This window comes from Salvelinus alpinus, chromosome 6 (genome assembly GCF_045679555.1).
Source record: "Salvelinus alpinus chromosome 6, SLU_Salpinus.1, whole genome shotgun sequence".
Lineage (NCBI taxonomy): Eukaryota > Metazoa > Chordata > Actinopteri > Salmoniformes > Salmonidae > Salvelinus > Salvelinus alpinus.
Genome location: NC_092091.1, coordinates 19,262,098 through 19,324,401, shown reverse-complemented (window position 1 = coordinate 19,324,401; position 62,304 = coordinate 19,262,098). Strand labels below are relative to the sequence as shown.

The window sequence follows — 62,304 nt, the reverse complement described above, 5'->3', positions numbered from 1 at the left end:
TACAATACATTTATGTTTTGTTCACAAATGTGCATATTTATAGCTACAAATCCTGGTTTTACATTGTGAACATGGCGCAAAAATGCTCCAAATTGTCCGGAGAAATTTTGGAGAGTCACGTAATCTAACAGAATAACTCATCATAAACTTTGCTGAAAAATACATGTTGGACATATAATTAAAGAAACACTGGTTCTTAATGCAACCGCTGTGTTAGATTTAAAAAAATAACTTTAGTAAAAAGCACAGCATACAATAATCTGAGACAGCGCTCAGCCATTCTCCGCCATGTTGGAGTCAACATATTCAACAAAAATACGAAATAACATCATAAATATTCTCTTACCTTTGATGAACTTTCATCAGAATGCAGTGCCAGGAGTCCTAGTTCCACAATAAATCGTTGTTTTGTTTTAGAATGTCCATTTCTTCTGTCGAATTAGCAACTTTGGCTAGCATAGTGGAGCTCACATGTCCATGAACGTTTGGCGCATGGAACGAAAAATTCCAAAAGTCATAATAAAAGTCGAATAAACTGGTCAAACTCAGTTGAAAATCCATCTTTAGGATGTTTTTCTCATATGTATCCAATAACGTCCCAGACGGAGCATTTCTTCGTGTCTACCAAACGCATTGCAGAAAAAGATATGGTGCTCCCAGGTGCGCAGCAAAATACTGCCAATATGGCTGACCTGTCACTCCAAAAGCTCTCATTCGGTCCCACATCAGGCTAGACACCTCATTCAACGTTCTACTGCCTGTTGACATCTAGTGGAAGGCGTATGAAGTGCATACATATCCATAAATACAAGGCAATTGAATAGGAGCAGCCCTTCACAGAGACCCATTTCAGAATTTTCACTTCCTGTTTGGAAGTTTGCCTGCCAAATGAGTTCTGTTTTACTCACAGATATAATTCAAACAGTTTTAGAAACTTCAGAGTGTTTTGTTCAGTAATGTTTTGCATCCAAAACATCCGGTGATTTTGCAGAGAGCCACATATATTTACAGGAATACTCGTCATAAATGTTGATGAAAATACAAGTGTTACGCATGGAATTACAGAGCGAGCTCTGTTCCTTTTCATTTCTAAAGACAAAGGAATTGTCTGGTTGAAACATTATTGAAGAATTATGATAACAACATCCTAAAGATTGATTCTATCCATCGTTTGACATGTTTCTACGAACTGTAATATAACTTTTTTGACTTTTCGGCTGGACTTAGTGCTCGCATGTTGTGCATTTGGATTACTGGACTAAAGGCGCGGACGAATAGGAGGACATAAATGATGGACTTTATCGAACAAAACAAACATTTATTGTGGAACTGGGATTCCTGGGAGTGCATTCCGATGAAGATCATCAAAGGTAAGTGAATATTTATAATGCTATTTCTGACTTTTGTCGACTCCACAACATGACGGGTATCTGTATGGCTTGTTTTGGTGCCTGAGCGCTGTACTCAGATTATTGCATGGTGTGCTTTTGCCATAGAGCTTTTTTTAAATCTGACACAGCGGTTGCATTAAGGAGAAGTATATCTTTAATTCCATGCGTAACACTTGTATTTTCATCAACATTTATGACGAGTATTCCTGTAAATATATGTGGCTCTCTGCAAAATCACCGGATGTTTTGGATGCAAAACATTACTGAACATAACGCGTCAATGTAAACTGAGATTTTTGGCTATAAATATGAACTTTATCGAACAAAACATACATGCATTGTGTAACATGAAGTCCTATGAGTGCCATCTGATGAAGATCATCAAAGGTTAGTGATTCATTTTATCTCTATTTCTGCTTTTTGTGACTCCTCTCTTTGGCTGGAGAATGGCTGTGTTTTTCTGTGACTAGGCGCTGGCCTAATATAATCAGATGGTGTGCTTTCGTCGTAAAGCCTTTTTGAAATCGGACACTGTGGTGGGATTAACAACAAGTTTATCTTTAAAATGGTGTATAATACTTGTATGTTTGAGGAATTGTAATTATGAGATTTCTGTTTGAATTTGGCGCCCTACACTTTCACTGGCTGTTGTCAAATCGATCCCGTTAACGCGATTTCAGCCGTAAGAAGTTTTTAAAGAGAAAATAACAGTCATATTATGATAAATATTATATTTTGGATGCCTACTGTGTGCCGAAGTAGTTGTGTTGATCTTGAAATTGTTATTCTGAGTGACCTCTGCCAGTGGCCCTGGGGTTCTATAGTAAATACCTGCCAGGAACACATGGGCTGTGTCTGAAATGGCACCCTATTATCAGCTATCATGGTACGACCCAAGTGCATACTGTGTGAAGTAACAATGTTTATTGAAACAACAGGGGAAGGAAAACGACAGGTCAAAGCAGGCAGTGGTCAATAATCCAGAGTAAGAGCAAAGGTACAGGACAGAAGGCACGCTCAGGCAGAGTTCAGTAATCCAGAGGTACAGGACGACAGGCAAGGTGGTCAGGCAGGCAAGGGTCAAAAACTAGGAGGACGAGAAAAAGAAAGGCTGGTAAAAGACATGCGCTGACAGGACAACCACTGGTAAGCTTGACAAACAAGACAAACTGGCACAGACAGCCCGGAAACACAGGTATAAATACCCAGAGGATAAGTGGGTAAGATGGGCGACACCTGGAGGAGGGTGGAGACAAGCACAAGGACAGGTGAAACAGATCAGGGTGTGACACTTATTCCCTATATAGTGTGCTACTTTTGAGCAGGGCCCACAGGTCTCGGTTCAAAAGTAGTGCACTATAGACCTATAGGAAAATGGGTGCCATTTGGGATGTAGCCATGCACTTCAAGGAGATCGATGCTCCAGAGTTCAGAGATATTCTTTTCAGATTCATCAAGAGCACAATGTGAAATTGCAGTTTAGAAATTATTACTCATTAATTTTATTTGGTGTTTTGTAACCATGAAGTTAAAGAAGGTATTTTATAAATATATTTTATAACTTTTTGGTTGAGTACATTGCAGAGAAAAAGGAAATGGACATTTGGAACAGGACAAGTGTCCTTGTGTTAAGTGTCATAGCTTACTATTATTGAACACACTGGCATGGAAACTTAAGACTTGTCTTTCTTTATCATGTTCCAGTGTTATGAAAATGATCTATAGTGACATCTGTTTTAGAATATTCTTTGTAAAATATGATATAAGGGTACATATGTTCCAAGAGGCGGCTGCGACAAATACAAGAATATTAACATCTCTATTTTTTTATGTAGAAGCCATTACATTTATTTCCACAGGTGCTGCCCAGAATATATTGTTATGGTCGTTTGGCAGCCATGCTCGTCTGTCTGATGGTTAATTCATTGAGTTCTGACAGTCTGGGAACTCTAAAATCATAAATTCGTAAATCAGAAACCCTAGTGGAGAGGAATATATATTTATTTGGAACTGCTGATATTGTTTTGAAAGAAATTCCGTCAGGAGAAAAATATGACCATTAGTTATGTAAAGACTGGACCTCTTGGTTGACTTTGGGAAATGTTGAGATGAGTTTCTGGGACGTCTCCATACCTCTCCACAGTAGAGGGCAGTATTTACATTATATATTTGTCCAAGAACATATTGTCTGAGAGTGCAAATAAGGCCGTCTTTGCATCATATCAGATACACATCTCTGACTCAGTCAGTGTTGCTATAAATGGATACTCCGATTACCATGTTTAGAGAGAGAAAAATACCACAAATGTTTTAAATGTATTCATCTATTGTAGAGATCAAAGTAAAACGGGTCACTCTAATCAGATGCTGTTTGACATAAACTTCCCCTCTCTCTGTATAAATTACACCATACACAACACAGCTTTAACAAGAGCCATTACAGTAAACCCAATGAGATGCTTCACTGAGGAGGCGGCAGGCTCCATCCGGTCATCTCCTGGTGACCTCTGGGAGTCTCGGTCTAGATTAGGACCAGAAGTGAGTTGAGGAGCTCTGGGCATAGTAGGTCTGTTCAGGGGTGTGCAACACTTGGATATAACAGTCGGCTGTATGTATTGTGTTGAACTATGATCATCTGTCAAGTAGAATTTAAGGTAGATTTCATTTCTAGCTGCAACTTGCAATGTTTCATTGAATACACTCCCAGTGGACTGGTGGTGAGGTTCCCGGGGCAGATCGGCACTGGTCCATCTGATGCTGCAGTTGGCTGGAGGATGAGGGCCCAGAGGAGAGGAGTAGCCTTCCATGGCTATTATTGGCAAAGAGACATTACAGTAAAAAATAAAGGTAGTAGGAAAATCTTGAAATAGTTAATACATTTGAAATATAATAGTCAATAAAAAAATTACAAATATAATATGTGTTAGTTGTATTTAAATAGGCAAAAGCCACACCTTCGTTTGATCTCGGCTACTTAATTGATTTGATTTAATACAATTTACAATACAATGTATCTCCACTAAGTGGCCATGTAATAACAAGAGATATTCTTGCATGCAGTGCTCAGTAGTATTATCCAACGTAGCCTTCAGCAAAATGGTCTATTAATTAGATCATCTCTTCTGAGATTCTGTTGCATTCCATTCTAAGAACCAGATGTAACAAAAATCTAATTCATTATGCATGATGACATAATGCTAAGTTGTTCCCAGGGACAGACAGGAACACTGAGCCAGATTCTGAATTCTGAATTCTGCAGAGCCAGATTCTCAATGTGTCTCACTGCCTGTCTTCCATCAATGTCATCAGAGAGGATGAATGCACTTATGCAACATTTATTTAGTGATAACATTGCATTGGACTACCTGTTCTTGTTTTTCCTTACGGATTTGTGGTATAGCTGCTGACTCTGGACTGACTGACCCACAGTACATGGCACAGTTGTTATATTATTGATGAAAAAAATCAACCAGTCAGAGTTTGCACTTGCAGGACTAATTTCATAAGGCTTCATTAATGTTTCAGCAATATTAATAATTAAAACGAATGTATTAAACTTTGACTCTGTCTGAGTTTCCCTTGAAAACTGAACTCTCATGTTTAGGTTATAGTAAAATGACTGTAGCTTGCCAGAGAGAGGGCTATGCTTCCACAGCCTCAGGGTGAAACGCAGTCAGTCAGTCAGCAGCAGTCGCAAACGGAGGGGAGAGGTAGGGAGCACAAAGAGAGTGACAGAGGGGAGGAGGACTGTAACTCCGCCTCCGGACTCGATCATCTCACATTCCTTATTCACAGCCCCTCACGTTAGAGAATAAAGAGAAAGAGATACGAAGGGCACACGATTAAGGAGAGCAAAACGACCATGGCAATATTCAAAACGTCTGAGCTTGACATATCTGATCATAGCGCATCTCTAAAGTCGACTTGGGCATGGAGCACTCGCGCCATACACAGAGTTCAGCAGATGAATGACGTTGCACCTGAGGACAAAATGAGGGTGATCTTCATCCAGAACGCCGGTTTCGTCGCTGCTTTCTCGGGAGGCAATGACGCTGAAGGTTTCGCCTGTTAGTTTAGAGTTGACGATGTTGGCAGCACTTTCACGGTAGATTATGTGAACGACCCAGAATAAACGAAAGACTGCGAGATAGACAATGCCAGTTACTATACGGATAACGAGAATAGAATAGCCCGATGTTTTAATTAACCTAAATATGTTTTCTTTTTGGATTGCTCAATTTTGAGCACCATTGTCTATACCCGAAGAGACATCAATCGAAAGTGGATTCAGCTTCTGACATGCATTGGTCTGTCGAATTCTGAATACATATTCAGAGGACTGTTGCCCTAGAATATACCTTTATAGTTAGACATACATAATATGCATTGCATTATGTATCAGACGCGTCAAGATAGATGATGTTTCCTTTGTAATATTTAGATTTTTTATTTAATCATATAATAATGACTCACTCTTATAAGGCGACAAATGGATGAATAGATGTGGAGAGAATTCTTTGATCAGAAAAAAATGAACAAAGGCAGTGATCATTAGACAATCGGAATAATGTATATGTTTATTAATATAATATTTACGCATTGTTCCTTGTAATTTATTGTATTTATTACGACTATTATTAGGCCTATAATAAAGTATTACTATAATATCAATATTTGTAACAAATAGCTTAGTTTAAGATCTTTAACTGTGGGAAGTTAGTTTTAATACTTCCCTAGAGAAGATGGATACAGCTTTTCTCTCGGCCCACCGAGGGCTGACCCGTCCTGAGTCCAAACAAACCCTCACCTCATCGGGTAAACCATCTGGCGGTGACCTGTCCCCTCCACCGATACCTGTCGGTCATTCAATGGCAGAGACACCGGCAGCTGGCGATGGCAGCAGGAGAAATTCAGGCTTCAAGAAACACCACCACAAGCATAACCTGAAACATCGCTACGAATTGCTCGAGACTTTAGGAAGAGGGACCTATGGCAAAGTAAAGAAGGCAATTGAACGGCACTCAGGGAGAGAGGTGAGCCACTTTACAACTCTCTTTATGGATAGGGGTAGGGGTTAAAAACGCTCTTTCCGCATAGGGGTTTGAAGCACCCTGTACATAACCTCTGTAAAGGTTATTAGAATGCGGCTCATATCATTTAGGCCTACAGACTGCAGGCTACTGTTGAGGCCCAATCCGGAGTCATAGAAAACATAGCTACAACAAAGAGGCCCTAAATACCCAAATAGCTACTTTGTTGCGCTCTAGGCGTGTGAGTCTTTTTCCCTCTCTGGGAATTCCCCCGTGCTCATAGGGCCCTAGAGGCCCTGGGAATCTCTGCAGCACGCGCGCTGTCCCCAGCAGTGCCTCGCGAACGGATGCTTAAGTGCAGATGTTCAACTAGCTACTGATTTATTGATGCAGCTTAAATGAACCCAACCATATGCACGATTGAAACCGGCCAACAGTCCTCCAAGATACTTCCCCCTACTCACATTGAATGGGCTGGAATTGTGCAAGGTATTGCTTTAAGGTGAAGAGGTTCCTAGTTTGGCAAACTCAAACGAGAACTGGCCTAGAACAACAACTCTGTTTTTTTTTATTTAACTGCATGTTAAAATAATAGCATCCTGAATGACCTGTCATTTTGACCAATGTCCCTTAACTGTTTGGTTTTTGTTTGTGTCTTGGTGCTGTTTTGATCAATATGTTCTTCATGTTTCTCTATGACTTTTTTTGTCATTGAATGCTCGCCATCTGCCCTCATGCACCATACTTGGAGACCAGATTTTTCCTCCTGCTGCAGAATTTGACCCATGTTCCCCATTGGCAGAACGAGATGAACTTTCCATATGTGTGTTCAGATTCAGAATGCCAGCAGGAAAACTCAGTAGGGTCAGCATGTCCAACGCTCCTGACACACACATGCATGCTTGGTGGGGGCACCATAAACCCATAGCTCAAATAGCTCCTCCAGCCTGCCTGCCTGGTGACTGGTGCTTTATGGCAGCCAGTGCTTTATAACACATTTCTCCACTCATTAAACACACAGGGTGCTTGGGTGTTTTGAAAATTAAGGGTGTGTTTGGGTCTGTTTAAGTAGCCTAATCACATCTTGTGACATTTTTAGGCTATTATGTTATATCCCTTAATAACCTCTGCAATACCACTTTGTATGTCATTGCCATCTCCACATGCCCTGACATCATTCTAGAAATGTATGGAGTGATGGTATTCCCTGATCCCCATGCATTCCTCCTCTATCAGTGAGCCTGGCCTAGCTTAGTTCTCCAGCCCTAAATGGTTCCATTTCAAATGCCAGGCAGCAGAGCTGATCCTGGAACAGTGTTGAGCTAATAATAAATCAACCTGAACCATTTCCATTGAATGTGTCACAACATTATTAGCAGTACAAGTGGCCATGGGCCCTTTGTAAATCAACACTTGAGTACATTCGGTTAAGCATCACCCAGACAGAGACAGAGAGAGAGAGAGAGAGAGAGAGAGAGTGTACAGACAGACTGTGGCCCCAGAGTGTGTGTGTCTGGCCTGGTGTTTAGAGAGCGCTGTACATGGTCCCTGGCCTAAAGAGCCTCTGGTGTCCATATGATAGAGATTAAAACAGGGTGACAGACCGTTATGCAATCCCTCTGCTCTGGCTCTGCCTGTTCTACTTTCCCTGGTTGGCGTGCCGGCTTCTTTAAAAGCTAGACTAAATGAGAAGAGCAGAAGGGGAAAGAGATTGAGAAGAGTGTGTGTGTGTGTCAAATCAAATCAAATCAAATCAAATTTTATTAGTCACATACACATGGTTAGCAGATGTTAATGCGAGTGTAGCGAAATGCTTGTGCTTCTAGTTCCGACAATGCAGTAATAACCAACAGTAATCTAACCTAACAATTCCACACTACTACCTTACACACACACACAAGTGTAAGGGATAAAGAATATGTACATAAAGATATATGGATGAGTGGTGGTACAGAACGGCATGGCAGATGCAGTAGATGGTATAGAGTACGGTATATACATATGAGATGAGTACTGTAGGGTATGTAAACATAAAGTGGCATAGTTTAAAGTGGCTAGTGGTACATGTATTGCATAAAGATGGCAAGATGCAGTAGATGATATAGAGTACAGTATATATACATATGAGATGGGTAATGTAGGGTATGTAAACATTGTATTAAGTGGCATTGCTTAAAGTGGCTAGTGGTACATTTTTACATAATTTCCATCAATTCCCATTTTTAAAGTGGCTGGAGTTGAGTCAGTATGTTGGCAGCGGCCGCTAAATGTTAGTGGTGGCTGTTTAACAGTCTGATGGCCTTGAGATAGAAGCTGTTTTTCAGTCTCTCGGTCCCTGCTTTGATGCACCTGTACTGACCTCGCCTTCTGGATGATAGCGGGGTGAACAGGCAGTGGCTTGGGTGGTTGTTGTCCTTGATGATCTTTATGGCCTTCCTGTGACATCGGGTGGTGTAGGTGTCCTGGAGGGCAGGTAGTTTGCCCCTGGTGATGCGTTCTGCAGACCTCACTACCCTCTGGAGAGCCTTACGGTTGTGGGCGGAGCAGTTGCCGTACCAGGCGGTGATACAGCCCGACAGGATGCTCTCGATTGTGCATCTGTAGAAGTTTGTGAGTGCTTTTGGTGACAAGCCGAATTTCTTCAGCCTCCTGAGGTTGAAGAGGCGCTGCTGCGCCTTCTTCACAACGCTGTCTGTGTGGGTGGACCAGTTCAGTTTGTCCGTGATGTGTACACCGAGGAACTTAAAACTTTCCACCTTCTCCACTACTGACCCGTCGATGTGGATAGGGGGGTGCTCCCTCTGCTGTTTCCTGAAGTCCACAATCATCTCCTTTGTTTTGTTGACGTTGAGTATGAGGTTATTTTCCTGACACCACACTCCGAGGGCCCTCACCTCCTCCCTGTAGGCCGTCTCGTCGTTGTTGGTGTGTGTGCTTGCGTGTGCGCGTGTGTGTGTGTGTGAGAAGCTTGGAAGGGACTGTCATTAAAGAGACATTGATTAGATGTGTGGGTGCATGAACATATGTGTTAGTGAAAGTGACTGAGCCTGTAGACATAGGATCTGCAAACCCTTCTCTTGTGTGTGTTGGCTGCTTGGTTTGGATGGAAAGTCAGTCTGTCTGTTCTCATACTGTATGTCTGGTCTGATTGGACTACTGTATATCTGGGCTGATTGGACTACTGTATGTCTTTTCTGATTGGACTACTGTATATCTGGTCTGATTGGACTACTGTATGTCTTTTCTGATTGGACTACTGTATATCTGGTCTGATTGGACAACTGTATATCTGGTCTGATTGGACTACTGTATGTCTTTTCTGATTGGACAACTGTATATCTGGTCTGATTGGACAACTGTATATCTGGTCTGATTGGACAACTGTATGTATTTTCTGATTGGAAAACTGTATATCTGGTCTGATTGGACAACTGTATATCTGGTCTGATTGGACAACTGTATATCTGGTCTGATTGGACTACTGTATGTCTGGTCTGATTGGACTACTGTATGTGGGCATGAGCTTGGATGTGCAAATGTAAATGTGTATGCAATTCTGACTCTTGCACATGCTCATGTGCATTTGTAATGCTGTAGATGTTGCCAATACGGAGGGTGTGTGTGTGTGTGTGTGTGTGTGTGTGTGTGTGTGTGTGTGTGTGTGTGTGTGTGTGTGTGTGTGTGTGTGTGTGTGTGTGTGTGTGTGTGTGTGTGTGTGTGTGTGTGTGTGTGTGTGTGTGTGTGTGTGTGTGTGTGTGTGTGTGTGTGTGTGTGTGCTTGCATGTATGGGTGTGCGCACGTTTGTACTGTGTGTGGGTGTGTGTTCCTGAAAAGGTTGTGGTGACAGCAGGGCCCAGAGGGAGCAGTGACACATGAAAGGCCATCCCCAGCAGGAAATGAGACAGGGATGGAAAGTTAATATCCTGTGGGGGTCCAAAGCAGAGGGAGGGGAGGAAGGAGGGAGGGAGAAAGGGGAAGAGGGAGGGTTTGGTGGGTGAGGTAGGGAGAGGTAGGGAGAAAGGAGGAGGGAGTAGGGGAAGGATGGAGGGAAGGGAGAGCAGTTTAAAGAGAACTCCGCCATAATGGTAGGGGTGGGCTTCACTTAAGGGGTTACAAAGTCACATTAATATGAGTTTAAAGCACTAGATTACCTCACCCCAAACAGTGGATTCAGTGAGGATTAACTGGGAGGAGAAAAATACATAGATTCACTGTTATTGGCGGTAGTCGTGCAGTTATCAGCATTCTTTCTTCTTCTCTCTGGCTCTGTGGTAAACATACTACACTGAGAGATGGCTCTGCTCTCGTAATCAGTCATAGGGTCCTCCCTGCTATTGTCAACTCCCCTAATACACACACACTATCTCTCTCTCCATCCACACACATGAACATGATCTTCAGAGAGAAAGCGGGAACTTGTGATGTATACCTCATCTATTTTAATGGGCTGAGAAAACACCGGCCGCTGTCAGGCTCTAGTGGAGCGGAGCGTGGCCTCTCACATCAAACACACTGCAGCACACAGCCTAGCAGGAGGAGTGTACCTGGCAGAGGCTGGCTGAGCCAGGCCGGCAGGGCAGCGATCTGTTTGACTGACAGTAATAGCCCACCACTTAAAGACAAGCGCAGGGCTGCACTATACTGTGACAGCCAGCTGGCAAATGGATGATTCACAGTAGAGCTGGGACAATAAACCGAAAATGATCGACACCAACCATGCTGATCACTTATCGCAGGCATTTTGCTGATATCGTTCATTACGATAAGTAGCCTATACTAGAGAAATAGTTTAAAGGATAATACAAAATAGACTGTGGTGCACATTCATGTTATAAAATTATAGCGTAGCACCCCAAATTATCGGCATTTTCAACAGCATTTAAGAAACATATTACCTTCAACAGTGTTATCTTGTGATCAGCATTTAATCAATGTTTTGTGATTATTAATGTCGTAAAAATGTTAGCTAATGGATTAGCAATTAGCATGTTTGACATTTCAGTGGAAATACTACTACTATCAGCTTTTTGATAAGCGGTTTAGCAAAAAAATACGTCCTGTATTATCGGCATACGGTCCCCAGTTATTTGCCACCTTACTATTTTGTTCAATTACAGTTATTTTGTTCAAAAAAGAGACACCAACCTCGTATCCAAAGTGTTTACTAGATAGTTGACTAGTTGGCTAGCCTTCCTGTAAAAAAAAATGACTTGCCTATCAACTTTTCATTGCGTAGCCCGGTGCGCCCTCCTGTAGACTCTTATAAATGGTTTTCCACCAACATCTTCTTCAGTGTTGTAACCAAATAATGTCTCATTATTTGTTTTACAGATTAATAGGATGTTTTGAGAAAGTATATAATAGTTTAATACTAACATATAAATTAATAGGAATAATTTAGGTCAAAAGTTGGATATTAAATGATGTGTGGTCTGTCGGCAGTCAAATTTTACAATATACAGCATGTCCCACAATGTGTATATATATTACTTTTTGGAAACAATCAAAACCTAACTTAATTTACATAAACTGCAATGAAAATTGGTGGTCAGCTAGCAAAATGTACCGTTATTTTCTAGGCCATTTAAATGTTGAACTCGAGGTGATTTAATTAGGAAGTTAGGGGGTGTCCGATGTTGGGGGAAAATGAGCTAGTTTTTATTTATCATTATCGTATCAATTCAGGCAATTTACCACTATATGGATTTTGTCCATATCGCCCAGCTCTAATCTACAGGCCTGCATGTTTAGTGACCCACTACAATACAGGATCCCAGGGGAATAAAAGATGAGCCTAGGCGGATGGAGGGGTGGATCTCTTTGTCTGCTCTCTGTATTGTTGGGATGCTGTCTCTCTAAGCTAATGAGTTTACAAACAGTCTAATTTGAGGGTCAAAGAGCAGGGCCTGTTGATACTGTACTCTACTGTACTATCTGCCATGAGAAAGTTCAACCCGTCCACATATCTCTGTAGAAATTAAACCCCACACACACACCACTGTACCCATGACTTTAGGGCAGGTGTGTCCAACTCATTCCATGGAGGGCCGAGTGTTTGCGGGTTTTAGTTCTTTCCTTCCAATTATGACCTAGACAACCAGGTGAGGGGAGTTCCTTACTGATCAGTGACCTTAATACATCAATCAAGTACAAGGGTGGAGCGAAAACCCGCAGACACTCAGCACGTCGTGGAATGAGTTTGACACGTGCTTTAGGGTCATGTCAGACCTTTGTGAATTGATACCGTACCGTCTCCAGGTAGACTACCGTCTCCTGTACTGCATTTTTATAGGAACTTAAACCACACCCTCTTACTTTTAAATAAAAAAACGCAAATGTGAAAAAAGTGACCTGCAGTGCAGACAGTGTGCTGCTTCACATGGAGACAGACTGTGGGCTTACAGTCCTACTAGTTTAGGATTTGGCATGACATGAATACAGTACTATTGCTGTTGATGACCCCATGAGGTAATGGAAAACACAAAACAATGGAGGTACAACACTTAAAATAAAGACCAGTGAATAATTAACAGACTAAAGACTACCACTCAGCATGTGAAAACAAAACAGGGCCTTTACTTGTTAATACGTATATATATTTTTTATTCTATGTAATCAAGTCATGCTCTGGATGAGGAGTTTTCTGACCTGGGTTATTTTTATTAAGGTACACAGTAATTAGCTTGGAACAGTGACTGTATGTGGTTTCTACTCGTGCCTGGCCCTGTAATGGACCTTTCTCTTAGTAAGGAAAGTTTTTGTCCTCCCTAGCTAACAGAGGCAGTCTAAATTAATATACAGTACAAGTATACAGTAGTAAGAATAATCCATGGGGCTCAAACCTGAATGTTTCGTATTAGTGAATTCTAGGGCTGTCTGCGACTAAAACAAATATTGGTCGACCAAGAGTGGTATGTTCTTTCGACCAATCCACTGGTTGAAATTTTAAAACATGTACTTTTCCATATATAGACACACCTTATGTGTTTTAATAAAATCAACTATATGTAGGCTACTGAGCTTGTCTGATGCTTTGAGCACAGTGTGATTAAATAATTAAGACACAAATGACTCAAGAGAGCCTAACCAGAAGAAAGAAACTTGTTCTCGAACCTCTTCCTCCTGCTGCTGCTGGCCTTTGCAGATTCTGCCATTACGCTCCCGAAGTTGTCGGTAATAGGCTACACCAGTGGTCGGCAACCTTTTCCATTTGGAGTTCCAATTTATCTAAACCTAAATGAAAATTATACAAATCTAAAAGTAACTTCTATTGCCATTGCCAACAATGTAAAAATAGCCTACATAAAGCCATCAAATAGAAACATTGCAGCCTGCAGTTAGAAAATATCACATTGGCTACACATGGCTTGTCTGCAAGGAACTTGAAACAAAAGTATGAACTATCAACTTGGTCCAGAGTGAAACTTTCTCTAACAAACTTGCAACATTGTATAAAGTATTCTGAGCCCTCAAATTTTCCTGTGCCAGTGAGCTCCGGACAGACATACGAAGTAATCAGGTAGACCTATTTTATGTCGTTTCCACCAGATCAGAGCATGACATTTTTTCCCCCTTTCATGCTGAGTGGTTATCGAAAGGGAGAGAGCTGGAAAGATTTTTCAAATAGGCTACATTGAGGAACTATTGTCATTCTGAAATGATGTAAAAACAGACTTTGTTTACTTGCTGTTTGAGGTGAAGAAGAAATTACTTTGAGAAGTTCCACCGCTCATTAGTGGTGTTGAGTTAGGACAATCAAAAATACTATCAGATCCCCAAATGGGCACAATTTATAAGCCTACATTTGCGCGCAGGCCAGGTAGCCTAGGCCTACTTCTAGGCGTAATCAGTTGCACATCCTTACTGAACAATTCGTAATTGGAATGAAATAAACCATCACTTTTTTTCTCACAAGTGTAGCCTGGGTTGTGCGCTCTGCAAACAAGATGTCCACTTCGACAATGACAACGGTAAGACTGTAATAATAATAGATTGAATGCATTAACACAAATTACGGTAAACAAACAATGTAGATTAGAAATGATGGTAATTACCGGTAGATGTACTATTGGTGATACTGTTGTGTCATCCCCGTGGCCTCCACAATGGATTAGTCCACTAAATTTGACCAGTGGACAAAATGGGGTCAGCCCTAGTGGAGTTTATATTATATGATGATATTAATATTATTAGCTCTCTGATGTAGATGTAGGCCTACACACTGTACGATGTGTGTAAGTGTTTGTGAGCGGTATGGTATAAATCAACACCATCTGTTTGCCAGTCACTCGTAGTGTCTTCATGGACTAGTTTAGCTCGCTCATCAATCCACTTCCCCTGCTGGGACACACACATACACTGCCAGGAGTTGCAGTTGCCATGGAAACCCACAGCACAGAAACCCCCTAGTCTTCTTGATGTGCTACCTGATATATCCATAAGACTGGGGTCAGGTTTGGGGGAGTTGCCCCCGCCCCTCCCCCCACACACACACACACACACACACACACACACACACACACACACACACACACACACACACACACACACACACACACACACACACACACACACACACACACACACACACACACACACACACACACACACACACACACACACACACACACACCACAGACTTGAGAGACCAAGCTGTCTGTTAATACCAGGGTGAACACAGTACAAAGGAGTCCTCCATTACTGCACCACGTGCCAAGTTGTTTTTCCTCAGAGAGCACCTTCATTTTCTCCTCTAAAGAGACAGTAAATTACACAGCAAGAGCCTGTGATGACTGTGATGACTGAGTCTCGGTGTCTCTCAGTCAATTGACCCACTCCTGTCTGTGTGGACTGGATAAATGGGAGAGTAGAGGTCAGAGGTCACAGTGGGCAGGTCACTATAGGGCTCTGGGGAGGAGGGTTATGTGGTTGAGGAGGTTCAGAGAGTATTCATTTAGATTATGTTATGTAAGACATTTTGCAATGGTCAACAGAGTGTTCTTCATTCCCTGGCTGTCCAAATGTGTTTGCTGATGTGCGATCACTGTGATTAGTTGTCTGTGATTTGCTGTGTGGGTGTGTTGACTCACCTGAGTTGGTTCATCATCACAATCAGTTTGGAGGTATTGCTGATTTTGATTGACCTACCCCACTAGTCATTTTGTCATACTTGTATCCATGTGATTGTTAGTCCACTTTAACTGACCAGAACACGTGTCTGTCCTCTCTGTCCTCAGGTGGCTATCAAGTCCATCCGGAAGGAGAAGATCAAGGATGATCAGGATATGGTTCACATCCGCAGGGAGATAGAGATCATGTCATCCCTAAAACACCCCCACATCATCTCTATTAATGAAGGTGGGTCTCTGTCCACACACACACACACACACACACACACACACACACACACACACACACACACACACACACACACACACACACACACACACACACACACACACACACACACACACACACACACACACACCAATTCACTCTCTCTTCCCTCCCCCAGCCTCGTCCCGCTGTAGGACTGTCATGTTATGACAAGCAGATGTCATAATAAGATCCGACCTCAGTTTTTGGATGTTACTTATCTTTTCTTCTTTATCTGAGCCCAGCCAGAGAGTGGATCCATTGTGTGTGTGTCTGTGTGTGTCTGTGTGTGGCTGCACATGTGCGTTTCTGGATGTCTTTCAGAGAGTGTATGTGTGTGCACGTTCGCGCGCGCGCGCGCGTGTGTGTGTGTGTGTGTGTGTGTGTGTGTGTGTGTGTGTGTGTATGTGTGTGTGTGTGTGTGTGTGTGTGTGTGTGTGTGTCAGGGGGGTGTCCGTGAGGTTTGCCTCTCTCTCCCACATCTGAGAGGCCTCTTCTTATGTCTTCCCTGGTCTTGATCTCAGGGCCAGACATCTGCTGGTACTTAGAGAGATCTCCAGCTGGGAGCCAGACTGAGACTGAGGGCAGTAGAGGGAGAGAGAGGAGACTAACTCTACCCTGCTAACCCTGAGTCTGACTCCACAGTTATGGATATGGAGAGAGGGAGAGAGAGGAGGCTAACCCTGAGTTTGACTCCACAGATATGCACAGGGAGGAGAGGGGGAGAGAGAGGAGGCTAACCCCACCCCACTAACCCTGAGCCAGACTCCATAGATATGGACAGGGAGGAGAGGCCCTTAGCTCACGCTAAAGCCGCCTCCGCATACAGTATATCTGTCCCACTAGACCAGTGGTTCCCAAACTGTAATTATTATTATTATTTTATATATGTTTTTAGGAACTCAGTCCGGCTTTCAACTTACTCTTGAAAGTTGTGATAGTAGAATGCACAAGGTCCAATTTCTAAATTGGGTAGTGCATCATCAGTTCTTCTTGTCATGTCAGTCATTGCATACCTTAGAGAGCTATTTATAACTTGTCAGAAATGTCCAGATCTACGAGCCCATGTCAGCTAGCATTTTTTCGCTAGGTTTTTTAACCCATAGATTTTGTTGTAATGTTTGAGTCACTCAAATATCACATGAATACACATTAGCATTAGACATAGCAAAATGTATAGAATTGCAAGAAATCTCCGCCAACAAGAGGGGTGTGAACACTTTGTGTCATGAACAGTGCTTGTGCCCATAGAAAAAGACGTGGCGCGCACGAGCAATGGGGGCGCGATATTTTCCCCAATATTGGAAGGGGGACCTGAGTGAAAAATGTAGGAAACCCTGCACTAGACAACCCTCCAGAAGTCAAAGGCTTCACTCATATTGTGTGTTGCATATCTGCTCTTTTGGTTTGACCCCACATCTCAGTTTGAGAGGGGAAGTGTGATTTACAGAGAATGTTGATGGAGGTGACGTTACCTTACAATTTCCATCACCAGTTTGACCCACAAATGAACCTCCATCTCAAAGGGCAGTTGAACCTAAAGCACGTAGACGTGGTAAATCAGATCTAGTGTCTGTTTTTATATCTCACGTCATCAGAACTGTTGATCTAACAACACTGCTTAAACAGGTTGACTTATGACACTGCTTTGATTGGGTTCAAAGTCTGTCAATCTTTATTGGCCCAACAAACAGTCAAACGGTGTTATGGCAAACTATTTGTCATGGCAACTTGCCGGTCTTCAGTGAGTGTTGTGGTTGCTATGGTTCAACTTAGTTTCTATGTGTCTGAAAGGCTGATTAGGAGAACACTCCTATAAACTAGCCTATAAGGAGTTGGGGTGCTGCTCCCTCCTGTAAACTAGCCTATAAGGAGTTGGGGTGCTGCTCCCTCCTGTAAACTAGCCTATAAGGAGTTGGGGTGCTGCTCCCTCCTGTAAACTATCCTATAAGGAGTTGCGGTGCTGCTCCCTCCTGTAAACTAGCCTATAAGGAGTTGGGGTGCTGCTCCCTCCTGTAAACTAGCCTATAAGGAGTTGGGGTGCTGCTCCCTCCTGTAAACTAGCCTATAAGGAGTTGGGGTGCTGCTCCCTCCTGTAAACTATCCTATAAGGAGTTGGGGTGCTGCTCCCTCCTGTAAACTAGCCTATAAGGAGTTGGGGTGCTGCTCCCTCCTGTAAACTAGCCTATAAGGAGTTGGGGTGCTGCTCCCTCCTGTAAACTATCCTATAAGGAGTTGGGGTGCTGCTCCCTCCTGTAAACTATCCTATAAGGAGTTGGGGTGCTGCTCCCTCCTGTAAACTAGCCTATAAGGAGTTGGGGTACTGCTCCCTCCTGTAAACTATCCTATAAGGAGTTGGGGTGCTGCTCCCTCCTGTAAACTAGCCTATAAGGAGTTGGGGTGCTGCTCCTTCCTGTAAACTAGCCTATAAGGAGTTGGGGTGCTGCTCCCTCCTGTAAACTAGCCTATAAGGAGTTGGGGTGCTGCTCCTTCCTGTAAACTAGCCTATAAGGAGTTGGGGTGCTGCTCCCTCCTGTAAACTAGCCTATAAGGAGTTGGGGTTAAGTGCAGCCTGCCCCTCTGTCTGCTACCAACCATTGCTGGTCAATTTTTTAGAGAGGTTGCCTGATTTCTGGTGTTTCTCTTTAACCAGTGATTACGTTGTGGGCTGGCCCCTGCCCAGAAAAGTGTTGCAAATGTATAGGCCCATACAGTATGTGTATCCGGCAACACCCGTGTCAACAGACAACTGCTTGTGTGGAACAAAGCTGAACCAGATGTGCAGCGTTGAGATTTTCCTGCTCTGCATCCATTCTGCATCCATCAGCAGGCCTGTGAGCATTTTAAGCACATTTGCTTGTCACTTCCAGCACAATTCATAACCTCATAACTGGATCTTAAAGGAACATTTTCCAGAGAGGACTTCCTGAAAGTCAATTTGGTTCATTCAGTTTAAATGGTATTCACGTCATCTATTTGTGTAGTGTATTGTGTAATGCTATTTGCCCCCAGCACACTTATAGGCTGTCAAACAAGCCTGGCATGACAGGGATAAGGACCTCCCTCTGGTTTAGAGAAGACAGGACTTTGAGAAAGGATAGATTTTCAAGGGGGTAGCCCTCCTCCCACTCATTTTCTGGTTTGAATGGAAAAAGCACTGCATTATGAGTACTGTCACTATCCCTCCATGTAAAATACAAGACAAAACACTAATGGGGGAATTCTGACCCGAGTTAAGCACTCGTAGTTAGAATGTCATTTCTTTTTTAATGCACTTTTCTCTCTACACGTATTCTGAACTTGAACTTAAGCATGTATGTGGATGCACTGTAATTTACAACATGATAAGAGGTAAATGAGTAATCTGTTTGGATTAGGGAATTGTAAATACATGACACTTGTTTATATCTATTTTACCTTATCACTGGAGACAAATGTGAAACTAGGCATATGGCAGTAAACTGAAGCATATCAACATATCAACTTTCCCACAGTAAAGTTTATGAAATGCTGTGCCATTATGCCGAATTAAAATTGTAAGTCCTTTTAACTTGCAAGAATGGGCACTCTCGAATGTCTTAATTATAGGTTACCCCAACTTACTCAGTTTCCTATTTTTATCATGTTAAATAAACACCTTTTTTCAGGACCCTGTCTTTCAAAGATAATTTGTAAAAATCCAAATAACTTCACATATCTCCATTGTAAAGGGTTTAAACACTGTTCCCGTGCTTGTTCAATGAACCATGAACAATTAATGAACATGCAACTGTGGAACGGTCGTTAAGACACTAACAGCTTACAGATGGTAGGCAATTAAGGTCACAGTTATTAAAACTTAGAACACTAAAGAGGCCTTTCTACTGACTTTGAAAGCACCAAAAGAAAGATGCCCAGGGTCCCTGCTCATCTGCGTGAACGTGCCTTAGGCATGCTGCAAGGAGGCATGAGGACTGCAGATGTGGCCAGGGCAATAAATTGCAATGTCCGTACTGTGAGACGCCTAAGACAGCGCTACAGGGAGACAGGACGGACAGCTGATTGTCCTCGCAGTGGCAGACCACGTGTAACAACACCTGCACAGGATCAGTGCATCCGAACATCACACCTGCGGGACAAGTACAGGATGGCAACAACAACTGCCCGAATTACACCAGGAATGCACAATCCCTCCATCAGTGCTCAGACTGTCCGCAATAGGCTGAGAGAGGCTGGACTGAGGGCTTGTAAGGCAGGTCCTAACCAGACATCACCGGCAACAACGTCGCTGGACCAGACAGGACTGGCAAAAAGTACACTTCACTGACGAGTTGCGGTTTTGTCTCACCAGGGGTGATGGTTGGATTCGCTTTTATCGTCAAAGGAATGAGCGTTACACCGAGGCCTGTACTCTGGAGCGGGATTGATTTGGAGGTGGAGGGTCCGTCATGGTCTGGGGCGATGTGTCACAGCATCACCGAGCTGAGCTTGTTGTCATTGCAGGCAATCTCAACGCTGTGCGTTACAGGGAAGACATCCTCCTCCCTGATGTGGTACCCTTCCTCCAGGCTCATCCTGACATGACCCTACAGCATGACAATGCCACCAGCCATACTGCTCGTTCTGTGCGTGATTTCCTGTAAGACAGGAATGTCAGTGTTCTGCCATGGCCAGCGAAGAGCCCGGATCTCCATCCCATTGAGCATGTCTGGGACCTGTTGGATCGGAGGGTGAGGGTTAGGGCTATCCCCCCCAGAAATGTCTGGGAATTTGCAGGTGCCTTGGTGGAAGAGTGGGGTAACATCTCACAGGAAGTACTGGCAAATCTGGTGCAGTCCATGAGGAGAAGATGCACTGCAGTACTTAATGCAGCTGGTGGTTACTTTTGATTTTGACCCCCACCTCCTTTATTCAGGGACACATTATTCAATTTCTGTTAGTCACATGTCTGTGTAACTTGTTCAGCTTATGTCTCAGTTGTTGAATCTTGTTATGTTCATACAAATATTTACACATGTTAAGTTTGCTGAAAATAAACGCAGTTGACAATGAGAGGACGTTTATTAGCCACTATCAATATCGACTGTCAGTAGACCTAATAACCACACATATTCAACTGCCAATTTACTGTTAGTTCCTACAGTTGGTATTGCCTAAATTATCTTTCCATTTAATTATATTGTTTAGTTTACCTTCATTTTCTTTCTCTCTAAACGCTGTCATGGCCGTGTGGTTGTTGCTGAGGATTATTAGTAACAGTTCAGTTCAATTTTTTTTTGAAGACGTAGGTGTAAAGGACGTCACACTGCTTGCTTTGTGAGTACCTCTTCCTCCCGATTCGGCCCGTACCTGACACAAACTCGGGATCTCTGCCTTGCTAGCACACGTGACCGCCCTCCTGAAGCGTCTTACCAGTCGACGCCACCCGAAAAGCTAGCTATTCGCTGGTGCAAGTGGCGACATTTTCGGCTGAGGCGTAAACTTCGCACATCTCCATGTGCTACATAGGCTAATTAAATCATTATGGAGCAGACCAAGCCGTAATAGTTTGAACCCCACGCACGGCGCAATATTTGACCATTTCATCACACAGTTTCATGCTTAGTGCAAGCAATAGTATAGCCTACTGTTGTACACTATTCTGTCTATTATAATTCTATGTACACTAATCTTCCAATATTAACATGAGTTGAAGAACTGAATGTGGCAATTTTCAGAATGATTCAAACCACCGTTTTCTTTCTGTCTAGTGTAAATGCTCTCCAAACCTGTTTTTTATTATTAATAAACACTTTCCTAACCCTAAATAATCTACAAGATCAGAGTATTTTTTATCTACCAATTGGTGCTGAAACAGAGACAAATATGGATCTATTTAGATGGATTCTTTCATTGATCCCTAATATTCTCAACGTTCTCTCCATATACAGTGGTTGGCGAAAGTATTCACCCCTTTGGCATTTTTCCTATTTTGTTGCCTTACAACCTGGAATTAAAATAGATTTTTGTGGGGTTTGTATCATTTATTTACACAACATGCTTACCACTTTTAAGATGCAAAATATGTTTTATTGTGAAACAAACAAGAAATAACACAAAAAACATAACTTGAACTTGCAGAACTATTCACCCCCCAAAGTCAATACTTTGTAGAGCCACCTTATGCAGCAATTACAGCTGCAAGTCTCTTGGGGCATGTCTCTATAAGCTTGGCACATCTAGCCACTGGGATGTTTTGCCCATTCTTCAAGGCAAAACTGCTCCAGTTCCTTCAAGTTGGATGGGTTCTTCTGGTGTACATCAATCTTTAAGTCATACTACAGATTCTCAATTGGATTGAGCTCTGGGATTTGACTAGGCCATTCCAAGACATTTAAATGTTTCCCCTTAAACCACTTGAGTGTTGCTTTAGCAGTATGCTTAGGGTCATTGTCCTGCTGGAAGGTGAACCTCCGTCCCAGTCTCAAATCTCTTGAAGACTGAAACAGGTTTCCCTCAAGAATTTCCCTGTATTTAGTGCCATCCATCATTTCTTCAATTCTGACCAGTTTCCCAGTCCCTGCCGATGAAAAACATCCCCACAGCATTATGCTGCCAACACCATCCTTCACTGTGGGAATGGTGTTCTCGGGGTGATGAGAGGTGTCGGGTTTGCATCATAAATAGCGTTTTCCTTGATGGCCAAAAAGCTCAATTTTAGTCTCATCTGACCAGAGTACCTTCTTCAATATGTTTGGGGAGTCTCCCGCATGCCTTTTTTCTTTAAGCAATGGCTTTTTTTCTGGCCACTCTTCCATACAACCCAGCTTTGTGGAGTGTATAGCTTAAAGTGGTCCTATGGACAGATACTCTAATCTCCGCTGTGGAGCTTTGCAGCTCCTTCAGGGTTATCTTTGGTCTCTTTGTTGCCTCTCTGATTAATGCCCTCCTTGCCTGGTCTGTGAGTTTTGGTTGGTGGCCCTATCTTGGCAGGTTTGTTGTTGATTTGATTTGGTGCCATATTCTTTCCATTTTTTTACAATTGGAATTAATAGTGCTCCGTGGGATGTTCAAAGTTTCGGATATTTTTTTATAACCCAACCCTGATCTGTACTTCTCCACAACTTGTCCCTGACCTGTTTGGAGAGCTCCTTGGTCTTCATGGTGCCGCTTGCTTGGTGGTGCCCCTTGCTTAGTGGTGTTGCAGACTCTGGGGCCTTTCAGAACACTGAGATCATGTGACACTTAGATTGCACACAGGTGGACTTTATTTATCTAATTATGTGAAGGTAATTGGTTGCACCAGATCTTATTTAGGGGCTTCATAGCAAAGGGGGTGAACACATATGCACGCACCACTTTTCCATTTATTTATTTATAGAATTTTTTGAAACAAGTTCTTTTTTTCATTTCACTTCACCAATTTGGACTATTTTGTGTATGTCCATTACATGGAATCCAAATAAAAATCCATTTAAATTTCAGGTTGTAATGCAACAAAATAGGAAAAACGTCAAGGGGGATGAATACTTTTGCAAGGCACTGTATTCTAGTGAGTCTGTTGACAAAATTCAAACTAAAATGCACACCGTATGTAAAGGGAATTCTTAAGATAAATGGACTGAAAACCCTATTGAATGAAAACTCCACAAGAAAATCTGTTGGCCAGCAAGTGGGAGGGGTTTCAGCAGTTTAATGCAATTTATTCAGTGCGTGCAAGGTAGCCACACCTGCAGAGCGCATTACGCAACTGAATCAGGTAAGTCTGAATGCCAAGTACTGATAAGTGCGTAGGAAAGGTGTAAATGGCTCCTAAATGTTTATATTAAAGACCTCACTTCAGACATTAACACACTATCAGGGTGTTTTTTTTAGCTTTTATGTTCAAATATAGTAATTCTTCTTATTTTTTTTTACATAAAAGCTTCTTCTTAATAACTTCATTGTCCTTTATCTAACTCTGCTAAGACAGTGATTAGCAACCGCCTCCCCATGTTAACAGCTCAGAGGCCTAGCCTAGTGGACCCAGCGGATAGCAGAGCAGGGCATTGGGACAATGGGTGCTAATTAGTGTGATCTGAGGCCTGCTGGCCTATTGAACAAAGACCGAGTGAGTGATGGACAGAGAGGGCACCCCATTATGTAAGCCAGGTAATTACCCCAGTGAATCATGGGGGAGGGTGGCACGAGGGGCAGGGGTCAGAGGTAACGAGCGCCCACGCTGGGCTCTCAAACGGACCCCCACCACGGATCGCCGGAAGGGTCGTCCCGGGTCACGGCTCCGTCGGCCAATAAGAACCAACCCCCAGGTCGACTGGCCCGGTTCCCGTGCTGCCTGTCCTGCCCAGCGGAGCAGTCACAATCAGGGAGGGTTGCCATCAATCAACATCAACATGTTTTTACCACAGGATTATTCTCTGAAAGGGAGGGGCGAGTGGGAGGAGAGGAGAGGGGATGGGTGGGCCTGTGAAGGTGCTCACTCATGGGTGCAGAGAGTTGACTAGGCCTTCACCCCTGGAGCCCCTGTAGTGTGGGAAAATACACTGACAATAAGAAGAACATGGCCGATGGTTGTGTCATCATCCCCTCTCTCTCCGCCTGACTAACAGTTCTCATCCCCCATGTGATGCACTGCTGTTGGGTCAGCAACATGCCCTGGCAGTAGGTGAAATGATACATTGGAGGCTAGAAAGATAGTGGAACAGTACAGGACAGGTTGTCCTGTGTCTAGTCTGTATGGCGTTCCTATCTCTTACCCAAGTAATGCACGCGGAAATGGAACTTAATTCAATTTTTATGTACTTTTCTCTCTATGCGTACCTTGAACTTGAACTGAGGCATGAAGTAACAAATGTTTCAGCCAGCTATTCTTTTGGGGTGGAGATAACAGAAAGGAAGGTGGGGCAGAGGTGTGTCTACAGATAGGCCGTATTCTGACCTTAACTTAATTCCCTCGTAATTCCACCACGGTTATGCATGATGGAACAATGAATAAGGTCCAACGAACTGTCGGTTCCAAGTGAAATAGCATCTACTTTCTTTGTTCCGATAGAAATAACACCATTCTCCATGCACTGTAATTTACAAGTTAATAAGAGCTATTGATAAGAGCTATTGATAAGAGCTATTGATAAGAGCTAGCTAAATGATTAAGCCGTTTGGATTTGGGAATTGTAAATATAAATGACAATTGTTTTAATTATTTGACCTTATGATTGCTGGAGACAAATGTGAAACACTCATGTGGCAGCAAACTGAAACATATCAACATACTGTGCCTTGCAAAAGTATTCATCCCCCTTGACGTTTTCCCTATTTTGCTGCATTACAACCTGTAATTTAAATGAGACTGGTGAAAGTTAGTGACATGATGAGATGTTGATTTACTGTCCAGGTCAGGATGACACTATGGACCTTCTGTTAACCATGCTCTTCTCTTATTTTCCCTCGCTCTCTCCCTCTCTCCTTCTCGCTCTCTCTTCGCCTTCTCCTCTCCAAGGGGTTTGGGTGTTACTAAAACACCCCCCCCACCCCCTCCCTCCCAGTTGTGTTGTTAAGACTCAAGCCAGACACATGAGGTGGGATTGGTAATGTAATCATAGAAGCAGTGCAGAGAGAGTGTGAATACAGCCAGTTGGCTCTGAAACTGGGAGGGGTACTCTTCTCATTTATTCAACAAAATACTGTCCACTGAAACTATGAAGTTAGTTGTTTCGCTTCCTGAATGAATATGATGAAACCTCTGCTGTGAAACAAATGGTTGCTAACTGTTTCTCCATGCAAACTGTTTGTCCATCCTAACTGTGTGTCCATTCTCCTCCAGTGTTTGAGAACAAGGACAAGATCGTGATCGTGATGGAGTACGCCAGTAAGGGTGAGCTGTATGACTATATCAGTGAGCGCCGGCGCCTGAGCGAGAGAGAGACGCGACACTTCTTCAGGCAGATAGTCTCTGCCGTGCACCACTGTCACAAGGTAAAATTCTCCAGAGAAATGTGCACACGTTCACGCACAAACACACCCACACATTTCTGCTAATCAGATGCAGGGCAAAATATCGTAACCTTATGACTATAACCGTATATATTCCTCACATAGAGAAGAAGTCTGCAGTATGAGCTATGCTTTTAGTGGCCTCTTGGTGTTAAGGAGGACTGTAAGGGACTTAACACAAACCAGTGTTGTCCATCGTGCACACAGTCCCAGCTCATCTGTTGTCATGACTCCATATCCCTGGATCCCCTCATAGCTCCCCCAGGACCCCCCCCCCCCCCCCATAGCATGGATCCTAGCCCACCCCTCTCCTCTCCCTCATTAAACCATGGTCCCCCAGGGATGGGGGATGTTTGGGTGGGCTCCCCACTAGTCATCATCTCCACAGCTGGGATGGGATGATGTCATCTTCCCAGCATAAGGGGGAGCACCAGACACACAGCCAGCGCGTAGGGATGAGCCTCTAGGGGCAACCGCACTGAGGGGTGGAGTACCATGGTGTATTGTAGTGGGGTGATATAGTGTGGTTGACTGACATAGGAAGCAGGTGTACTGTGAGAGTGCTGATTAGACCCACCTCATCCCCTCCATTTATAAGCATGTGAACATGTGTTCCCTATCACATCCTAACCAATTGGAGGCGCACAGTACAGTGTAGGCCCGGCTGTTACAGCTGTAGTGAAGTCACCCCATCACTTCCAGATCTGAAATGGCTGTGTGTGTTTCCTGTTTCTGTGTGTATACCACATGTTAATGCATGCCTTGAAAGGGCCACTAAACAACATAGTTGCTTTTTTTGTGAGAAGATACAGTACCAGTCAAAAGATTAGAAACACCTACTCATTCAAGGGTTTTTCTTAATTTTAACTATTTTATACATTGTAGAATAATAGTGAAGACATCAGATCTATGAAATAACACATATGGAATCATGTAGTAACCAAAAAAGTGTTAAATATATCAAAATAGATTTTATATTTTAGATTCTTCAATGTAGCCACTTTTTGCATTGAAGACAGCTTTGCACACTCTTGGCATTTTCTCAACCAGCTTCATGAGCAATTATTTTCCAACAGTCTTGAAGGAGTTCCCACATGTGCTGAACACTTGTTGGCTGCTTTTACTTCACTGTGCGGTCCAACTCATCCCAATCCATCTCATTTGGGTTGAGGTCGGGTGATTGTGGAGGCCAGGTCATCTCCTTGGTCAAATAGCCCTTACACAGCCTCGAGCTGTGTTTTGGGTCATTGTCCTGTTGAAAAGGTGTCCAGTGTCATCAGCAAAGCACCACCCCCCCCACTATCACACCTCCTCCTCCATGCTTTATGGTGGGAACCACACATGCGGAGATCATACGTTCACCTACTCTGCGTCTCACAAAGACACCACGGTTGGAACCAAAGATCTCAAATGTGGACTCAGTCCAGACCAAATCAGACCAAATTTCTTGGCCCAATCAAGTCTCTTCTTATTGGTGTCCTTTGGTGGTTTCTTTGCAGCAATTCGACCATGAAGGCCTGATTCACGCAGTCTCCTCTGAACAGTTGATGTTGAGATGTGTGTTACTTGAACTCTGTGAAGCATTTATTCGGGCTGCAATCTGAGGTGCAGTTAATTCAAATGAATTCATCCTCTTATCCTCTGCAGCAGAGGTAACTCTGGGTATTCCTTTCTTGTGGCAGTACTCATGAGAGCCAATTTCATCATAGCGCATGATGGTTTTTGCAACTGCACTTGATGAAACGTTCAAATTTCTTTAAATTTTCTGGATTGACTGACCATGATGTCTTAAAATAATGATGTACTGTCATTTCTCTTTGCTTATTTGAGCTGTTCTTGCTTGGTCTTTTACCAAATATGGCTATCTTCTGTATACCACCCCTACCTTGTCACAACACAACTGATTGGCTCAAACGCATTAAGAAGGAAAGAAATTCCACAAATTCACTTTGAACCAGGCACCCCTGTTCATTGAAATGCATTCCAAGTGACTACCTCATGAAGCTGGTTGAGAGAATGCCAAGAGTGTGCAAAGCTGGAATAAAGGCAAAGGGTGGCTACTTTGAAGAATCTCAAATATAAAATATATTTTGATTTGTTTAACACTTTCATGGTTACTACATGATTCCATATGTTTTATTTCATAGTTCTGATGTCTTCACTATTATTCTACAATGTAGAAAATAGTAAAAATTGAGAAAAACCCTTGAATGAGTAGGTGTGTCCAAACTTTTGACTGGCACTAAATTATCCTGGTCCATCATTATAGGCTCTTGTTTATGTGAGGTGAGTTAGAGGGGAAATCACTACAGATGTCAACACACAGACGATAGAGAGCCAGGCAGGGCAATTAAACCTACTAGACCAATTGGCCCACTCTAACTATATCCCCTGAGAACAACACTGGAGTTTGGTCTCACCTCACCGCCAGCAAGCGAACAAACGAACAGCGAATGAACGCTCCCCTACTGTACAGACCGGCAATCGGTCTAGTGATTTTTCTTCTAGAGCCAACGGATGGACTGTTTGTCTTTTACAGAATGGGGTGGTGCACAGGGATTTGAAACTGGAAAATGTGCTACTGGATGAAAACTGTAACATTAAGGTAAGAAATAGTCATTTTTATTCAACTGTACAGACTCTTGTCCATACATTGTAACCTTTGAATCTGTAATTGAATCTGTAACTTTGAGTGCTATTTAGATATGGAGGCACTACTAGACAACTTTCTTTTTTAGAATCTGTAACCTTGTCAATGCCATGTTGATGTTTTTGATGTTTTACCAAACCTCAATGTGTCCCTGTCTCCCACCAGATTGCTGACTTTGGACTGTCCAACCTCTACCACAAGGACAAACTGCTGCAGACGTTCTGTGGCAGCCCACTCTATGCATCACCGGAGATAGTCAATGGAAGACCTTACTGCGGCCCAGAGGTAGGCACTAGGCAGGCACCACAGAGGTCAGGGGCCACAGACAGACACAATGAGACTGATTTTCTTTTGTCCCTGGGAGAAGTTATTACTAATCCCCAGGACCTGGCACTGTTGGGTGGGAGTCCCAAAGCAGATATAGAGAGGGAGGGAGAGAGATAGAGAAGGTTGGTGGTAGAGGGAGGGAGTGGAGGGAAGGGAGGAGGTGTAACAGCATTGTTTCCGTCCTTCTCCTCGCCCCAACCTGGGCTTGAACCAGGGACCCTCTGCATACATCGACAACAGTCACCTTCAAAGCATCGTTACCTATCGCTCCACAGAAGCCTTGCAGAGCAAGGGAAACAACTACTTCAAGGTCTCAGAGCGAGTGATGTCACCGATTGAAACGCTCCTAGCACGCATCACTAACTAGCTAGCAATATCACACCGGTTATAGAGGCATGAGGTATCCTCTTTGATGGGATGCTCCCTACTCAGTTACTACTCCCAGCAACTCTCACATCCTTAGTGGAAGGCCACAGATGGTGACTTGGCTCCCTTTGAAGACTATAGTGTTGTTGCTCATAGTATCCTGGCGCCGAAGATCATGGCTGACATTTAACGTTCTCCCAACCGATTGTGCTATTTTGTTATTTTTTTGTGTTTGGTGTAACTTCTTTTTTTACTTATTGTGTACATTATGTTGCTGCTACCATCTCTTATGACCGAAAATAACTTTTGCACATCAGAAAAGCGATTACTCACCGCGGACTGGAAGAAACTTTTTCCTGTAACGAGTCCGAGGAGAAGTATATCCTGCTTTCACTGGAACAGGCCCAGATCCGAGCGAGTAAACTCCCACTGCCATCCGTTCTTCTTGCTAACATGCAAACATTGGAAAATAAAATTCATGACCTACGATTAAGATTATCCTACCAACGGGACATTAAAAACTGTAACATCTTATGTTTCACCGAGACGTGGCTGAACGAAGATATGGACAATATAGAGCTCGCGGGATTTTCCATGCACTGGCAGAACAGAGACGCTACCTCTGGTAAGACGAGGGGTGAGGGTGTGTGTCTATTTGTCAATAACAGCTGGTGCGCGATGTCTAATATTAAAGAAGTCTCGAGATATTGCTCGCCTGAGGTAGAGTACCTTATGATGAGCTGTAGACCACACTATCAACAAAGAGAGTCCTCATCTGTATTATTCGTAGCCGTCTATTTACCACCACAGAACGAAGCTGGCACTAAGACCGCTCTCAACCAACTCTATAAAGCCATAAGCAAACAAGAAAATGCTCGCCCAGAAGTGGTGCTCCTGGTGGCCGGGGACTTTAATGCAAATTTTCCCAGCATGTCACATGTGCAACCAGAGGTGGAAAAAATCCTAGACCACCTTTACTCCACACACAGAGATGCATACAAAGCTCTCCCCCGCACTCCATTTGGCAAATCTGACCATAATTCTATGCTCCTGATTCCTGCTTACAAGCAAAAACTAAAGCAGGGAGTACCAGTGACTCGCTCAATACGGAAGTGGCCAGATGACGGGGATGCTACACTACAGGACTGTTTTGCTAGCACAGACTGGAATATGTTCCGGGATTCATCCAGTGGCATTGAGGAGTACACCACCTCAGTCATTGGCTTCATCAATAAGCGCATCGATGACGTTGTCCCCACAGTGACTGTACGTACATATCACAACCAGAAGCCATGGATTACAGGCAACATCCGCATCGAGCTAAATGCTTGAGCTGCCCCTTTCAAGGAGCGGGAGACTAATCCGAACGCTTATAAGAAATCCTGCTATGCCCTCAGACGAACCATCTAACAAGCAAAACGTCAATACAGGATTAAGATTGAATCCTACTACACCGGCTCTGAAGCTCGTCAGATGTGGCAGGGCTTGAAAACTGTTACGGAAAGGGAAATCCAGACGCGAGCTTCCCAGTGACGCGAGCCTACCAGACGAGCTAAATGCCTTTTATGCTCGCTTCGAGGCAATTAACATTGAAGCATGCACAAGAGCACCAGCTGTTCTGGATGACTGTGTGATAACGCTCTCGGTAGCCGATGTGAGCAAAACCTTTAAACAGGTCAACATTCACAAAGCCGCTGGGCCAGGACGTGTACTCAAAGCATGCACGGACCAACTGTCAAGTGTCTTCACTGACATTTTCAACCTCTCCCTAACCGAGTCTGCAATACCTACATGTTTCAAGCAGACCACCATAGTCCCTGTGCCCAAGGAAGTGAAGTTAACCTGCCTAAATGATTACTGCCCTGTGGCACTCACGTCGGTAGCCATGAAGTGCTTTGAAAGGCTGGTCATGGCTCACATCAACAGCATCCCAACCGGACACCCTAGACCCACTCCAATTTGCATACCGCCCCAACAGATCCACAGATGACGCAATCTCAATTGCACTCCACACTGCCCTTTCTCACCTAGACAAAAGGAACACCTATGACTACAGCTCAGCGTTCAACACCATAGTGCCCACGAAGCTCATCACTAAGCTAAGGACTCTGGGACTAAACACCTCCCTCTGCAACTGGATCCTGGACTTCCTGAAGGGCCGCCCCCAGGTGGTAAGAGTAGGCAACAACACATCTGCCACACTGATCCTTAACACTGGGACCCTCAAGGGGTGTGTACTTAGTACCCTCCTGTATTCCCTGTTCACCCACAGCTGCGTAGCCAAACACGACTCCAACACCATCATTAAGTTTGCTGACAACACAACAGTGGTAGGCCTGATCACCAACAATGATGAGACAGCCTATAGGGAGGAGGTCAGAGATCTGGCAGTGCGGTGTCAGGACAACAACATCTCCCTCAATGTGAGCAAGCAAAGGAGCTGATCGTGGACTACAGGAAAAGGCTGGCCGAACAGGCCCCCATTAACATCAACAGGGCTGTAGTGGAGCGGGTTGAGAGTTTCAAGTTCCTTCGTGTCCATATCACCAACAAACTATCATGGTCCAAACATACCAAGACAGTCGTGAAGAGGGCATGGATCCCCAGATCCTCAAAAGGTTTTACAGCTGCACCATCGAGAGCATCCTGACCGGTTGCATCACCGCCTGGTATGGCAACTGCTCGGCATCTGACCGTATGGCGCTACAGAGGGTGGTGAGAACGGCCCAGTACATCACTGGAGCCAAGCTTCCTGCCATCCAAGCGGTACCGGAGCACCAAGTCTAGGACCAAAAGGCTCCTCAACAGCTTCTACCCCCAAGCCATAAGACTGCTGAACATTTTATAAAATCACCACAGGACAATTTACATTGACCCTCCCATCCCTTTTGTACACTGCTGCTACTCGCTGTTTGTTTGTTATCTATGCATAGTCACTTCGCCCCCACCTACATGTACAGATAACCTCAACTAGCCTGTACCCCCGCACACTGACTCGGTACTGGTGCCCCCTGTATATAGCCTCGTTATTGTTATTTTTATTGTGTTACTTTTTGTTATTACTTTTTATTTTAGTCTACTTGGTAAACTAGTCTACTGTTGGTTAAGGGCTTGTAAGTAAGCATTTCAAGGTAAAGTCTACACTTGTTTTATTCGGTGCATGTGACAAATGAAGTTTGATTTGATTTGAATAGAATATGAATGAGTTACACAGACAGGCTCAGCAACTTCACTTCCAAGGATGGGTGGGATTGAGAAGTTGTTTGGTTAAGAAAAAGGGAGAGAATGTGACAAACAGCCCCAAAACTATTTATTGACTAATTTGAAAGTAATTCTTTATTGCGTTTTCCAAATTGCAAGAAAAGTTGTGCATTATAAAGCAAAGTAAAAGTCGTATTTTTAGACTGAAAAGTCCAACGATTCAATTTAGTATAATTCACTGTCATTTTCTTCAGTGTGCTAAAAAAAACAACTCAGATTGTAATGAAAATTACAGAATCCAGTTGGGGAAAAGCCGCAAATTACAGCTAAAACTGGAAACAAAAATAGAACACAACAATGGCACTCACCCCGTCTCGCCCTCCCTGCAGCCCTGCCAGTTGACCAATCACAGAGGAGCGCTCTCAGTCATTGAACCAATGACAGAGCGGCTCCAGTGTGAGACATTCCAAGCATGGGCCCAGAAGGAAGTCCAGTCTGCCCAATCGCAGACCCCAGTCCCATAGCTCAGTCCCAGACATGGGCTGGCTATATCCCCCTGACCATCAACAAGCAGCCCCATTCCTCCAGGAGTCTTGTCCTCCTCTTCCAAAGCCTGACGTCTGGCTAATCAGTGACCGGCATTGTGTCTCCTGAGATCTGTCAGGGCCTCACGGCTCTGCCACCTCTGCTGGACTCATTACACCACTCTCCACCCCTCTGTCCCCCCTCCTGCCCCCTCCATGCCCCAGACAATGGTCTTGCATAACCCGTTTACTGAGACAGTCACATTGCAATAGATTAGTGGTCACAAAGTGCAGGTTGACACATAGAGAAAGACAGAGGGAGAAATAGAGTTCTATGTTCATGGAAACAAACTGGCACACTCCGAACTCTGGTTCAATGGCTGAAAGGATGGAAGTGGAAAGCAAGGCTTAGAGCACAGCCCATTATCAGCCTGAAAACGTCATCCTGGCACGTTTTTGCAGAAAGGTAAAATGTCACAGCAGCTGACGTTTTTCTCAATACATTGCAGCCAAGCGGAAAATATGAGCGTCACAGGGTTGATGTTTTTCTCGTTACATAGCCATCAAAGGGAAAAGATGGGCTTTAACCAATTTAATCTTATGTCAATAAATTGCAGTCAATGAGTGTCACAGTGTTGAGACCTAAGTGAATAAATTGCGGTCAATGGGGGAAGACCTTCATCACAATATAGAGGTATAGAGAAAGCCATCACAGACATGACACCTCCCTCTCTCTCCCTTCCTCTCTCTCCCTCTCTCTTCTCTCTTTCTCCCTTCTTCACCTTCTCTTTCTCTCCCCCTTCTCCCCCCTCCATTCTATGTCCCTACTCCCCCCTCTATACTATTTATCTTACTCCTCTCTCTACCTCCTTTTTCTCCTACCTCCATCTCTCTCAACTTTCACACCCCCACAGGCAGGATATTGAAGCATAGATATGCATCAAGGGTATTGGCACATACTAAGTCAATATATTGCAGTCAAGGCAAAAACATTGGTGATAAAGCTACAATGGGTAAATTGGTGAAAGACGGACGGACGGACAGACAGACAGACAGACACAGACATGTCCACATCCCAGCTCAACCCTAGCCATAACCCTAACCCTATTCCTAGCCCTCCACATCTTGTCTCTTGAAGTTAGGGTTGAGCTGGGAGTTGATATGAAGCTAGGGTTAGGGCCTCAACCATAGACATAATCCTAACCTAAATCCAATTAACAATGATTTAATTTGCCCCTCCCTCCACTACATTGCAGAATGGTAGGCCTTGAAGCCTGACCTAAAGTTAGTGTGCTTTTCAGTGACATCAACAGAACAAACAAAATGTATGTATGGAATCGTTCAACATACGCTTTAGATGAACGCAAACCTACATCTGACCATGAGAAATGAACTCTTCACAGTGAAAACTTGGTCCCACAGAGAACAAGGCCTTTCTTCCATAGAAAAGCATTACCTACAGCCCTCTATTAACCATGACGCCCCTTTGACTGTGATTGATCTAGCTATCCATCCTTGCACACAACCAATAGTGACCTTGTAGGGATGCCCTGGGTTGAGGTTCAGCTTCCTGTGGCAACAGGAAGTGTCTTAATTAAAGGGATACTTTGGGATTTTGGCAGAGACATAAAATTGTATCCACGAGTTCATCTGACTCTGGGGAAGTAGATAAGGAGCCTCATTGCCAAAATCCTGAAGTAACCCTTTAATCCTCAACATGGTCCTTCATTCTCTCGCTGCAGTTACACAAATACATTGTCTTCCATCCTCTCTATAGAATGGTCAATTGTTAACATAAAGACTTGAAACTCAAGGCATCGTTAAAGAGTCTCTCCATACATTGAATTTCAGCTTCCTGCTATTACAGGAAGTGACTTAATTGGGGGTCATTGGGGCCGTTTCGAAGGTTTAAAAAGGTTTAATCTTCCCAAAGGTTACATATTTGTGACTGGGGAACTGCATGACCCGGCATATAAAATTTGAAGTCTATTGACCCGAGAGCATTTTTTTACCTCCGTTGGACACAATCGTTTTGCAGTTCTAGAAACGATAAGAGCCTTGTTATTAATTCTTAATTGAATTTTGAAGAGGATATTGGTCAATTTTTTAAAACTTTTATTAACTGTCTGTCTGCTTGCCTTTCTGTCTCTGTCTGCCTGTGTCTGTCAGCCTGTCTGTATGTCAACTTGCCTGTCGGCCTTCCTGCCTGCCTGCCTGCCTGTTTGTCTGTTTGTCTGTCTGCCTGTCTGTCTCTCAGCCTGTTTGAGCGAATGGAGGGGGAGGTGGGAGAGAGAAGATGGGGAGTGAGGGAGGGGGAGAGAGGGGAGCGAGAGAGTCAACAGACAGATAGAGGTGGGGGAGAGAGAATAGGGGGTGAGGGAGGGGGAGAAAGGGGAAAGAGTGGAGAGAGAGAGTCAACAGACAGACAGAGAGGAGGGAGAGAGAAGAGGGAAAGGGAGAGAGAGAGAGAGAGAGAGATGAGAGGAAAGGGAGGCAGGGAAAGGAGTATGAATGGGGGGAGGAGGGAGAGAGAAGGGGAGAGTGAGGGAAGGGGAGAGAAAGAGGGAGAGGGTGAAGGAGGGAGAGAGAGGACGGGGAGGGAGGGAAAGTAGGTGGGAGAGGGAATGGAGGGGGAGGAGGGAGAGAGTCAAATTGACTGCAATGTGTTGAGAAAAATATCAGATTACTGTAACCTTTTGCCTTTTTGCAAAAATGTGCCAAAATGAAGATTTCCTATGATATTATGTTGTAGAGCAGGGGTGTCAAAGTCAAATGGACGGAGGGCCAAATAAAAAATTTAGCTACAAGCCGAGGGCCGGACTGTTCGAATGTTCATTGAAAAAATTTTAAATGACGCATATAGTCTAGTGAACCTAATTGAACCTACTGAAAACCTAACAAATATATTCCAATATGATCAGATAAATAAAGCAATATTTTCTTATGGCTCTGTCAGTAATCTTTAATTTTCAACAGACACAAAAGACAAATTTCCTTTATATAAAAATCCCCATAACATGAACATTAAATGAAAGAAACCGGTATTCAAGGCACCATCAGTAGCCTATATTTTCTATTTTAGCAAAAGTGGGCTAAATTTACTTCAAAGAAAAAAACAATAATAGCAATTTTCTATCATCCACTCAACTGAAATATTTTTAAAATATAATTGGATTGAAATACAATAAAATAAAGTGCAAAAATCTATTAATCAAAAACAACACTTTGTTTAAGGAGAAGTAACATGCAGTGAAAACAAATATTAAACTTTAACTTTTAAACTTGAACTGAGTAAAAACTCTAAATATGTGATTGCACAGTAATGTTCACTTGTTTGAGGTTGAGGGTGATACTTGGTGGTGTCCCATCTTTTCCACAAGTTCATCAATGTTCGGGGTAAGGCTCTGAGCTGAGGAAATCCTCAGAATTGAGTGGAGGTGTTCAGCAGTAAGTCGACTTCTGTGTGATGTTTTGTTCAGGTTCATCAAAGAAAACAGTTGTTCACACAGGTATGTGCTGCCAAACATAGACAACGTTTGAGCAGCCTGGATGCGCAGCTGGGGCATTGTGTCGGGGAGGAAACGGGCGAACTCCGCAGCACCCACTGCCGCATATTTTGCCCTCAGTGCATCATTGCATTGGAGGTCAATCAACTCCATTTGGAGGTTTGGTGGTGAGCTTTCCACGTCAACAGCAAATGGGTTACCGAGCAGTTCCAACCTGCTTTTTTGTGCTTCAAAGTCAGCAAATCGGCGTCGAAAGTCAGCGGCAAGCATACCTATTTTATCAGCCAACTGTGCGCTCGGGAACGCACTGGTAGAGAGCTTCTCTTTCATGGTCTGGCAGCTGGGAAAGTGGCTCAAATTTTCTTTCCGCATCTGCGTCTCCCACAGAGTCAGTTTGGTTTTAAATGCCTTCACTGTACTGTACATATCAGAGATGACATGATCCCGACCCTGCAGCTGCAAGTTCATTGCATTCAGATGACTCGTAATGTCACACAGAAAAGCCATTTCACACAGAAACATTTCGTCTCGGAGTTGTGTTGTGTCTTTCCCTTTGCTGTCCAAGAACAGACAAATCTCCTCACGAAGCTCGAAACATCTTTGAAGCACCTTTCCCTGGCTTAGCCATCGCACCTCTGTGTGATAAGGCAAATCACCATGCTCCGTTTCTAACTCCGTCAGAAATGCCTTGAACTGGCGGTGATTCAAACCTTTGGCTCTGATAAAGTTAACTGTGCGCGTGATGATGCTCATTACATGCTCCATTTTCAAGGCTTTACCGCACAACGCTTCCTGGTGTATGATACAATGATAAGCTGTCAGCTCACCTGTCGCGTTTTCCTCTTGCATCTTTTCCCGTATCTTCGCCACCAGTCCGCTCCTGTGTCCACACATCGCAGGTGCTCCGTCGGTTGTCAAACCCACGAGTTTTTCCCAAGGCAGCTCCATCTCATTTACACAGCAGCCTACTGCTCGGTGCGTCACCGTTGCATTGTGGGAAATGTAGTATTGGTGCGTGTAAAAGATCTGCGGGCTGCCGGCTTGCTGCGGTCTGCGGGCCGGTTCTAATAATAAATCAAGATCATCCCAGGGGCCGTAAAAAACCTTCTCGCGGGCCGGATGTGGCCCGCGGGCCTTGACTCTGACATATATGTTGTAGAGCAATATGGTACACTCTTAGAAAAAAAAGGTGCTATCTAGAACCTTAAAGGTTTCTTCGGCTTTCCACATAGGAGAACCCTTTGAAGAACCCTTTTTGGTTGCAGGAAAAGCCCCTTTGTGTTCCATGTAGAACCCTTTCTAGAGTGTATAGCTGTGCAGTGCTTACACTGTTTCAGCTGTCGCTACAACATATGTCGTTTCAGTTCAGATACAGTGCGCTCCTTGTTAATGTTTTAATGATCTGTTGCTAACGCAGTAATGGCATTGAGCCTCATTTACCAGTTACTGGGAATTGGAAAAGGGAAATGAGAGATTCCTATTTTTTTCAACTGCGTCTCCAGTGACGGATTTTACTGCCTGACCTCTCACATTCAGTCTATCTGATCGTGATCGTGATCTGTGTAGTGACCCGTGTGTGTTGTTGTTGTAGGTGGACAGCTGGGCTCTGGGGGTGCTTCTCTACACCCTGGTTTATGGGACCATGCCGTTCGATGGAGGAGACCACAAGAACCTCATCCGCCAGATCAGCAATGGAGAGTACAGAGAGCCCACCCAGTCCTCAGGTACAGAACAAAACCCTCTACCTATAGTCTGAGACAGGGCCCAATTACAGTCCTCTGTGGGCCGATGTTTCCTTGATCGGATGGTCGGGGGGGCACAACATTGTTATAAATCATTTGTACACTGCAAATTGAGTGCAAGAATCCCAAACAGAATAATTTCAAACCTTGATTACATTGGGATCACAAAAGCCTCTCTATTTATGCGTGGGAATACTTGGGAACAGAATTCCTAAATTAAAATCCCTTTGAGCTGATTTCCTGGTGATTTTACATCAGGAAATCGTCTTTTATGTCCAACAACTATTATTTTTTTCCGAAGAATTTGGCGGGACGCCAATTGGGAACCCCTGGTCTAAGATCTAGTTTCCCTCTACACACTAAGTATAATGATTATTAGATAATAAATGCTCTGCAGCAAAAAACAACAGTGAAGTGTAACCCAGCTCCTCTGTTGTGCTCAAATCCAGAATGTTAAACTATGCTCCCCTCCTGTTGCCCCTCCCAGATGCCCGTGGTCTGATCCGCTGGATGTTGATGGTGAACCCAGAGCGGCGGGCCACGGTGGAAGACATCGCCAACCATTGGTGGGTCAACTGGGGCTGGAAGAGCAGCGTGTGCGACTGCGAGACCCAGCGGGACAACGGCACCTCCTCTCCCATGCTTGCCCGCTTCATCGACTGGCAGAACCGCACAGAGCCCCGGCCGGGCAAACCCATCGCCCTGCTGCCCCTGGTCCTCCGCCAACGCCCCAAGAAGTCCAAGAAAGAGAACGAGGTGGGAGATGGGCCCCATGGTGGAGGGGAGGGGGAGAAGCCCGGGCTGAAGAGGCCCAAGGGGATCCTGAAGACCCGGCTGATGGAGAAGCAGCATTCGCCCAGCCTGGAGGAGGTGGAGCTGGGGAGTGGTGGAGCGATGATGGGCCTCAGGCCAGCCGAGGGAGAACCAGGCTGCTCTAGCCCCGACAGAGAGGAGGAAGAGGAGGAGCCCGCCCTGGCAGGGGGCTCGCCGGCCAAGATGGTGCCCACCCTTCCCAGGAAGGGCATCCTGAAGAACAACCAACAACGGGAATCAGGGTACTACTCCTCCCCGGAGCGCAGTGAGTCCTCCGAGCTGCTAGTGGGTGCCACCATGTCCCTGGTTGCTGCCTGCAGCTCCCCGCCCAGGAGAGTGGTGGGGAGGAAGGGCATCTTGAAGCGCAATGGGAAGTATTCCACCTACAGCGGCCCTCCCTCGGCTGGTGCTCTCGGGGAACCCTCCCAGGGTGACTCTGGCCTGTCCCGCAGCCAGAGCCGTCCATCCAGCATGGTGTTGGAGGATGGCGTCGTGTCCCCCAGACTGTCCCCCGACTGGCCCCCCACAGCCCCACACCGCCCCAACATCAGGGCGTGTGTGTCAGCCGAAAACCTGCTGCAGCTGGCCAGCTTCAAGGGCTTCCAGGCAGCCCCTCTGCTCCACGGGTCAAAGTTCAGCCGGACCCCCAGAGCGCGGGGGTCCCCGGGGGACAACGGCAGCTTCTCCCTGCTGGGGGATCTGGACGACATGACTCAGGTGTACCAGCAAGCCCTGGACATCAGCAGCAACCTCACCTAGCCGAGGAGGGGATAGAGGAGGCAGCCAGGTGGCCAGGCTGAGGCTGTAACATCTGTCTCTGTTGGTGTGTGTGTGTATGTGTATGTACATGTATGTGTATGTAATTGACGACCAGTGACCCGTATGTTGCTGGGATAGCCTACCTAAACCTTTTGGGAGGTTATAGTTTTCTCACCGGGGTTCAAATCCTTGTTGGAAACTATATTATACACACACTCATACATACAATACATGACTATTATGCACTTCTCAGGCCAAAGGACATTCAGTTAGCAGGGTTTTCAAACGATGTGAGTGGAGTGAAAAAACAACTGGCATGAGAGAATTCCGCCCAGCCTTCCTCCTCCATCCGCCCGTAGACTTTGCTGTGTTCAAATGTTTACATGTTCAGCAAAAGGCAAGTTAGAATCACATACGCAGCAACCAGAAACTGGTTGGCTCTCGAAGCGAACCATGAATTGAGTTTGAGTTTACAAAAGCACCTTAACTCACACAGAGCACATGTTTTTGTGATCTTTTACTTCCTGTAAAAAACAAACCAGGGTCTTGCTCCATAATAACTGACGATGTTAATTATTTATTCATATTTGCGTAGATTTAGTTTGAATACAAAACTGGTGGGTTCTGGCAGTACTGGAATAGTCCAAAGCTCAATGTCTCCAACCCTTTGTGTGGATTGTGGAACTGACATATATAATTATTATGTTACCCAAGAAAGTGAAACATGTATACATGATATATTAATATGTAAAACATGTGGCTATGTATATCACCATAAAAGCGTATGTCCTATATATGAGCATATGATATTAGGGAATATGTAGGAAGTGCCTTTTAGGATCCAAATTCAATTATGTAAGTCATTTCCTGAAAGTGGAGCGAGATGGATGCCAGGCCAACCTGTCACCATTTGTGCTGTTTTGATTCTTATACATGTGAATGTGGTGAGAGAGAGAGAGACCCAGGACCTTAACGGAACACACTGTGGCCTATTGCATTACATAGTCACAGGTCAGGGGTCACACAACGGCCTATAGCCTTACACAGTCACAGGTCAGGGGTCACATAGACATTAAACAGTAGTTGAGATGAAACCGTCCCGTCTCCATCCCAAAATACACACTGTCAGGAACAAGAACCAAGCCCAGAGAGATGACAGAGTCTTAAACAATTAGGCTTTTCGTGCAGTGCTTTCTTGCTTGATGTGTCAGCAGTTTGATGATTTGGTTAAACACCAGGCCTGGTCAGGTCAGCTCGAGGGGTCTGGAGCTGCTCACCTTAGAAGGTAGATGGCCCAGACACCCTCTCATAGCCCTGAAATGTTCCTGGCAAATAAACAGCCATGTCTGTGGTTGTTTTGTCTGTCTGCCTGTAGTGCAGTGTTGGAGTTGCCTCTGCTGAGGCCTTCTCACTCAATTGGCATAACTTGGCTACAGAGTCATACCAGCTGGAAATGGCAGAGAAACCCTACAAGTTGTGTACACAATGCTCAGGTTGTTATCTGTGGATATTGTTATAGCCTAGTTTAATTTGTTTAAACCATCCCCCTCCAACTCCACAAAGGGCTTAGTAGAAGGATTTGTTTCAGTGCTCTGATGACACTGCACATTCCACAGACAATGGCTGGAGACGTGTTGGTGCGGGACATGTTATCCGCAATGGGCAGGTGGGTTCTGTGGTCTGTGCTGTCAGGTTTCCAGCTGTGTGTACAGGGCCATTTTGTCAAATAAGCACCATTAGCCAGCTATTGTTTTTATTAGAGGGAGGTATAGTGTAGTAGAGAGAAACAGAATAATGGTAGAGAGAGGTAGAGAGTAGTAGAGATTTTAGAGGGAAACAAGTGTTTGAGTGAAAGAGAATGTTCTTAGTGAAGGTGAGATTTGAGAAGCCTTTCCTGTCGGAAAGTGTGAAAGAATTGAGTTGCTGAGTTGAAGGAAACAGAGATGTAGACTAGAGAAAGTAACAGAGAAAGTGAGTTCTGAGTAGAAAGGAAGGAAATGGAATGTATTTTATTGAATTTTTTACCAAATATGAGAAGAAGCTTCATTGATGCAGGGGATGAAATGGATTGGGTACTGTATGTGCCCCTGGAACCTTTATGATAGCTGGGAAACCCCATCTGAAAATGAATTCGTTTTTGCAACAATAATAGCCTGACAGGCTTTTATTCTGTTGTCAGTTTTTTGTTAAGAGATTGTTTTAGGCCAAATGCTAGAGGCTGGCAAAGCAACTTGTGTCATGGGCTGAGTGTGTTCTATGGAGTGTGTTTAAAATGGCCTTAGTGTGCAACACATTTAAACTGGGATGGAGAGGGAGATCTGTGACTGATACATTGATTATACTGTATCATCAGAATATGTGTATGGAAAACCATAGCAACCCCCAAGCAACAGAATTAACATGTTGAATGATTTCAAAGGTCCGCTAGTGCAAAGTTCTGGTTATTGATTGAAACGACAGACCCGTTCTCTATTATATTGCATTTTATTGCCCTTTGTATTGCCTTTTATTGTCAACTGGATTTACAGTGATGAAATTATACTATGTTAGTATTTTGTTTTATTACGCTTCTGTTTTTGATTCTCCAAAATATAGAAACTTTATATTGCTTTATGTTATGGCAGAAAGTATTTCTTCCCTGAGTTTGGCCGTAAGAGATCAGGGGACTGATCTGATGTCAGTGAGATCTCAGTGTTTCCCCTGTTTTTGGTACACCTGAGGGGTCAGAGCAGCTGACCCGAGTTCAGTCATGTTGCAGAGTGTTTACCTGTGAACTTACATCAGATCGAGAGTCAACTTACTAATACAGCCTGGTGACCCAACCACAGAGAACAGGGCATTTAAACCTACCCCCTTCCAAAGAAAGAGGTACCCATTGACACCACCCAATGGGGAAATGCATGGGTTATTATGATGATAGTAATCTTTCTAAAATGCTAACACATATTAAGCAACACAGAGATAAACACATACATGTATGTGCCATCACATTGACAACCCCTTGTTTGATCCCAAAGAAGTAGTCAGAGCCCATCTGTACCAAAGCAAGGAGATCCGAAACGAAGGAATGACATCAGGAGAAAACAATGGAAAAAATCTGATTAAAGTCTCTATCTGCCAAACTGGAAATAACTGGTGCATATACATTAGTTAGTAGCAGAAAGTCTAATCATAGGAAAACTTGACTGGATATTGTTATTAAGACAGTAATAATAGTATTATTATGTTATTTAAGTATTATTTTTGTTGGCTATTGCCACGGTTATGATTTTGTTTTGGTATCAGTTGATGAACCTGGACTGCTAAAGTGGTTTAAGTTGAGTGGCGTTGCTATCTTTTATGATCATGTTTAATTTTATGATAATGAGAATTTTTATCAAGGTGTTTTTTATACTTGTATTTATTGGTGATTAAGCCATTTTCATTTGACGTATAAAGCTACTCTGTCCATGATTTGGCCTGCTTGGGAGTGTGTTGACTGCATAAATGGAGAGATATCATTGTCTGGGGTATAGCATCGAGGGAGTGAAGATGACATTTCATTGTGAAAGCGTTGGTCAAGTATACGTTTTGGAGTTACAACCAATCAGATTTCATCATATATGACTAAGTCTTAAGAAATGTTCTTGGAAGGAACCAAACTTCATCGATCCCTCTACTTCAAACCATGCTTCTGTAGTACTGGACCAAGTCAAATAAATGGATCACGTTAAAGAAGTTGTTTCCTGTCTGACTTTGTGTATTCAGTGTTGTTCAGTTTCTCTCTTTCTTGCTTTTATTGGCATTTAACTCCTACTGTAATCTACTTTTGAGAATTGGAAAAATATCTCAGAGAAACTTCAGGGACAAGAAAGTGAGTAAGCGTGTCTGTCTGTCTTGGGGAGAAAGAATAGTCTGTTTTTGAGAGCAGAACAGAGACAAGCGGTTGGTAGTCAAGAGAGAACATTGCTGCTGTTAGGCTAATTTGATCCACATTTACTTTTAGGGGGAGTGGGTGGCTGGCTGGCTGGCTGATCTGGCCGTAGGTAAGGAGTCTTTGGGGCTTCGGTGTTGATATGTGAGACGGCACCCCTGCCTCATGCTGTCCAGACCAGACAGGGCAACAGGCCCAGGAAGAGAAACTTGGTTTATCTACACTGATCTAGGAACACCTAACCAAATCTCATGCTAGGTAGATAGCTAACTTTATTTCTATACAGGGTATAATCTGTCATGTGAGATTATATCTACAGAAAGAGGTACTGTAGTTATTCCTCTCACATAGTTGAATTTATGTTTTGTGCTTCATATACTGTAGCCTTAGGTGCCCAGAAAACAGTGTAACAAAGTAAAGCATTCATTAAACACCACTATGAATCAGTCTTTTTAATATGTTTCTAGTTGTGGAGATTCCTGGTTTACCTAATATGTGTTTGGGAAAGCCTCAGAGGGAAAATAAGAGGTGAATGAACAAGAGCAGTGAGCAGTTGAGGGGAAGACGGCTCATAATAATGGCTGAAACGGAGCAAATGGAATGGCATCAAACACATGGAAACCATTTGTTTGATGTATTTGATACCATTCCACTCATTCCGCTCAGCCATAAACACGAGCCTGTCCTCCCCAATTAAGGTTCCACCAACCTCCTGTGGCTTAGAGCCATCTTTACCTCAGTGCACTAAGAGCAATTTGCAGCCAATGGTTTCCGAAATGAACGGCAGGTCAGAACAGAGATAGGAAGTTACAAAAAACTGTAGCTAGGTACTTAGAGTACAAAGGAATAATACAGCATTGTGTAATACATTGGATGTCTGTCATCTATGTAAGAGAATGCAGGCAGTCAGTGATGGCATGGATTAAAACGGCAATTGTCAAATCAGGACTGCACACAATAACTACACCCGTGACATGATATTGACCTGAGTTTCAAAGGGATTTTTTCCCTTCTGGCTTCTTCAGAAAAATCAGGTTCACTTGTTCACCCTCAAATAAAATGCAGCTGGCAAACTTTCTGAACTACTCCCCTCTCTGTTTAGGTAAGCCTGTGAGTATCCAGACTCAAACCCCCATCCGGTCCTTTACTTTGACCCTGAGTCTGCCTTGGAGAGATGGAAGTTGGCACACTAACTACACATTAGGGGCTTGATCCTACTTCAGCTTGCCTTGGAGGGTCCACTCTAAAGAGGCCACTGCTTTTCCCACTCTATTTAACTGAAATGTAAAGGACAAAAGACATCCCATAGAGAGGATTTTAGAATATAAAGAATCTATAACGTTTAATTAATACTTCAGTTAAGTTTACCAGTCTTTTGCTGAAGAAAAGGGGTTTTGAATGAGGGCAAGTGAGGAGCATTTCTACCTACAGAGCAAAAACAGCAGTTGAGATCTGGCATATCCAGATATGCCAATTGCCGCGTTTGGCTGCTGTTGCAGGCAGCTGGCAGGAACATTGAGGGTTTAGGCTGGGTGTTGTAAACCGAGCTGCCCGTTCATGGCAGGAAAAATAAACACAGGGCGGGGCCTAGAGCAGGCCTGGGTACAGGGAAGCGTGTGTTCCTCAGATAGCTGACACATATTATTTTAAAAGGAGCTAGGGGCTGTGAGTGAAGGCCACTCTACATACACACCGGTCACATTCAGATCTCTCCGGCACTCCTTTTCCTCTGAGCTGCTGTGATAACATTGTGAATGGAGGTGGAATAAGCCTCAATCACTTTTCCATTCCCTCTGCTCTCCTCCTGTCCTCTCTCATCTTTTGTTCCCCCTATCCTGCACTCGTCCCGCTCCCTCCCTGGCTCTCCTGGACAGAGGACTATTTTTAGTGACGGCGCTGCTATTCTGGAATTTGGTGCTGACTGGCTGCTGCTGGATGTCTGGGCGGCGATCTCTTCAGGAATGTCTGGCCTGCTCTCAAACCACTACAGAGCCGCAGCGCAGGGCGGACGGCACGGGGCTCTGATTACAGACCCTCGATCTGCTCTGCTCGCCTTCTCTTTCCTCTCCACCAGCGCAGAGCTACAGACCCAGAAGAAAATAAAAGGAGAAGTGTATATGTGTCTATTTTTCTGTCTCTGGATCCAGTGTGTGTATGTTTTTGAGGAAACTCATGCTTGTATGATTTCATGTTGTTTATGATTGACTTCCGAAGAGGATGTGTCGCGTGTGTATGTGTGTGTGCGTGCGTGCATGTGTATGTACACATGCGTGTGTGTGTGTGTGTGTGTGTGTGTGTGTGTGTGTGTGTGTGTGTGTGTGTGTGTGTGTGTGTGTGTGTGTGTGTGTGTGTGTGTGTGTGTGTGTGTGTGTGTGTGTGTGCGCGTGTGTGTGTGTGCTTGTGTGCGCGTGTGTGTGTGTGTGCGTGCGTGTGTGTGTGTGTGTGGTCCATGAGAAGAAAATAAGCAGCACTAATGTGACATTCTTCCTGTCTTGGATCAGCTTTTCAGTTTCAAAGAAAATAGTTTGCAGTGGAAGTAAAGACATCCAGCCCACCTGTTGTTCAGGATCGCTCAGATCCGCTGTAGCTAGTCTCTGTGCGGAGAGACACACTGCATGCCACTCAGCTACATCAATGGACCAAATCTCTTCCACACGGCTAGTAAACCATAGAGGAAGATGCTCTACAATGCTGGGGAACTCTGCAAGAACAATCGATGTAGAGCAGCATTGACTTATTGATTGAACAAACAGAACTGTTGTGTACAGTATGTCAGTTGTTTGAAGGGAACTTTGCAAGAAACATAAATGTACAGCAGTCGATTGAAGTCAATTGGTTGAGTTGTCAACTAGCGCAAATTCAACGTGAAATCAAAAAAATATGTCACCATGTCATTGGATTTAGGTTCAAAGTTGGGTGAAAAATGAAATGTGAACAGTCTGCTCTGTTAGCATGTAGCCTACAGTGTGTGTCTCAGTGGGCCTGCCTCCCAGTGCAGAAGGGGATGTGGGTTAGCTCCAGTATGCAGCTAGGCCGTGGAGACCGGCCGGCCCGGGCCAGAAGGGAGGAAGCCTGTCAGACAGACGCTGCTGTGGCCGATCCTCCCGGCTGGATGGGCCAGTTAGGTAACTAAACAGCCCTGCCATCTGCCTCTCCTTTCCTTTCCTTTCCCATCCCCTCATCTCATTTCCTTTCCTTTTCTGTCCTCTCCCCTCCTTCTCCCCTCCTCTAATCTCCTCTCCTTTCCTTTCCTCTCCTTTCCTCTCTCCTCTCCGTTCTTCTCCCCTCCTCTCCTCTCCTTTCCTCTCTCCCCTCGTCTCCTCTCCTTTCCTATCTCCCCTCGTCTCCTCTCCTTTCCTCTCCTTTCCTCTCTCCTCGCCTTTCCTCTCCTCTCCTCCCTCCTCTCCTCCCCTCCCCAGGGTGTGAAGACCAGAGGGAAGGCTGAGAAAGGGAAAGGAGTCTTGACCAGGGCCCAGAGATGTGCGGCCGGCCTGCCTCCAGCTCTGCACCTCTGGGACCCAGTCCCGGCCACAGGGTTTTAGCTGTGCTGGTTTTAGCTCATCCTTCAAATTGGCTTTTGTTTGGGACCTTTCCCTTCCCCCCACCACCATCCTCTAGCTCACTCCTGCCTCCCATTAAAATGCAGCAGAATGGGCTGGATGGGCTAGATGCATCCCCCAGCTGGCTAGCATTCCTCTGGTTTCCACTTGTGTCTGCCTCTCCTTTTTTCTGGGTCTGTGTTTCTGTGATTAAAGTCTATTTTCCCCTCTTTCCATTCACTGACATTTTCCTTTCTGACACGCAATTTTTCAGATTAAGTTTAAGTCTCAAAACTGGAGAAGGAAACTCCACTCACGATACTAGGCCTGAAATACAGTATAACAACAAAGGATAGGCCTGCAACACTTCTACTTGGGAATGTGCTCATTAGAAGGTAGAGGAGATCAGAAACAACTCTAAAAGTGCCAGCTTTGTTAATGTTTTAGTTATCATAATAGAGTTTCCATAGCACAATTTATGTTGATTTGTAGGATTTTAGTCATACCAGGATGGGGTATGTGATAATGTACAGTACTGTACTGTCATATCCTCCATCCTCCATCCCTGACACTCTTTCTCACGCTTTGCCATCTTGTTCCTGACACAATGGCTCTTGTTACATGCCCTTATCAAGACAGACTGCACATCTTCAAACTGTCATGCTGATGATTGATGTGACCAGTCCAGGGGTGTGGCCTCCTTGTTTCACTTCCTCTTCCTCTCTGTTCTACAGAAGTGGCCATTCACACGGGGGGGAGGGGGGCTCTGATATGACCCACCATCCCGCAAAGATAGATGGAGGTTCCCGCTTTGGAGTAGAATATCAGCAGACACAAACAGGTTAGTGTTTTGGCAGATAAAAGGCCCTGCTAAGCAGGGGATGGAACCAGTACAGGGAACAGTACCAAAAACCGGAAAATAACATTTTCCGAGGAACAAAAACAGAACCGAAAACGGAAGTGATCTAATCTGTTCCAGAAAAGAACTGGATTTTAAAAGCATGGGAACCGGTTAATAAAGTTATTTTACATTCCAGTAATTTTTTTCAAGTCCCACAAAATCGCAACAAAGCACCTATGCAATGCCCTCACTCTGTCACTCAGAAACTTCTTCTAGTGTCTGCCTGCCAGCTGAAAATCTTTGCCAGTGTGTGTGTGTGTTGGCTGCCTGCACCTACCTCTTCCGAATCATAGGCTACTGTGCTGACGTTAGAAGCATGATTCAGAAGATAGGGAGTTCAATTAGAGAAGAATGGATACATTTATTCAATGCTAGTTAAGTATACTATAGTTATCACGTTTCACATTGGATATATTAACTACGAAAAGGTAAGACATGTTTTTAATTCTGCTTATTAGAGCTCTGATCCTGCGTTATGCCAACTCTAGCAAGTTCAAAGGACATTCAAAGTTTCTCCATAGAAGCCGCTCCTCTGTAGGTGTAATTCAGTGGGCCTAATTCAGATAATACATGTCATAACAACATGCCCAGTGCTTCAAGCCAAGCCTCCTCACCCACCCTCTCTCGTTCTCTCCCCACTCACAGACATTTCAGTCGCATCTCGCGCCCTGCACTTGTCTGTCCATCACGCATGTAAACGACTGACTGGTGAAGTAATTGAATTACTAAATGTAAAAACTGTCGATTTCACAGGTTAAAAAAGGAACAGAAAGGAACGATATAATCAGCACTTTATTTTGCTGGTCAGAACAATGTAATGGAACAAGTGGTTCTGTTCACTTCCAACCTCTGCTGCTAAGTGTTGATGATTTGCTTGTTAGATGCTAAGAAACTCAGGTTTAGTTTAGCCTGCTAGCCACGTCAACAGACCTGTCCACTCCAAGACAACTGTCTGCTCTAAATACAATACAACTGTATTAATCCCCAAGTCGCAATTAGAGTATAAAAAATGTATATTAACATTTATTAAGAATCAGTTAAAGGTGCATAGTGCAATTTAAGAAAGTAAAACTTCTTGTTAGCCACAATGTCTAATGAATTGCAGGGATAAACTATCTCTAGAATAGTCCCTAGGTCTTCCTCAATGGTCCTGTTAACCAAGCGGATGGCCTCGGGCACAAACGAGGCCCTACGCCTATTAGTGGGGCACTTGAGACAGCGCAGGCGGGGTCCAACGGGGAGCAGTTGGAACTTCGGGTTGAAGACATGGGTGCAGGCCCCCAGGATGTCATAGGTCTTACTCCTGGCCTGCCGTTCAAAGAACGAGGTCAGAATTCTGAGAGGCCTACACCGGTGATCTTAGAACAGGTGTTCACAATGGCTTGGAGGCAGTTCCTGTTCTTGACAGAAAGGGAATGAACCAGTAACCAATATTGATTCATAGACACTGAATGAGTTCAGTTTCCTGAGGAAGTATTGTCTCTGGTGAGCTTTTTTGATGATGGAATCTGTGTATTTTTTTCAAACTTCAGGGTGTTATCAAAGATGGTACCAAGATATTTACACCGGTCCGAAATGTCAACCTCCTCACCATGGATGATCACCTGGTCCATCTTGGGGGCTTCCTCCTGAAGTTGACAACCATTTCCTTCGTCTTGGAGACATTCAACTCCAGCAGCGCACTGTCACACCAGTCAATTAATTCCTGGAGGGCTGGGCCGTGATCCTGCTCAGACACCGAGAGGAGTGAGAGGAGGACTGTGTCATTGGCAAACTTCACAAGATGGCAGTGGGTGTGGGCACTCTGACAGTCATTGATGTAGAGAATATCAGAAGGGGTGACAGTAGACACCCTTGTGGTGAACCTGTGCAAGTGAGCAGGGTGTCTGACATGGCATCATTAGCATAGACTCTCTAAGGCCTATGAGTTCAAAAACTGAAGCAGGATTCAGCATGAAGCAGGATTAGCTGGCTTGCAGAATCTGCTGAACTAGCGGCTCCAGGTTGCCTGACACCAGGGTGGTCTATGGGTGTCTACGGAACAAGGGGGAAAAGAGTGAGTATGTGGGGCCTGACATCCCCTATCCTGTTACAGCCCACCAAAGACACAGTGGTTCACATAAAACAACATGAGACACAAGGTAATGAAGTGCTAACAACTGAGGTAATCCCTCTCTCTTTCTCTCTCTCTCTCTCTCTCTCTCTCTCTCTCTCTCTCTCTCTCTCTCTCTCTCTCTCTCTCTCTCTCTCTCTCTCTCTCTCTCTCTCTCTCAGAGCAGAGACCCTTCCCCTCATCGTCCTCCTCCCTCCCCCTCTCTCCTTTTGCACCAGGGTTCATGCCTTAATGCTCTCAGTCCAGACCGTATGTCAATGTCAGATGATATAAGATCCCTTCAGAGAAATCCAAAGCAGTTGTGTGGGAATTGAGGGATCTTTGTGGCTTTATGGTTGTTCTGATGATGGTGGTTTTAAGCAACACTCAGGGTGACCTATCCATACATCCTGGTTTAATTTGTAGGATGTAGTGTCTCAGACAGATACCTACCCCTCTTAATGGCTGCCATGATAGGGTGCAGGAGTTCTTCTGGAGGGTTTCAAACAAAAGCATCCACTCTGCAACTTCAGGTGAGTCCCGTTTGATGCTCACTTAAGGTGACAGCTGGAAACGGAGAGATGCTTTGCTGGTTGGGCACAGATACTATCTTCCCCTTTCCTGGCAGCCACAAGCATGGGGAATGTATTCTCCTAATGCTGAGAGTGAGTCGCCCATGAAAGATTCCCTTTATGACTGGGGGGTTTTTCTCTCTTTTTGTTTCTCCTCCCTTTTTACTTCCCGTTTTAAATAGCAGTGAAATGTTGAAGGAAAACAAATGAAAAGATAGCCCTTTGAAAATGTATCTGTCCCAGAAGCCCCCTCCCCCCTCCTCCCCCCTCCTGCTGCTCTCCCTCATCTCAATCTTCCCTCTCTCCCCCCATTCTGACCTCCTCATTTCAATTGTGCGGACTTGACAAAAGACTATACTTCTCCCTTTTGCATGCAACACTCCAAACCTGTCTGGGGATTGGTTGATTGGTTGAAGGGGAGAGGTAAGTGTAGAGTGAATGATGACCCATAAAAGGGGGAGGGGGGTGTATTGGAGTGGTCTGGATAGGAAATAAAGTCCGGGGTGGGGGGGGAGAACAAAGGGGGAATATGATGAAGGGATAAAGAGAGGGATAGAGAGCAGGAAAGAAAGGGGGGGGAAAGGAGTCTTTGTTCTGGACAGCTGAAGAATATTAAAGGGTTCAGACGGTTTGAGTGCCAGGGGCTACGGGTGGAAGAGAGTCAGAGGGTGTGGAACAGAGCAACAAATGAGAGGGGTGCACGGCACGCCCCTGTGGTTTGAGGAGAGTGAGAGGAGGAAGACAATGGTAAACCCTGGAGAACAGAGAGAGAGAGAGGGAGAGAGAGAGAAAGAGGGAGTGAGAGAGAGCGAGAGAGAGAGAGACTACCCACTGGGCACACACTGGTTGAATCAATGTTGTTTCCACGTAATTTCAATGACATTACGTTGAACTAACGTGAACTAGACGTTGAATTGACGTCTGTGCCCAGTGGGTCTGCTTTACATTCACATTAAAGGGGATATTCCATATCATTTCCCAGTTGCTGAGGTGTTGCATTTCATCAAACCACTGTCTTTAAAACTACAATCTCTCATCATCACTCTGGTAACGACTGTATGACTTGCCAGTCAGGAGCTGCCATGTTTTGATTCTCTTTCTGACTGCAGTAAAATATTTATGCGTAGGTATTCAGGATCTGACAAACATCAAAGACAGTAATGCACACCTCCTACATGTCCCCTTCTCAAAAACAAATATATTTCATAGGGTAATGATACACTACACTCAACTATGTGTTGAGCAGGGTGGGAAAGATTAGTGTGTTGATAGACATTCCTAACAACTGATGTCAACACAGTATTAGGAGTATACACTGAGTATACAAAACATTAAGAACACCTGCTCTTTCCATGAAATACACTATATATACAAAACTATGTACACACCCCTTCAAATGAGTGGATTTGGCTATTTCAGCCATACCCGTTGTTGACAGGTGTATAAAATCGAGTACACCACCATGCAATCTCCATAGACAAACATTGTGAGTAGAATGGCCTTACCAAAGAGCTCAGTGACTTTCAACATGGCACCATCACAGGATGCCACCTTTCCAACAAGTCAGGTCGTCAAATTTCTGCCCTTCTACAACTGCCCCGGTCAGCTGTAAGTGCTGTTATTGTGAAGTGTAAACGTCTAGGAGCGTCAACGGCTCAGCTGCGAAGTAACAGACCACACAAGCTCACAGAACGGGACCACTGAGTGCTGAAGCGTGTAGCGGGTAATAATCGTCTCTCCCTGTCCACTCACTACCGAGTTCCAAACTGCCTCTGGAAGCAACATCAGCACAAGAACTGTTTGTCGGGAGCTTCATGAAATAGGTTTCCATGGCCGAGCAGCCGCACACAAGCCTAAGATCACCATGTGCAATGCCAAGCGTTGGCTGGAGTGGTGTTAAGCTTGTCACCATTGTACTCTGGAGCAGTGGAAACATGTTCTCGCGTGAGGAATCACGCTTCACGATCTCGCAGTCTGACAGACAAATCTGGGTTTGACCAGACTGGCCAGATTAATCCAGGTGAAAGCTATGATCCCTTATTGATGTCACTTGTTAAATCCACTTCAATCAGTGTACATGAAGGGGAGGAGACAAGTTAAAGAAAGAAGGTCAATATTGGGAAGGTGTTCCTAATACTGTATTTGGTATACTCGGTCTTTTCTCAATATGCCCTTATTAACCTTCTGCACAACGTGAGACATGGGCTGTTGGGTTGGAGCAGGGTGTTATCCCTCTCCCTCTCTCTTCCTCTTCCTCTCTCTCCTTCTGCCACTGCCTGTGAACTGGGTCTCTCTCTCTCTCGCTCTCTCTTCCTCTCTCTCCTTCTGCCACTGCCTGTGAACTGGGTCTCTCTCTCTCTCCCTCTGCTTTTCTCTCTCTCTCCCTCTCTCTCTCCCTCTCTCTCTCCATTTCCTCTCTCTAATGTGTCATTTTATCTAATTTCCCTTTCCCAACCGTCTCTCTCTCTTTCCTCCTCTCCCTCTCCTTCTCCCTCTCCACCTCCCCATCCCTCTCTCTCTCTCACTTCTTCTCCCAACCCTCTTTCTCCCTCCCTGGTCTCAAGAGGCAATAACACATCTCCTGACAGGACATTGCTCAGTCTATGCCCAGAGAGACAGAAAAGCCTCTGAAGAGATATTTTGACCTGGGATGCCACAGATGGATGGCTGGTAGACTGGCCGACCGCCCTGGCCGACTGACCAGTATTGAACTCAACATTCCTAACATTCTGGCCCCAGTCAGTGAGGTGAAATCCCGTAGGCCTTCTGTGGACAGATGTCGACCTTACACCCTGAGAGAGAGAGAGAGAGAGAGAGAGAGAGAGAGAGAGAGAGAGAGAGAGAGAGAGAGAGAGAGAGAGAGAGAGAGAGAGAGAGAGAGAGAGAGAGAGAGAGAGAGAGAGAGAGAGAGAGAGAGAGAGAGAGAGAGAGAGAGAGAGAGAGAGAGAGAGAGACCCAGTTCACAGGCAGAACGTGGGAGAGTGAGCAGGGGAACAAACAACTGTTTTTAGGCTACTGTGGTCTGCAGGATTGTGCTTTAAGATTGTTCCAACCCGCTCAGAGGTGGTCTTCTAGCCCCCCTAACTCTACCCTTCCAGGTAGCTCTTCCACGTATTCAGAGGTCATGAGTATTTACAGGATATATGACCTGTCTGAGGAAAAACTCCCAGCCCTAGTTACAGCCTATTTTGCTGGGGCCCTGAGTTTTTCCTGATCAGGTTTTTCCTGATCATGACACATGCACAGCTTCTACCAGTTTGAGCTATGTTCCTCATAAAATCTATGTAAAATATAATAGAATATACCATGTAGCAGACGCTTTTATCCAAAGCGACTTACAGTAGTGAGTACATACTTTCATAATGTCTCATAGAGGGAGGCCAGAGTATGGCTGGAGGAGTCTGACCACGCAGTCCCAGGTGCAGATATTTAGGACAGCGTAGTTTCTGTAATTTCCAGCTTAAAGCTGTTTGATCTGGAATTGCCTCTGATATAAAGCAGCTGCATAAACAGGAAGGCCAATTTGGGTGCATGTGATGTCAAACGCAAGCACCAGTCTGTCCGGAGGTTTCCTCCGAAACATTTGTGCCTCAGAAAATGTCATCAACAGTTTAGAGTGAGATCTTTTTTTTTATCTACTGGTACAGTACTTTCCCCTGTAGAGATAGAGAGAGAGAGCAAACAAGCAAAAGAGTGGGCGAGAGTGACAGAGAGAGAGCAAGAGAGAGAAAGAAGGATAAATAGGGGGGAGAAAGAGAGAGAGAGAGAGAGGGGAGACAGAGAGAGAAAGAAGGAAAAAGAGTGGGAGAGAGAGAGAAAGAGGGAGAAAAAGCGGGGAAAAAGAGAGAGAAAGAGGGGAGAAAGAGGGGGGAGAAAGAGAGAGGCAGAGATAGAAAGAGGGAGAAAGAGGGGGAGAAAGAAAGAGGGAGAAAGAGGGGGAGAAAGAAGGAGACAGAGAGAGATAGAGGGGGAGAGAAAGAGAGAGAGACACAGAGAGAAAGAGGTGGGAGAAAAAGAGAGAGAGAGCCCTTTAATTAAGAGGATTCTCAGGTCCTCCCTTCCATTAACCTGTCTTGTGGTCTTTATTTATAAAACTCTGGTAGTGCAGCAAGTCCATCCATCCAACCAAACACTGGCCTTGTTTCCCTTGAGTAAACAGCACATTAATTGGTACCCTCCGCATTGACTCACTACAAAGGGATTTCTCTGGCGCTGTCACTGTGTTTGACTTCCATTCCAGGCTGCACACATGACTTGTCTTTTCAGTCAGGCCAGACCCACGGCTCGAGGTCTATTGGTCACTTCCCGTAGGAGAGAGAGAGAGAGAGAGAGGTGAAGCTGAAAGGTTAAAGAGGAGTCCACTGACCCACATAACAAACAGCCAGGGCCATTCATGCCTACTCCCTCATTTCTGAGCCCTGACTCACAATGTTCAAATAACCAGACCCACACCAGCTTATGTCTCAGTCTCTCAGTCCAGCCTCCCCCAATCTCTATATCTGCAGTACAAACACTCTTATCAACCCCCCCCCCCACCCCAGCTCAAAAATAAATAAAAAAGTGCTGTGAAAGAGAGAGCGGTCAACATAACTCTTTCTTCCAAGAATGCAGCAGATGTTTATATCACCATTGGATAAGGAGAGAGAGAGAGTGATGCATCTTGGGTGAGCTCAGATGAGCAATTATCCTTTTCAACACACAGAAAGGCTCTATTCTGGGAACGTGCCTCTCACCGACCCATAGTTATACTCCAAACCGCCCGGGGAGGAGGCTACAGCAATATTTGGACTAAATGGGTAAATGTCGACCGTCACAATGTCATGCCATTGGAATGTGTTATTTTTACTGTGTACTAATTTTAGCTTGGGTTATTTTTATTGGTCCAAGTTTAACATTTTACATTGGAAATGAAAGGTGTGCCTTAAACGTTTTACCTGGAGATCAGTTTTCAAATGTTATTACATTGGAATGCTTAGACTATTTAGTATTTAGTTTATGGTTGTAACAGCTTGTTATTTACCAAGATATGGTGACATCACAGTGTCGTAGGGGCGGCAGGCAGCCTAGTGGTTAGAGCGTTGGACTAGTAACCGAAAGGTTGCAAGATCGAATCCCCAAGCTAAAAATCTGTACTTCTGACCCTGAATAAGGTAGTAAACCCGCTGTCATTGAAAATAAGATTTTTTTCTTAACTGACTTACCTAGTTAAATAAAGATTTTTTTTAAATAGCTCTTTACACACACAATAAAGACATCTACATATACACTGTTATGACGGAAAACAAGCTGTAACCACAGCAACAAATACAGGCTTCTGCTTTCACAATGATACTCAGAAAACTTCTTAACATGGTTAAATGTTTTGGGTTGGTGAAGGGCCCACCCCCATCTATGGTACCAACCATGCAACATCTGGAGACAAGTCACAACACTGCAGGGTTTTAATTTAAAATGTACCAAACTCTTCCAACTGGTCGTCACTGTAGTGGGGTAATATTTATCATATAGCCTGAGCATATACAGTGCCTTCAGAAAGGGTTCACACCCCTTGAATTCTTCCACGTGTTACGAAGTGGGATTAGAATGGATTTCATTGTCATTTCTGTCAACGATCTACACAAAAGACTTTGTAATGTCAATGTGGACATTTTGTAAAAACATTTGTACAAAAATTATGAAAAATTAACACTAATATACACTACATGAGCAAAGGTATGTGGACACATGCTCATCAAACATCTCATTCCAAAATATGGAGTTGGTCCCCCCTTTGCTGTTCCACTCTTCTGGGAAGGCTTTCCACTAGATGTGGAACATTGCTGCGGGGATTTGCTTCCATTCAGCCACAACAGCATTAGTGAGGTCGGGCACTGATGTTGGGCGATTAGGTCTGGCTCGCAGTTGGCGTTCCAATTCATCCCAAATGTGTTCGATGGGGTTGAGGTCAGGGCTCTGCGCAGGCCAGTCAAGTTTTTCCACACCGATCTCGACAAACCATTTCTGTATGGACCTCGCTTTGTGCACGGGGGCATTGTCATGCTGAAACAGGAAAGGGCCTTCCCCAAACTGTTGCCACAAAGTTGGAAGCACAGAATCATCTAGAATGTCATTGTATGCTGTTAAGATTTCCCTTCACTGGAACTAAGTGGCCTAGCCCAAACCATGAAAAACAGCCCCATACCATTATTCCTTCTCCACCAAACTTTAAGTTGGCACTATGCATTCGGGAAGGTAGCATTCTCCTGGCATCCGCCAAAACCGGATTCATCCGTTGGCCTGCCAGGTGGTGAGGCGTGATTCATCACTCCAGAGAACGTGTTTCCACTGCTCCGAAGTCCAATGGCGGTGAGCTTTACACCTCTCCAGCCGACACTTGGAATTGAAATCTGAGACCGCGGCTGGATTAACAAGAAGTTAAGCTTTATTTTGATGTATAATACATATATTTTCAAGAATGTTAAATATTTGAATTTGGTATTTTTGAATTTCACTCTCTGCAATTTCACCGGATGTTGGCCAAGTGGGACACTACCGTCCCACCTGCCCATAAGAAGTTATGGCTTTACACCCCCTGCTATATGGATAAAGAGTTACCTGTCTAACAGAACACAGAACATTACATTCCCCGATTGGCTTTTCTGTAGATATAATAACCATGTATTGCTACCACTGTTCTTTAATCGAAGCCTCTCCAATATAATCCAGATAGAATAAGGAATTCCCCAGGGCAGCTGTCTAGGCCCATTACTTGTTTCAATCTTTACTAACAACATGTCACTGGCTTTGGGTAAAGCCAGTGGGTCGATGTATGCGGATGACTCAACACTATACACGTCAGCTACTACAGCGACTGAAATTACTGCAACACTTAACAAAGAGCTGCAGTTAGTGTCAGAGTGGGTGGCAAGGAATGACTACATGGAACTCTATTCCACATCAGGTAACTGATGCAAGCAGTAGAATTAGATTAAAAAAGCAGAGAAGAATACACCTTATGGAACAGCGGGGACTGTGAAGAGACACCCACACAGGTACAGAAACATGCATACGCACACAAGCGCCAACACTCTACACACACACGTACATTGAAATAACGTTGTATGGTGATATTATACATTTCGTATTGTAGATATGTAGTGTTGTAATAATGTTATATGTACTGTTTTATCTTTTGTTTTATGTTTAATGTAAGTGCCTTAATGTGTTTTGCATTGGCAGCAGCTAATGGAGATCCCTAATGAATACAAATTATATTAAACATTAAGGACACCTGCTCTTTCTATGATATAGACTGACCAGGTGAAAGCTATGATTCCTTATTGATGTCACTTGTTTCTTGGTTTCTGTATATGCACTTTGTGACATCTGTGGATGTAAAAAAAGGCTTTATAAATACATTTGATTTGATTTGTTAAATCTACTTCAATCAGTGTAGATGAAGGGGAGGAGACAGGTTAAATGATTATTTTTAAGCCTTGAGTATCAGGTATTTATTTTATTTTTATTTCACCTTTATTTAACCAGGTAGGCTAGTTGAGAACAAGTTCTCATTTGCAACTGCGACCTGGCCAAGATAAAGCAAAGCAGTGGGACACAGACAACAACACAGAGTTACACATGGAGTAAACAATAAACAAGCCAATAACACAATAAACAAGTCAATGACACAGTAGAAAAAAGAAAGTCTATATACAGTGTGTGCAAAAGGCATGAGGAGGTAGGCAATAAATAGGTCATAGGAGCGAATAATTACAATTTAGCAGATTAACACTGGAGTGATAAATGAGCAGATGATGATGTGCAAGTAGAGATACTGGTGTGCAAAAGAGCAGAAAAGTAAATCAAATAAAAACAGTATGGGGATGAGGTACGTAGATTGGGTGGGCTATTTACAGATGGACTATGTACGGCTGCAGCGATCGGTTAGCTGCTCAGATAGTTGATGTTTAAAGTTGGTGAGGGAAATAAAAGTCTCCAACTGCAGCGATTTTTGCAATTCGTTCCAGTCACTGGCAGCAGAGAACTGGAAGGAAAGGCGGCCAAATGAGGTGTTGGCTTTGGGGATGATCAGTGTATCAAGGTAAGACCCATATGCAGACCGTGTCGAAGTAACAATGTTTATTACAGCAACAGGGGAAAAGGTATAGGATGGCAAGCAGACTCAGGGGCAGGGTCAGGGGCAGTCAGAGTGGTCAGGTGGGTGGATACAGGGTCAGGACAGGCAAGGGTCAAAAACCAGGAAGATGAGAAAAGAGAGTGAGGAAAAGCAGGAGCTGATATAAATACACAGGGGATAATGGGGAAGATGGACGACACCTTAAGGGTAGTGGAGACAATCACAAAGATGGTGAAACAGAGCAGGGTGTACCCGGGCTCTCCTCCAGGTCCTGGAAGGTTTTCTCTGTCTCCTCAGTCCACTTCACCTGGGCGGGCAGACAGCTCCTGGTCAGATCTGTCAGGGGACTGGTTAGGGAGACAAAGTGGGGAATAAATCTCAGGTAGTAACTAGTCAACCCCACAAACGTGCGTACCTGCTTCTTGGTAATGGGGTGAGGCCAGTCACGAATCGCCTGCACTTTCTTCACCTGGTGTTTGACACATCCCCTCCCAATCGTGTACCCCAGGTACTCAGCCTCCCGCAGGCCAAGCCGACATTTCTTTGGGTTTGCAGTTAGCCCCCCCACCCATAAGGCCTGTGCTACCGCGCTCACCTGGTTTATATGGGTCTCCCACTCCCTCCCATGGATCACAATATCATCAATGTATGCCACCGTGTACTTCCGATGGGGTCGGAGAACACAGGCCATCAACCTCTGGAAGATGGCCATGGCCCCGTGCAGTCCAAAGGTCAGCTTCTAGTAATGGAACAGACCATCCGGGGTGGCGAAAGCAGTTTTCTCCCGTGCCTCGGGAGCTAAGGGCACCTGCCATAAACCCTTTGTCAGGTCGAGCGTGCTGATATATCGGGCCGTTGGATTCATTCATAAATTCGGAGCATGGGGTAGGCGTCAAACTTTGAGATATAATTTACCTTCCTAAAATCATTACAGAATCGGATGGTGCCGTCAGGGTTGCCATCCGATCTCTCATTTCTCCCACGTGCTCCACCAAGGTTCGGTGGGGCGACGGTTGCTGTTCCCAATGATTCTTTAGCCACTTCCAGCAGTCCTCGGGGTCGTCTCCCATACAGGAGTTCGAAGGGAGAGAATCCTGTTGAAGCTTGGGGCACTTCACGGCTGGTCCCAGTTCTTTCTGTCAGCCTCATCACCTTTTTTTGTCATCTGCTTTAGAGTTTGATTGAATCTTTCCACCATTCCATAGGTCGGAGGTTGATACACGGAGGTGCGCAACGTTTACTTCCGGCACCGACAGAGATGGCCGCCTTGCTTCGCATTCCTAGGAAACTATGCAGTATTTCATTTTTTTATGTGTTATTGTTACCCCAGGAAATCTTAGGTTTTATTACATACAGTTGAGAGGAACTATTGGATTTAAGAGCAACGTCAACTCACCAACATTACGACCAGGAATACAACTTTCCCGAAGCGGATCCTCTGTTTGGTCCACCACCCAGCTGGTCAGGCTCCGTAGACGGGCACATCGCGCACCGTTCCCGAGCATATTACTCGCCAATGTCCAGTCTCTTGACAACAAGGTAGACGAAATCCGAGCAAGGGTTGCCTTCCAGAGAGACATCAGAGATTGTAACGTTCTTTGTTTCATGGAAACATAGCTCACTCGGAATATGTCATCAGAGCCGGTACAGCCACCTGGTTTCTTCACGCATCGCGCCGACAGAAACAAACATCTCTCTGGTAAGAAGAAGGGCGGGGATGTAAGCCTTATGATTAACGAGACGTGGTGTGATCATAACAACATACAGGAACTCAAGTCCTTTTGTTCACCTGACCTAGAATTCCTTACAATCAAATGCCACATTATCTACCAGGAGAATTCTCTTCGATCATAATCACAGTATATCCCCCCCCAAGCAGACACATCAACATGTAAACTGGAAACCACATATCCTGAGGCTGCATTTGTTGTAGCTGGGGATTTTAACAATGCTAATCTGAAAACAGGGCTACCTAAATTTTATCAGCATATCGAACACGCGACCCGGTCTGGCAAAACCCTGGATCATTGTTATTCTAACTTCCGCAACGCATATAAAGCCCTCCCCCACCCTCCTGTCGGAAAATCTGACCACGACTCCATTTGTTGCTCCTAGCCTATAGACAGAAACTAAAACAGGAAGCGCCCGTGCTCAGGTCTGTTCAATGCGGGTCCGACCAATCGGATTCCACGCTTCAAGATTACTTCGATCACGTGGACTGGGATATGTTCCGCATAGTGTCGGACAATAACATTGATGAATACGTTGATTCGGTGAGCGAGTTTATTAGCAAGTGCATCAGTGATGTTTTACCCACAGCGTCTATTAAAACATTCCCCAACCAGAAAGCGTGGATTGATGGCACCATTCGCGCAAAACTGAAAGCGCGAACCACTGCTTTTAATCATTGCGAGGTGACCGGAAACATGACCGAATACAAACAGTGTAGCTATTCCCATCGCAAGGCAATCAAACAAGCTAAGCGTCAGTATAGAGACAAAGTAGAGTCGCAATTCAACGGCTCAGACACAAGACGTATGTGGCAGGGTCTACAGTCAATCACGGACTACAAAAAGAAAACCAGCCCCGTCGCGGACCACGATGTCTTGCTCCCAGACAAACTAAACAACTTCTTTGCTCGCTTTAAGGACAATACAGTGCCACTGACACGGCCCGCTAACAAAACCTGCGGGCTCTCCTTCACTGCAGCCAATGTGAGTAAAACATTTAAACGTGTTAACCCTCCCAAGGCTTCCAGCCCAGACGGCATCCCCAGCCGCGTCCTCAGAGCATGCGTAGACCAGCTGGCTGGTGTGTTTAAGGACATATTTAATCAACCCTTATCCCAGTCTGCTGTTCCCACATGCTTCAAGAGGGCCACCATTGTTCCTGTTCCCAAGAAAGCTAAGGTAACTGAGCTAAATGACTATCGCCTAATAGCACTCATTTCCGTCATCATGAAGTGCTTTGAGAGACTAGTCAAGGACCATATCACCTCCATCCTACCTGACACCCTAGACCCACTCCAATTTCCTTACCGCCCCAATAGGTCCACACATCCGGGCATCACTCTTTCTGGTGTCCCTCCCACGTCTCCGGCTTCCTCCTCCCTTCTGGTTCCCTCGGGTTCCCCACGTCACCGGACATACTGGTGCACAGTTGGCGGAACAACTGGAAATCCCTTTTGATAAGGACCGGTACAGGCATGTTTGGGACGACTCCCACTGGTCCTGCGTGTTGTCCCTTTGTGGTCTGTAGGTGGAGGAGTGTGGTAGGGTAGTCCTTGGTCTCACTGTGTATGCATGTGATGGCCACAGTGTCCATCAGGTTCTGGGACTGGGCGAAGTCAGGTCGGATCAGGGTCACCATACTCTCGGAGTACAAAAGTGCCGTGGTGTTCTTTCCGTTGCCTCTTACCGGTGTGACAGGGGAAGGACCACTCTCCTCAGCTCAGCATGCCATCAGTAAGCTTTCTCGATGGTCGTGAACGTTATGGGTTCAGCAGTTAGCCAGCTCTTGGCCAGCCTAATTAGATC

The 62,304-nt window shown here is 44.6% G+C and overlaps 1 protein-coding gene across 1 annotated transcript; it reads left to right on the top strand.

The window, feature by feature from the left end:
• Positions 1-5,128: 5,128 nt before the first annotated feature.
• Positions 5,129-43,352, top strand: LOC139578296 (NUAK family SNF1-like kinase 1). The gene is made up of 7 exons (XM_071405703.1): positions 5,129-6,424; positions 15,658-15,778; positions 25,578-25,729; positions 28,287-28,352; positions 28,563-28,682; positions 37,913-38,045; positions 38,551-43,352. The coding sequence occupies exons 1-7, from the start codon at positions 6,134-6,136 to the stop codon at positions 39,633-39,635; spliced, it is 1,968 nt and encodes a 655-aa protein (XP_071261804.1). The 5' UTR covers positions 5,129-6,133; the 3' UTR covers positions 39,636-43,352.
• Positions 43,353-62,304: the final 18,952 nt, after the last annotated feature.

Coding starts and splice junctions, on each gene's coding strand:
- LOC139578296 (XM_071405703.1), top strand. CDS start 6,134: ATGGATACAGCTTTTCTCTCGGCCCACCGAGGGCTGACCCGTCCTGAG. Junction 6,425..15,657: donor AACGGCACTCAGGGAGAGAG/GTGAGCCACTTT, acceptor CTCTGTCCTCAG/GTGGCTATCAAGTCCATCCG. Junction 38,046..38,550: donor AGAGCCCACCCAGTCCTCAG/GTACAGAACAAA, acceptor TGCCCCTCCCAG/ATGCCCGTGGTCTGATCCGC.